Source organism: Lycium ferocissimum, chromosome 6 (assembly GCF_029784015.1).
Source record: "Lycium ferocissimum isolate CSIRO_LF1 chromosome 6, AGI_CSIRO_Lferr_CH_V1, whole genome shotgun sequence".
NCBI classification, from domain to species: Eukaryota; Viridiplantae; Streptophyta; class Magnoliopsida; order Solanales; family Solanaceae; genus Lycium; species Lycium ferocissimum.
The window spans coordinates 49,826,484-49,898,572 of record NC_081347.1 but is presented as its reverse complement, the minus strand read 5'-3'; the positions used below and the strand labels follow the sequence as shown (position 1 = coordinate 49,898,572).

The 72,089-nt window shown below is 37.4% G+C and overlaps 2 protein-coding genes and 1 pseudogene across 2 annotated transcripts; 2 read left to right on the top strand and 1 right to left on the bottom strand.

Moving 5' to 3' along the window:
• Nucleotides 1–15,544: 15,544 nt before the first annotated feature.
• LOC132059765 (uncharacterized) lies at nt 15,545–29,628 on the top strand. The gene is made up of 5 exons (XM_059452538.1): nt 15,545–15,768; nt 15,964–16,125; nt 16,223–16,303; nt 28,997–29,120; nt 29,206–29,628. Exons 1-5 carry the CDS (start codon nt 15,644–15,646, stop codon nt 29,251–29,253), a joined length of 540 nt encoding a protein of 179 aa, XP_059308521.1. The 5' UTR covers nt 15,545–15,643; the 3' UTR covers nt 29,254–29,628.
• Nucleotides 29,629–35,630: 6,002 nt separating this feature from the next.
• Nucleotides 35,631–45,205, bottom strand: LOC132059764 (uncharacterized). Its single transcript, XM_059452537.1, has 8 exons — nt 45,195–45,205; nt 43,181–43,298; nt 38,056–38,378; nt 37,369–37,607; nt 37,055–37,267; nt 36,880–36,972; nt 36,669–36,773; nt 35,631–36,220 (listed from the first exon to the last, which is right to left on the bottom strand). Exons 3-8 carry the CDS (start codon nt 38,066–38,068, stop codon nt 35,804–35,806), a joined length of 1,080 nt encoding a protein of 359 aa, XP_059308520.1. The 5' UTR covers nt 38,069–38,378; nt 43,181–43,298; nt 45,195–45,205; the 3' UTR covers nt 35,631–35,803.
• A 4,455-nt stretch (nt 45,206–49,660) lies between these two features.
• Nucleotides 49,661–52,142, top strand: LOC132060798 (monooxygenase 1-like; annotated as a pseudogene).
• Nucleotides 52,143–72,089: the final 19,947 nt, after the last annotated feature.

Here is a 72,089-nt window from a genome sequence, read left to right as displayed (position 1 = left end):
AACCTAATAAAACCATCCACACGAGGAACACACACACACTCCCCTTTATTCTCAAAACCCCTTCGCCATCAAGAATCACTTCCTCAGCCTTCCCTCTCAACACCTTATCCTGAATCTTACACAAGTTCACATCCTCAAATTGTTACGTCTTAATCTGCTCCAAAAATGATGATCTTGCCTCTACACAAGCCAGAACCTTGTCCGATTTTGAAATATCCAGCCTCACCATACTATTAGCCAAAGACTGATCACTATAGCCAAGGGACACTCCTCAACAATCAAACGCGCCAAAATACCTATACTCACCGCCTTCCGGCTCAACGCATCCGCTACCACATTAGCCTTGCCTGGATGATAAAAAATGGTAATGTCATAATCCTTGAGCAACTCCATCCACCTACGCTGCCTCAAATTTAGACCTCGCTGATTGAACACATGTTGAAGACTACGATGATCCATGAACATCTCACAATGAACTCCATATAAGTAGTGTCTCCAAATCTTCAAGGCAAAAACTACCGCTGCCAACTCCAAGTCATAAGTGGGGTAGTTCTTCCCATGCACCTTCAACTGCCTCGAAGTATAAGCTATCACTTTTCCCTCCTGCATCAACACACAATACAAACGAATCTGAGAAGCATCACAATAAACCGTAAAATCCTTTCCCTTCATCACTAAAGCTAAGATCGGAGCCGAAGTCAATAAAGCCTTGAGCTTTTGAAAGCTCTCCTCACACTCATCAGACCACTGAAAAACTATATTATTCTGAGTCAACCAAGTCAAATGGGAAGCAATAGATGAGAACCCCTTCATGAATCACCGATAATAACTCGCAAGACCTACGAAATCCTAACCTCATTCATTGAAGTAAGCCTAGCCCAATCTCTGCCTCAATCTTTTTGGGATCCACCATGATGCCATCCTTAGACTCTACATGCCCCAAGAAGCCACTGAGTTAAGTCAAAACTCACACTTCAAAAATTTAGCATATAACTTTTTCTCCTTCAACAAACCAAGCACGATCCTCAAATGCTTCTCATGATCCTTCTTGCTACGAGAATAAACTAAGATGTCATCGATGAAGAAAATCACAAAGGAATCCAAATAGGTCTTGAAAACCCCATTCATCAAATCCGTAAAAGCTGCGGAGGCATTGGTAAGCCCAAAATACATGACCAAGAACTAATAGTGACCATAGCGAGTCCTGAAGGTTATCTTCGGAATATCCTCCTCTTTATTCTTTAACTGATGATAACCCGATCTCAAGTCTATCTTCGAGAAGATCGACGCACCCTGAAGCTGGTCAAACAAGTCATCTATGCGAGGTATCTAATACTTGTTCCTGATTGTAACCTTATTCAACTGTTGATAGTTGATTCACATCCGCATGGTACCATATTTCTTCATAAACAGAACAGGAGCACCCCAAAGGGAAACATTACGTCTAATGAATCCTTTGCTCAAATAATCCTGCAACTGTTCCTTCAACTCCCTTAGCTCTGCTGGAGCCATATTGTAGGGTGGAATAAAAATAGGCCGAGTGCCTGGCTCCAAGTCAATGCAAAAGTCAATATCTCAGTTAGGTGGCATGCCAGACAAATCTGTGAGGAATACCTCTGAAAACTCACTAACTACTGGTACCGACTCAAGAGAAGGAGTATCCATGCTAGTATTCTGGATATGAGCCAAGTATGCTAAACATCCTTTATCCATCAACTTTTTTGCCCGAAGGAACGATATAATATTCTTGGGTGCAGGGCTAGGAGTACCCTTCCACTCTAATCTAGGAATACTAGACATGGCCAATGTGACTGTGTTGGCGTTAATAGTCCAAAATCGCATGATAAGGAGATAACCAGTCCATACCCAGAATGATGTCAGAATCTACCATATCCAGAATAGCTAAATCCACCCAAGTGTCGTACCCCATAAATGTAACCACACAAGACCTATAGACCCGATCTACTATCACAGAATCACCAATAGGTGTAGAGATTTAAATATATACATCAAGCAAATCACAAAGCATGTCCAAACCCATAGAGAAATAAGTGGACACATAACAGAAGGTAGAACCCGGATCAAATAAGACGGAAGCCGACCAGTGACAAACTGAAATAATACCTGTGATAACCGCATCAAAAGACTATGCCTCTGGTCTACCAGGAAAAGCATAGAAATGGGCATGTCCGCCCTCAAACAGAGTACCACCACGGCACCGCCGAGCTCCGCCTCGCAAGGCGAGAACCGCCTCATCGAGGCCCGAGCTCCGCCCTCCCCAACATGTGAACCTCACTACACGAATATCCTCTTCTTCCTACTGTTGGAGGTCTTTGGAGGCCTAGGTGCTTGAATTTAGGAACTCTGTTGGGCCCCACTTTGTCTATACCTAGGACAATCGCTCTTAGTATACCCTATCTCACCACACTCGAAACATGCCCTAGCAGCCATGGGCTACTAAACTGTCATAGAAGATCCCGTGTGCCCTCCACGGTGTGAATGCGGGAATAAGAACCTCGAGATATTTGTCCTGAACTAAAACCATGTGCCCGACACTGTACCCACTATGTCTACAAGAACCACCTACTGAAGTCTAAAGTGCTGACTGGATAGGGTGACTGAAATGATGCTTGGGGCCTCTGTCATAATGTCCCCAACCTCTAGAAGAAGAGCTGCGGGGTACCAAACTTGCGAGCCCTGCGCCGCCACTGCTCCCCGTGCCTTGTGCCGACTCGACATCTTTCGCGATCCGGTCCTTTCTGCATGCAGGAACGTGGCCCGAAAGCTACTAGCTGTAAATTTGCCAACCAAAGGGGAAGGATCAATCCTTCACAAATCGCATCACCCTCTCTGCGTTAGTGGGAAGTAACAGTACTGCAAACGGGCCAAAGCGTGAAATCAAGACTCATACTCTGCGACGGATAATCCTCGGCTGCTCCCCGGCCTAAAAGCTCGTCCCTCCTGTCTATCTCTCAAGCGCGAGGGACATGCGCACGCGAGAAAGACTTGATAGAACCAAGTCCATGTCAAAGGAGGTGACTCGGCTGGTCGGCAATCAATGTAGGACCTCCACCACAGCTTAACTTCCCCCATCAACTGAAAAAAGACATAATCAACTCCGTGCGACTCCACTATCCCCAACTTATGAAGCCTCTCATGACAATTGACGATAAACTCATAAGCATCCTCCTGGGACTACCATGGAAACAGGGAGGCATCATCCTAATGAAGTGGTTGAACAACTTCTACTCACCTCAGGTCATAGCTGGCCCAGGGAATGGTCGACGAGCAAAATCAGGTGATGGAATCTCATCAATACGGGAGCCACGGCGGCGGTGGTGTGCCAGGAGTACGAAACTACTCGGGGGTACGTCTGTGGTTCGGTATGTGACCCGTACGGTGTAGCCTGTGGCCACCTGGGTCAAACCCTCAAGAAGACCTAGAATGCGCATCATGGCATCCTAAAGCACTGGTGTAGCAATAATTTCTAGTGGATCCTGGGCTGGCCCCATCTCCTCCTTAAATGGCTTATCATGATGCTCTACCTCTGGCTCAGGATATGGTGATCTAACACGGGCATGGCTAGCCACTAGTGCTCTACCCCTGGTCGGTGTTGCTCCAAGGTCCTAACACCTACCATGGCCTCTGCCTTGACCACATGTCATGGCCTCAGTTATAGGAGTTGGTGCCTCATCCCTGGCAATTGTCGCACGTGTCCTCACCATTTGTGAGAGAATAAGATATAAAATCAGATACCAATTTGAGTCATCTAGATACCAATTTGAATGAAGTAGCGCAAAAGGAGTGAAAGAATGGAAGTTTCTTAAATGTCATATAGCTTCTCGAGGATAGATACAGACGACTACGTACCATTCCGCAAAACTCTACTAGACATTGCTCTTGTACTCATTAGACCGATTAACTTAGGGCTCTGATACCAACTTGTCATGACCCAATTCACGGATTATGATGGCACTTACACCGTCCCCTCCCAGTAGGCTAATCATCCCCAATTCATTAATCAATTTTTAAGAGAAAATGTGAAAGTTAAATACAACAAACTACTCCTTAACATACTTAGAATATATAAATAAGTGCGGAAGTTACTTATAAATTACAATCCCAAAATCTGGTCTAAACTGGTACAAGAGCATCTAAATATTATTACATGTCTGGAATACTAAAAAGTAACAACTAACTCTAAAGGAAGTAAAGCCAGGAAATGAGATAGAAGGAGAGACAGGGTTGCGGATGGAGTCTGAAGGCTCACCCTGAAACTCCAAAATTAACTGCCTCCGGATCAAAAGTGAGGCCCAGAACTAGAACTCAGAGCGGTATCTGCACCCAAAGAGATGCAACAAGTGTAGTATGAGTACAACCACTAGTAATCATAGACATCATAGGCCGACAATGAAAGGAAAACACATATATAGGATATAAAGATTGAAGCTAAATACTCATCACAACAATCCAACCTAACTTCACCAACTATGCCCATAGACCAACAACACACTACACACATAAGTACATAACACGTAGGACAAGTAGAGAAACGATAGAAATACGATGGCATGAATACAATGCAATGCAATGAAATGGACATATGTCAAACCTGGGACACACGCGACATGGGCTATGCCTCGTAGTCATGACCTATGGCGGACTCGCCAGGTCCATATACCTTGTTGCGGCGTGCAACTCGATCCCAAATAAGTATGTTGCGGCGTGCAATCAGATCCCAAATATAACCATTGCGGCATGCAACCCTATCCCAAATATATATGTGTTGAATGAATGCATGTGTGCAATAATATAAAGTTTCATAAATCATATATGATGAGATGGATTAGGATAAGTATGTCATGGACAACTCAAATATTCCCGCTCAAGCACTAGCACGGATCATTCTTTCATAATTCGTATAAGTGATGGAGTAATGAGGTAACAACAACAAATAAGTGGAAGTGTTTAATCATTCATGGCTCATACAAACAGCAATCATACCAAACTGGTGGATTTATCAGCACAACCATGCCCGACGGCCCTAATATGCATTCCCCGTCTCAATGACTAAATATAATAGCAGCCCACACAAATACATTGATACCCATCTAAGTTCTCATCATAGTCACTAAGGTGGGATCCCCCATCACGCCCAATACCCCTTCAATATTTATAAAGGACATATGCTCTCCAATCGGAGTCTAAACATAAACCATAGCCTGCCTCAAAGCCGAGCGGGTGCCACAAATCCTCACGCCAAAGCTTTTCCCTTTCAAAGTGCTTCTGAATGATCAAATTCTAACAAGCATAAGTTATATGTCAAAATATTGGTCTAAGGATACTCAATAAATCGTAAAGGAATTCGGGTCCAAAAAGTCACCTCAAAAATCAAATCTAAGCCGAAGGTTAAAACGGTAATTTATCAATAAATTGAACTCAACCTGATCAAATTAGTAACCTATACGGTCATACGAACCCAACCATACCCCTATTGCTATACTTGGAAAGAAACTCAAATATGAACCCAAAATAACCAACCCCGAGCCCCAAGGGCAAAACTGGAAATTGAGTGCAAAATCATGTTACCCATAATCTAGATAGTCAATAGCCTAAATTTCATGAGAATCAAACCACAATTTGGCCTTCAACTTCACTAATTAGCTAAAAACCCTAATTTGTTGAAAACCCTTATTTTACTAAGTGGGTTCATGGATTAGAAATGAAACTTTATGATGAAATCATAAAATAAAGTCTAGAAGGGAGTTATAATCTTAACCCGATGAAGAATCTTGACTTTGGAGCTTGGAATTACCAAAACCGAGCTCTTCGGAATTAAATCATTGTTCAGTGATTTCCTTCATAGCGATCGTGGAGCCTCGTCGGCGATAACGGTGACATGCGGCCCGACCTAGGAATTTTGGCCTTCGTGAACTCGAGACTTCAAGCCTGGCAGGCCCAATTCCACTTCTTTTTGCGAACGCGAGGAGGGCCACGCGAAGAAGGAAACTAGATGACTGGACTCCAGAAAAATCTGGCGTCCCCCAAACTTGAAATGGGTATCTGAAACTCACTCGAACCCCCCCCCCCCCTCTCCCCTGGGATATAAACCAAATATGAAGATTGAGTGTAAATGACGCTACGAACTCGCTCGCGCACTCAGATTTTCCAAAATAGGTCATCTTGACTCGGGGTTGACCAAGGTTAACTCCAAAAACTCAACTTTCCAACCAAGGACCCAAATCATACCCAAGCACCTCGGGACCCGAACTAAGGGCTCGACTAACATTCCAAACCTAATGGAATCGATGAAACTATGAAACTGACAAAAATACCCCTGATGTTGATTTTGGTCAACTCTTTTCACATCTTCAACATAGAAATCTCTAAAATCCTCAAAACCAACAAAAAAACCTGGCCGATTGCCTCGAGAACTGCGTCACCCATTCCCGCAAGTCATAAATACAGAAAAGAGACTACGAGAAGGGTAATTTGGAAACGAAACGGTAAAATACCTAAAACGACCAAACAGATCGTTATATTTGATCTTAATAGATTTTTTTTTTCAATTTGTGATTCAAATCGAGGTAACAAGGTCGATATAAAGTGTAAGGGTTGTGGACAATCATGGATATGAAAGCTTTCAGTCACCTTCAAAGATCTTAAAGTTCCATGGAAGATTCATTAAAGAAGACTTTAAAGTCCATAACATGCTTAAGCAGATTTATAAGGAAAGTGATGACAACCAAAGAGGTCATCAATGGCTTTGGAGCATACTTCTAACCATTATGTGCTTAGAGAATTTAAATGAAGCATGGAAAGAAGACCTCAAGACTATCAATATGCTCAAGTGGTTATTTTCTGTAATTTGGTCATTCTTGTAATTAGGCTTCTTCTTTTTTGAAAGACTAATATAAATAGACTTAAGTCTTTCACATTACGGTTAGTTAGACTATCTCAAAAGGTCTAAATCTACCCTTCATCCACCTATTTTGCTTAAAATACCCCTCCACTCACCTTTTTGACTCATTTTTTCCCTTAAAACTTAGCAGACCTCCTTTTATTATTATTTTAACTGTTTTTTATTTCTTTGTTTTTTTCTCGTCTCTTTTTAAAGTGACAATTAGGGCTCAGATCTGTCTTATGCTCAAGTATAAGATTTATTACGTGTAATATTCCTATTGAACGAAATTAAAACCCAACATACTCAACTTTCTAATAAAACATACAAATTATTTTATTTGTTCTTAACAAATTATTTGATTTGTTCGTAACAAATTATTTTATTTGTTCACCACAAAAACAGCAAGAAAAATGATTAACTTTTTGTTGTTTTCATTCATAACAAATTAATTTTATGAACTAATCAATAACCTTAATTTTATTTTATTTTGTTTTTGTTCATATCAAATTAAATATATTTTTTGTTGTTTTTGTGTTAATCAAATAAAATAACCGTATGTTTTATGACAAAGGTGGGTGAACAAATATAATAACAATTTTATTTTTTGTTATTTTTGTGGTGAACAAATTAAAATAATTCGTTGTGAGCAAATAAAATAATTTGTATGTTTTCTGACAAAGTTGGGTATATTGGGTTTTAATTTCGTGTAATAGGAATATGACATGTAATAAATAATAATTAAAAAGAATTTATACCTGAGCGTAAGACAAATCCGAGCCTCAATTGTCACTTTAAAAAAGACAAATCCGAGCCTCAATTGTCACTTTAAAAAAGATAAATCCGAGCCTCAATTGTCACTTTAAAAAGAAAAAGAGAAATTTAAAAAACAAAAACAATTAAGAAATAAATAAGAGGTCTGTTAGTTTTAAGGGAAAATGAACCAAAAAGGTGAGCGAGGATATTTTTAGCAAAATAGGTGTATGAAGGGTATATTTAAATCTTTTAAGATAGTCTAGACTCTAGAGGCATTTTTTTGTCGCTTTTCGTTCTCTAATTGTGTTTCGCTCGACAAGGGTGTTGTTGGGCTTTAGGAATCTGGGTCATGATAAAATGAAGCCTAATATTTTTGGAGAAGGAATTCTAAAGGTGTTTGGTAGTTCGTTAGTGATTGGAAATTTTACATGGTGTAAATAACATCTAAGAGGTATGTAACGACCCGTTAGGTCGTTTTGGTTTTTGCTATTTTGCTTATTTTAACCCTGTGGAAACTCCCCCTAGCTTCTCTAGAGTGTATTTGACTTGTGGGGATGGGTGGCAAGACTCCCGAGGTGTTCGGATGTATTTGAAATGAGAAAATGTAGTTTTTGAGAATTCTTAAGTGAGACTTTTTGGGGATTCCGTCGATTCCATTAGGTCTGGAATGTCGATTATAACTTGGTAGAGTAGTTAGTTCGATTCCTGATGGGCTCGGGGGCATTTTGGTCTTTTGTTTGGAAAGTTGATTTTGGGCGTTAGGGTTGACCGGGTCAAGATGATCTTTTTTCGAAATTCCGAGGGCGCGGATGAGTTCGTAGCGTGTATTTAGAGTGGTTTTCATACTTGGTTTATATCCAGGAAGTTCAGGGTGAGTCTCGGGATTTCAAGGCGAATACGTAAAACACCAGATTTTGATGGTGTCTGATGCGTGGTCGCTTCTACGGCGTTTGGTCCGCAGATGCAAGGGAAAGGGCACAGGAGGTCGCATTTGCAAGCCCTTGGCAGCATCTGCGAGATCATTGGGCATAAATCAGATATTAAATTCTAACTTCGAACCTACACCTTTCATTCTCATATTTTCACTTAGAAGCTCGATTTTGCGAGACTTGGAGAGATTGTGCAAGGATCATCTTGTGGGTAAGATTCTAACCATCTATTTATGATTAATCCATAGTTTAGTAAAGCTTTTCATGCTAAGATTCTTGATTTAAGATAGGTGAATTAGGGATTTGAAATCCTAGGCTTAAATTAGGAGATTCTTCAATTAAGCATGATTTAGTGGATGGATTTGATTTATTTTTGGTATCTAGGTTCTATAGATCACAGGTAGACCAAATTTGGACTAAATTTCCTATTTTGCCCTTTTTGACTCGGAATCCTATTTTGGTATCGTTTTGGGTCTGGATTTATTTTATGTCATTATGGGTACCGATGGACTCGTGTTCTAATGTATAGTCCATATTTGACCAGATTGGAACCATTCGGAGGCCGTACGTAAAGGCAAGCAGGCTTTGTGATTCGGACTCCTATTTTCAGGCAAGTTGAGACTTCGTACCTTATATAAAGCGTCATGGTTGGTCTAAATGAACCTAATTAAGAGGGATAATGGGGTTACTAAGGGGGTCCCAATACTCGTGAGGTGACGAGCTCTTGTATTGGTTACCAGTGCCATGATATGGGAAATTGTGTACTTAAATTCTATAGTCGGTCTGAATGCCATACTTTCTGTCTTTTGATTATATGTCTGTCTTATGTGATATATGTATGGTACATCACTCCCAAATACTCATTAAAAGTGAATAAGAAGCTAAGGTGGGACCTTTATGACTTATGCTAATCTCAATGGAATTTTTGTTGCATATTCCTGCTCCTTATTATATTGCATGTCATATTCATGCTTATTTTGTATCTTATGTCTATTATTATTAAGGATACAATTGTGGTTCCGCGGAAAACTGGTTCCGGACAGAGTGATGATGATTTTTTAGTCGATTGGCTAAGAGACAGGTATATGGAGACTACGGGGCTAAGTTATGAGATTTAGAGCCTAATGTGGCTAAGGATCGAAGTGATCTGGGAGATGTAATATTCCGGGTGGTATACGCACCTCGCGAGTCCCCCATGGGTCACAGTTCGTTAATGTTAGAACGTATGTGTACCGGGTAATGGAAATAAAAGCCTTGCATTGCATTCATACTTTAACTGTTATCGATGATTCTTGTTGATTGGGCTGTTTTGGATTGTTTATTATCTTTGTGGGCTAAATACTTGATCTTTCGTGTTATTATGTATCTCGGACTAATGGCGGCTAAGTGTAGTAGTAGTAGTATTCGAAGACCAGCCCTCGTCTCCGTTTTATCTAGGGTCGGTTGACGATGCTGCTGAGTACCCGTTGTTTTTGTACTCACGCTACACTTGCTACACCTTTTGTGCGGATGTCTGTAGGGTACCGATCTTTGTTAGAAGTTTCTTTGGGCCGGACGAGAGATTGCCATTGAGATTTCAGGGTGAGCCACCATGGGATTCGTGGCACCGGATTGTCACGACCCAATTTCACTAAGTCGTGCGGGTACCTACCTTTCCCACCTCGGTAGGCAAACCTTTAACTCAACATTCACAATTAATAGAAGAAAATAGCGGAAGAAAGTAAATAACGTAAGTCTCACGATAATCATATAAATAAGTGCAGAAGTAAATGAAATCCACCCCAGTATCTGGTCTGGTCATACAAGAGCATCTAAATCCAAATACTACAAGTCTGAGTAATAATACATAATAGTCTCAAAATCATGTCTCAGAATGGAAAGTAAGACATAATAAATGGAAAAGTCTTCGGGCAGCGAACGTCCTCATGCTCACCTAAAGAGACTCGAATCAAGAATCCTCGAATATCGACCACGAGGAGAGAAGATCCCCACCGGGTATTCTGCATTCATAAAATAATGCAGCAAGTGTAGGTCAGTACAAACAAGTACTGGTAGGTATCATAGGCCGACTAAGACTAGCTAACGTATATAAAGACAACAAAGCAAGGTAAACACGTAAACCAACAAAGTATAAGTCAACACGAATCCATATCCATGGTACAAGTCATCACCTATGTTATAGCATCTACACCCAACTGTGCCAAGTCTCAGTATAATCAATCCGAACCTGTACATCACAATCGTATCACAACAAGTCATCTCCTATATTATAGCATCTAAGCCCAATTGTGCCAAGTCTCAATATAATCATTCCGAACTAGTATATGTATCACAACATATCACAGGAGAGGTACAATGCAATGCAATAATGTATGTATGATGAATGCAATGCATATGCACCGTACACATGTACTCTGACAATGGAACGTCACATCTCGGCAGCACAACCCATGGGGACCTGTGAAGTCAATGTACCACTCGCTCCGAAAAATGACCTCGGATCACGAGCACTCTCTCGATCCCGACAAGAGACCTCCGGCATCGAGCACTCATTCGTTCCCGGCAAGAAACCTCGAGCAACAAACACTCATTCTGCTTCGAAAATGACCTCGGATCACGGACTCTCATCTCTCTTTTACGCTCTCTAGGCAAAGACCCTGTGGAGTGAGGCTACACTCTCTCACTTACGCACGTACGCATATCAATGTATCAGCGGAAATGAATACGAACACAATGCAATGTAATATCAACAACCAATTCAATCCCAAACAAGCATTACCACATACGGCTGCACACAAGTGATATCAATAATAAGGCTACACAATAAGCCACAATGGAATCACAATTCTCATCTCAATATCAATCAAGTAAAGTACCGCAATATCATAGTCATGATATATCACTAGTCACAAATTCCCAAAGTCTCAACGTGGCAACGAGCCAATAAGTAATTAGATCAAGATAAGTCAATAATACAACGGAGTGGCTAGCCCCCAAATCATATGACAAGGCCCAACCTACGACAATATCCAACCCAACTTCATACCCGAAGGTTTACATGCATTCTTCGATAATATCATCTAAACATACGCTTCGCTAATCGAATTCAACACTATAAGGTAAACCGTAACCTACCTGGAGCCGAACAGCAAAGTCTCCAATAATCAAACCTTAGTCTTTCCCTTCCTTTGAGCCTCGAAATAATGGAAGTCTAAACATATCCGAATCATGAAATTAGAATTAAGAAGAAACATCATCCAAACTTTACTTCTATTGAAGACCCAAATCTCAACCTATAGAATGGGGTTTATGAACTAGAAGGATGGAATAAGGAATCTATAAGTCTCAACATGAAATTAATGTTCTAGGTGATCAATTCCCATCAATTATAAGATAGAAGAACCAAAAAATCACTTAAATTCGAATTCTAGGCAAACCCCCCAAATTTGGGTATAAACCCTAACTTCCAATTCCATAATTTAGACACTAATTAGGAAGGAATCATGCAATAATAGATTCTAATCATCAATTACATGCTTAATGAAGCTAACCCAATCAATAAATAAAGATTTAATAGCCTAGAATGAAGAACCCATTGAACCCTCTTTCAATCCTCAAGCTCTTAATGAAACTAGCATGATAATGGATTTCTAAGGTGATTAATTGAATATGGAATAGCCATGAAGATTGAAGGACTTACCACAATGATTTTTCCCTAAGAAATGCTTTGAAATGCTCCCAATAGCTCTATTTTCGGAATGGTAATGAATGAGGGACTTAGGGCTTTTAACACTCATTTAATGAATCTAACTGCCCGTCACCTGCTTCCGCACCCCCTTCAGCGCTTCAGCCTCACCGCTTCTGTGGTCTCGTGACCGCTTCTGCAGTCCTACCCAAAATACACAAACCGCTACGCGGGGTGGTCACCGCTGTCGGCACTGCGCCGCGGTCAGGTGTCGCCATAGCGGGCACCAGACACCAGAAATTGCCAAGTATCACAAATCCAACCTGAAATCCCGACTATCACCCGAGGCTATCTGCTCACATACCAAATATGCAGACATACATAAAAATACGCTATGAACGCACTTGTGGCCTCGAAATTCCCAACTGAGGTCTCGTTGATCGAGTCAACCCCGATACCTCAAAACCAACTTCCCAACCCAAGTCCCAAAATGCACCCGAGTGCATTGAAAATCAAACCAAATATGCACACAAGTTCTAAAAGACCATCCAGACCTCTCGAAATCGATGGATTTCTGAAAAAGATCCGTTTACTCAAAAGTCAACTTTGAGTCAACTCTTTTTCGTTTTAAGCTCAAATTTCCCACAAAGTCACCCAAAACATAACCAAAGACTTTAGGAAGCGTGTCAACGGTCCCTTCGGGTCAAATGTGAGCTAAACAAGCTTGGAAAAGGGTCAAAAGCACCGAAAAGGTTATAACGACCAAACAGGTCGTTACACGGATTCTCTTCAATCCTGTTTTATTGTCTATTCATTTCTAAACATTCCAACTACATTTCAGACTTGTATTATTCTATCTTAGTGGGCTCCTGTAATGTGACACCAGATTTGGGGGTTTGATGTACCTTTAATTCCGCACTTATGATACATAAAGATTTCAAGACTTAAAAATAACTTGTATGCTCATTCCGTTTTATTATTATTCTCAATTCTTTTAAATTGAACTATCAGATGGCTTACTGACTTGGGGGGAGCTAGTGCCTTCACGACTAGTCAAACTTGGTCGTGAAAAGGTATTTACCTACAGTAACTATAATTCAAATTAATTACCTACCGTAGCTAGACTATGTATTTAATTACCAACCATAGCTATACTTTATATTTAAAAAAGATTACTACACCAGAGAGAAAAATACACTAAGTCTCATTCTTCTCCCTCATTCTAGATCTGACCATCTCATTCTCCAAGCATGCTCGAGCCACTCTGACGAAATTCCAAGTCCGGTCAACTCCACCACGAACAACCCATAATAATCTGAAGAAGCTTTGAGAAGCAATGAGAGTCAATTGTTCAAATTGAAACTTGAAGGCCTCAGGAACTCTGCCCTGTTGTGGTGGTTGCTGGTAATAATATCCCAATTACTGCTACTATGGTGGTGGAGCCATGGAATTTGCTGGTTGCATCGTGGTTGAGAGAGGGTTGTGGGGATGGAAGAACCCTAGAAGGATGTATGAATGGCTGAGTACCGACAATGTGGTGGTGGAACCATGGAATTTGCTTGTTGCATTGTGGTTGAGAGAGGGTTGTGGGGACGATAGAACCCTAGAAGGATGTATGGATGGCTGAATACCGCCGGCGATGAGGGAGTCGTCATCTCTGGCTGGAATTCATGGTCAACTGACCGATTTTCTTAGATCTGAGTGTATTTTTTCCAGATCTGAGTGTAATTTATTTCTTGTATTTATCATATCTGGCCAGATTTGAGTGTATTCTTCATTTTCAAGTGTAAATACAACATATCTTTTGGTGTTTTTGCATGTATTTCTGTATTTCGAATGAGATTTTTTTTTTTTTTGGTACTTTTGCATGTATTTTTTGAATTTTTGTTGTTTGAATACAACCAAATTGAATACAGTGTAAAATTACTTACGAATGAATACAATGATTTGAATACAATCGAATATCTCTGTATTTTTTTTTGAATTTTTGTTATTTGAATACAGTCGAATTAAATATAGTGTAAAAGTAGGTACAAATGAATGCAACTGAATTAAATACAGCAGAATACACCCTATGGCAAGGAATTAGTAGCTAGGAGCCGTAATTAGCTAAACTATAGCTATAACTTGTTAGAAGCGTCCAAATTACAATTGTTTAAGTAAGTTAGCCTTAATGATTTGCTTTATACTTAGGGCTCGTTTGGTACGAGGATAAGGGATAAATAATATCGGGATTATATTTGAGATGAGTTTATCACACGTTTGGTTGGGATAAAATCGCGGTATAACTAATCCTGGGATTGCAGTGTATTTTATCCCTGTGGGAGGATGGGATAACTAATCCCAAGAAAAGTAATCCTGTGATAACTTATTTCCCAACCAAACGACCCCTTAAGGCTGTGGGGTTTGTTTGATTAGACTATGATTAAAAGAAAAATTCATGGATTGCACGCAAACATTAGTTTGGTCAATCCTCTTTCAAATCAACTTCAGACCTAGTCTATGCCAGTTTTAGATATTTGAGTCTCAAGTTAGGTTGGTAGTTCAAACTTTAGACATACAGGTCTGAAGTTCAAACTATACAAACAATATGCCAATTTCAGATATACAATTCTGAAGGAAAAAATTGCACTTGTCCTTTAAACGGGCTGGTCTATAATATTTTCCCTTCAAAATCGAACTTATGCCTAGCGGGGCATAAGTTGTTAAAGGGTGTGAAACATAACTCGTGGGATATTTATAATGCGAAAGTATAACTTATGCCCCGCGAGTATAAATTAATGCCACGCGAAAAAGTTGTTCGTTACGAGAGCAAAAACTAAAGAGAAAATAGGGGGCATATTTGAAGTTTGTAACTTGAAATCTGAATTTTCAACTTCAGTCCTACTAATATAAAATTAACTTTTAAGCAGTATAGATATTACTCCCTCCGTTTCAAATTTAATTTTTTTTTCCTGGTTTTGATTTGCTATAGAATTTAAGAAAGTAAAGAAGACTTTTGAATCTTGTGGTCTGTTTAAAGATATATAAAATGTAGCAATCCTTTAATCTTATAATCTTAAACATGCCATATTGAAAATTGGAATTAAAGAATTGCCAAAAAAGGATTTTTTTTTAAAATAAATTAAAAAGGAAAGTAAGAGAAACAAATCGAAACACGGACGGTAATAGATATTTTATAATCTTATGTGGACACTTGGCGTAGACTAATAGTAAGGCTTGGAACTTTATTTGGGCCGTGGTCCAGCCTTTTGCCGCTTCAATACTTACTTTGGGCTTTCAACTCATTTTCGAGGCAACTTCACAAACCCCCCATTGAATTGAATAGCCTGTTTTCCCATTCATTCATCTCAGTTTGCAGAGTTCCCTGCTATGGAAGCTTACAGCAATGAAGAGTTTGCAGTTGGATGCATTTTATCAATCAAAACAACTTTAGGTGATGAGTTTGATGCTCAAGTTATCGCCTTTGACAAACCCTCCAACATCCTCCTTCTTCATATCCTTTAATAACACAGTTCCCTTATTCTTTTCTTTTGTGTAATTTTATCTCTTAATTGTTGATTTTCTTGACTATTGGTTTGATATTACATAAAAGAGTTCAGTTCAATGTTTTCTTGATTTCCCATATCTTTTTTTTTTTTCGTAATTTTAATCTGTTAGTTGTTTTCCTTGACTGTTTTCTTGAAATTACAAGAAGGGGTTACTGCATCAGGGCCAAAGAGAGATATAAGGCTATTGAAAGCTAATTACATAAAAGAATTCAGTTTTCTTGGCCAAGGCCAAGACCCAATTGATACCACTAAATGTTTTCTTGATCTTAGTAGCCTTCAAGCTAAAGAAGATTCTGCTTTAAGGTGAATTTATTTATGAATTTTGCTTTTGGAATATGGAAAAATTATGCTATTTGAGTTGGGATTTAGTGGGGTTGTGTTTTAATTGAATTTTTTGCAGACAAGCAGAGATAGATGCTGAGAGATTTGGGATTGGCGTTACTGCTGAAGCTCAGAATATATTTGATGCTTTGTCTAAAACGTATGTGTTAACTTTCACCCTCAGATTTTCCATAGATTTTTGTATATTTTAATTCTAAAATCAGTAATTTTACTTGTTGCTGTTAGAAGTAATGAAATACCAAGGGGTCGTTTGGTAGAGTGTATAAGAATATTACTGATAGGGTGTACTAGTAATGCTGGGATTAGTTATGCTGGATCATTTCTTATCCGCTGTTTGGTTTGGTTTAGTATGGGCAGTTATGTCTTTAACCATGCTTATCCATGTATTAGTACCCCGATTGCTAATGTTTGCTATGTATACGAATAGTACTGAATAGGGTGTATTAGTTATACATAGGTTGAAAAACACTACCAAACAAGAGATTAATAATATCAAAGTTAATACATGTATTATTTTCTCTAATACATCCTACCAAACAACCCCTAATAGATTTTAAAGTAAACTGAATGGTAAATCTTGCACCCAAATCCCCGTGCCTAGGAGTCAACAGTGGCCCTTTCCCACTTTGCTTCTTAGCGACTCGAACTTCAATCCCTGGGCTGGAAGTAGAGTACTCTTGCCACTAGAAAAACCTTTCTCAAGTTGGATTTTTATTTAATGATTGCATTAAATTAGCACCAAATGTATTCAGTTCCCTGTTAACATCAAATAGCTATTCTTTCTTTCCTGTGTATATTCAAAAATATAAGATGGTTTAGCTGTATGTATATGTACAGGTGACAAACCCGCAAGGGTGGCTCAGTTGGTTGAGCATGAGGCTTTCATAATGGAGGTCTCAGGTTCGAAACCCCATGCCTACGACAGCAGGGGATTTGCCTTCTTGGTCGAGCTCGTCGCACGGGGCTTGCCTAGTGTGGGTAACCTCTCCTGTGTGGTTTGCGAGCTATTGCCCAGGAGCTGGGTTTACCCTGTGCGCATCCGAAGGGTAGCGGTTGCGAGTTCCCATGTCACTAAAAAAAATTAGGTACAGGTGACGAGAAAGCTTTTCTTTGCTTTTTGGCGTTCACTCAAGAAGAAAATTTATGTATAGGTGTATACTCATATTTAGTTTATAGTTTCAAAGAGAAAAGTAAATTTTCTTTTAGGGAAATGTGTCATAGGAGAATAATATTAGAATACGGAGAGATAGCCAATGGAAACAGATTTCTCTACAAGAGATCAAGCTGCAAGATTGTGTGTAAAAGAAGCACTGGAAGTCTTACGTTTGTTAAAACACAAAATAAAGTCTATGATGCTAATATAAGCCATAGGTTTATCATTCATTACTCCAAAAGTAAAAGATAGCTTACTTTTCAAATGACTCCCCTGTAAATTTAATGGGTTCTCAAGATAAGTTTTTCAACTAGAGGATGAAGGCATAAAAGTCACATTAATGTGGCATTGGTTTTACCAAAGTAAGAGATGTGTTGATTACAATTGCATTTGTTGACGTTCCACTCAGGTAATAATACTGCGGTCCTGAATTTGATTTTTCCAGAACATTCAGCTGAGCAATATTTTGCAACTGCAAAAGATCTATTTAAAGTTGTTCATGATGAATCCTTTAACTCGCTCCCCAAAGCTCCACAAATTTTAGAGTTTGATAACTTGAGTCTAGTATTAAAAGGACACAAGATGTAGATGGAACCCTATTAGCAAGGACAAATAGACCTGAAGCGCGTTCATCATAGTTAAGCAAAATCATTTGAGCTTAGAGAGATTAGAGGTAGCTCATTGACTCTTCATAGACGAGAAGTCCTTTGAGCTAAGAGAGCCAGGAAGCAGCTCACAAATGTGGTATGAGCTATTCAGAGGAAGAGAAACTTTTTATAAAAAAGGGTTAAAGTTTACTTTAGCATCCTATGATAGTTATATAGGTGGTGGGATTCATATCACAAGGAATTGGAAATTTGTGTTGAAGATAGAGACGATTGAGCACATAAAATGCAAGATTGTGCAAAATTTAATATGAATGGTACATGCTTACCCACCTGTGAGTTCACCTATATGAGTTTCACGTACTTGATCTCAAGTTAAGATAAAGGAGGAGGATTACGGTAAGGTGGTTTATTTTATAACAGGCCATTTAAGGTGAAATCTAGAAATTTAACTATGTTGTAAGAAATAATTGGGTTGGGAATTTATTCGAGTGTTAAATGAAAATGGAGAATCTATTGTTTCTCTTTTGAGAAGTGGAAATAATTGATATTTGACTAGCAAGAAGAATTGCTTTGATTGGGAAGTTGATGATATGACGACATGATTCTAGTTTGGCATCATTTGAAAATGAAGAAGATGATCATTTGGTCTGGACTGTGCAGAAAAATGGCTTTTTGCAATCAAATCTTGTTACGTCATCTTGGTTGCAGTAGCATGTTGATACTCCTCTTGCTTCTTGGCCTTGGAAGGTTATTTTAGGGTCGAAGGTTCCGTTCCAAGTGGAATACTTTTGCTGGGTTTTGGTTCATGATGACTAATTAACTCAAGCAAACATGCAGAAAAAGGCTTTCATATGTGCAACAAGCATTTTGAAGAGATGTTGAAGACAAGCTGACGCCGGAACGTCGGGGGTGTGCCAATGTTGGCGAGGTTAAGAACCCCACTATGACGCGAGAACCGATAAAGAGGCCACCTGTGTTGGCTAATACCAAGGAAAAAGGAAACTTACTCTCTTAAAAAAAGCAAATTTGTATGAAAAGTTTATAACTCAAAATAAGATGGTTTTTATTAAGGATACTAGCCCTATTTTATAGGCTATCAAATATAAAGGGTTATAGTTTCTAATCGGTGTGGGACAACATGTCCTAAAGGATAAGGATAACTATTAATATTAAAAGCTAAGAACAACAAAAAGTTTATCTAGTTAAGATAAGAAAATATAAGGATGCTAAAAGATAAGCTTGCAACATCGTAACGTAAGCGCTTGCATCAACATGGAATAAACGCTTGCATCATCATGAGGTAAGCTCCTGCATCAGTGAAAAAGCCAATTGTTCAAAGTTGAAATATTCGAGCCTTGACCCATTGGAGCCATTACTTATTATTAAAAGAGTTTATTTGTATTCTGATCATGAAGCCCTCAAGCATCTCAATTCACAACATAAGCTCGATCGTCGTCATGCAGCTTGGAGTGAGTTTATTCAAGCATTCTCATTTCTTCTCAAGCATAAGCGGGGTGTACTGATGCCTTAAGTCAGCTTCTGCTTTGCTTTCTACCTTACAAGTGTTGTTGGATTTGAAATTGTGAAAGAGTTGTATAACAAAGATCTCGATTTTGGTGAAATATGGAAGTCTGGCTCTCAAAGTACCTGTAAGCAGTTCCATCAACAAGAAGGATATCTTTTCAAGGGTAACAAGTTATGTCTTCCACAAAGTTCATTACGTCAATATATTATCGAGGAAGCTCATAATGGAGGATTGGCCGGACACTGTGGAAGAAATAAGACTTTAGCTCTGATAAAAGAAAACTTTTATTGGCCCAAGATAGAACGAGATGTCATTTGACATATCCAAAGGTGTCGTATTTGTCACTTAGCAAAAATTGACAGTCAAAACACAGGTATGTATAAGCCATTACCTATTCCTGAAGCTCCTTGGGAAGATGTGAGCATGGATTTTGTCTTGGGATTGCCAGAGACTCACAAAGGCATGACTCGATAATGGTGATTGTTGATATATTTTCCAAAATGGCTCACTTTGTGCCATGTCACAAGTCTGATGATGCTTCTCGTATTGCTGAAATGTACTTCAAGGAGAGCATGCGCCTTCATGGAATTCCAAAAACTATCACTTTCGATCGAGATGTGAAGTTCATGAGTCATTTCTGGTGTACTATGTGGAGAAAGATGGGAACTCATTTGCAGTTTAGCTCAGCAAACAAAAGTTTGAAAAATTTATTTCGCAGCTTTGTTGGGAAGCATTTCTGTTAATGGGATCTTATGTTGCCTCAAGCAGAGTTCCCTTACAATAACTCTGTGAGTTGTTTCCAACTGGTAAATGTCTAGTTGAGGTGTTTATAGGCAAACGACCAATAAGTCCTTTGGATCTTCTCCCATTGCCAACCATTTGTGAGTTCAGTGCTGATGCTAAAGAATGAGCCAAGGAGATCAAGAAGCTTCACGAGGGAGTTTGAGATAATATTGTTTGGCAGATTGCTCACTATGAAAAGCAAGACAACAAGCACAAGAAGAAAGTTATTTTCAAAGAAGGATATTTAGTATGGATTCACTAAAGGAAAGAATGTTTTCCTAAAGTTTCGAAAGAAGTTATCACCTCCAGCAGATGACCCTTTTCGAAAATTTGAGCGTATCAATGATAATGCCTATAAGATCAGATTATATCTACCACTTTTAATGTTGCTGATCTATCGCCTTACTATGGGGAACATAAAAAAGACTTGGAGTTTGAAGGCAAACCTCTTCCAACCCCAGAAGAACACTTATCACATGCTGATGCAGGCGCTTACCTCATGATGATGCAGACGTTTATTCCATATTGATGCAGACGCTTACGTTATAATGATGCAAGCTTATCTTTTAGTATCCGTATCTTTTCTTGTCTTAACCACATCAATCTTTTGTTCTTCTTATTTTTTAATAGTTATCCTTATCCTTTAGGACATGTTGTCCCACATCGATTAGAAACCCCAACCTCTTAGATTTGGTAGCTTATAAAATAGGTTTGTATCCTTAATGTAAACCATCTTATTCTGAGTTATAAACTTTTCATATAAAGCTTTGTGCTTTAGTTTGCTTCTTTTAAAAGACTGTGTTTCCTCTTAAGAAGTAATTGAGTTATCCTTGGAATTAGCCAACCAAGGTGGCCTCTTTATCGGCAATTGTGTCATAAAGGGGTTCTTAACCTCGCCAGCATTGGCACACTTTTGACGTTCTGGCATCTGAAAGCATTTGTTTTTGTTATGTGAAGTCACAGGGCAACTTCGATAGTTTTTTTTTTTTTTTTTTTTTCAAACATTGTTGGGTTAAGGATTTTTTTAATAGCCATTTCTATGGAGGTAGTAATGAGCTGAAAAGATTTGTGGTCTATTTCTGTTTTTTTTCCCCCTCTACTATTTGGAGAGCAAGGAATCTTAGATTTTTGGATAGCAAAGTTTTATCTGTTCATATCTTGAAGTTTAGATGTTTGTGTAACTTGGTGCAATCTAGTACTCCTAGCAGGGATGATGTGGTTTTTGATTATGAAGAAATTTACGTTATCCTAAAGAGGATAGAGGCCCAGGATTTATGCCCAAAATTAGGTTCTAAAGGCACCATTCCCTATGAGAAATTATGACTTGAGTATCTGAGATAGGTCAACAATTGTTGGCTTATCTGACTAAGGTGGGGTTATGCTGAAGGCACAAGAGATTTATTAGAATCTATACAAAATAGACATCGATACATTTTTGTGTTTTCTATGTGCTTACATATAAATGAATAGCTAACTTTTATTGTTTCTGCCAAAAAAAAAAAAAATTGGAAAAAAAAAATTGGACGACAAATCTATTGCACAAAGTGGAAGAAAGACAATTTATTCAGGAAGTTGATGTAGATCGAACAGTAGTATGGGGTAATAGGTATGATGTTGGGCAGAATCAAAAGCTAGTGGAAATAGTGGAGGCATGTAATTATGTTGAGCCAAAAAATGTGGAACTGTGCAAGGAGAATGAAAAACATCATGTTTTAGTTATCTTAGATAGTGTGCTCCAAACTTTGTTAGTTCTTCACCGGTGTTTTTTGAACCAAAAGTGGATTGAAATGAAGGAACTATAGCTTGATATAACTGCCATAAGGGGACTAGGGCAGTAGGACGGGACTTCACAGTGCTAGTTTCATTGGAAACATGCTGAGAGAATTGAGATTTTTCGGTTCATCAGAGAGTGTAGATTTCATTCACAAAGTGAAATTGACTGACCTTTAATTCAATGGTGATAAATTCACACACAGATGGAAAAACGATGGCTTTATATCTAAGAATTGACGAGCTTTGATATTAGTGAGATGAGCACCATTTGAATTATAAGGCAAAGTGCACTCCCAAGAACTCTCTTAGACCAAACATCTGGGTAAATAATCTGTGGAGAGTGGATGCACTCCAGGAACAAAGAGCTTTAACGGAACATGAATACATAAATGCCCCAAAATCTAGTTTGAACCAGTACAAGAGCCACTAATACATAAATACATAGCCTGAGCCCTGATGGATAATACAAGTCTCAAAACTAGAAATATGAATAGACAGATATGTAAAGGAAATGTTCCCGGGTGGCAGATCTGGCAAGTAGCTCACCCCGGAATCTCTGTCAGGTAGCCTCAGAATCACTCGCGGTGACGGGAACTGGAGCCAACAACAAACTCTGCACTCAAGAAAAAGTGCAACAAGTGTAGTATGAGTACAAACACACGTACTCGTAGGTATCATAGGCCGACAATGATTAGTTCGCGCATACACAGACATAAATTAACAGATAAGCAGTCAACACAACACACAACAATAACAATCAGGAATGTCACACCATAATGATAGACATAATGAATCTCACAACTCAAGTCATAAGCCTAGGTGGAGCCTCTAATCCACAAGTATTGTCAAGTCATTACTTAAGTCCTCACAACAACAATAGCTCAATACATCAACAACCGCAATCAATAAATAATGTGCCATGCGATGATGAGGTATGAATGTCATAATATGCAATGCAATGTCCCGCAGGCCTCCTCTCCGTACCGCACACACATGCTAAGAACAATGTCACAATAGTCATGACCTATGGGGGACCCGCAAAGTCCATGTACCACACTTGCTCCGGTATGTACCTCGGATCACGAGCACTCTCTTCCACTTCGGGATGTTACCTCGGATCACGAGCACTCTCTCTCTCTTTTACGCTCTCCAGCAAAGACCTGAGAGGCTCCACTCTCTCACTTATCATCATTTCAATGTAATCATGACAAGTCAATAACACATGAATATGGAATGTATGCTATTCATAATTCAACCTCATCAACAACACATGTATAGAAGCCATAATAATTGCCATGAATGCAAATCATAATCTGAGTTATCAGTATCAACCCTTCCCCATTTCATAAGATCAAGAGATAAGTGATGAATCAAGCACCATAGAGAGTCACATCAATGCATGAAAATCACAAGTATGGCGACAACCCACATCAATTACAAGGAAAACACAAACATGACAGTTGACAATACCAACCTAGTCGGAATATAACTCCACACCATGCTCGAAGGTCTATCATGCTTTCCCCGTCAATCACTACTATACATTACGATTCACTAATCGAAGTCTAGACATGAGTAAACCGTAACCTATCTCGAAGCCGAGCAAGTGCCACGAACTAGTCCGCTAGAGCCTTCCCCTTTCGAAGAGCTTCCGAACGATCAAAGTCTAGCAAATTATTACACCACATTAGATTACGAGGCTAATGATACCCATAAAGCCATAAAACCAACCAAAATAAAAAATGACCCTTAAAAGGGGACCCCGGTCCCACAAGGGTAAAATAGGAATTTTAGCGGAAAATTAGGAAAGTCTAAATAATCAATACCTCAAGTTTCATGCAATTCTAACCCCAATTGGGCCTTGATTTCATCAATAATAAAAAAAAACCCAATTTGGAGAAAACCCTCAATTTCCATATCATGATTCTTGAGAAAAAGGAAGATTCAAGCTTAGGGACTAATTACCCATTGATTAAATACTTAGAATCTAGGAAATTCCTCAACAAAAGCCATAAAAGTTTAAAGGAAGTTTTCAAAATCATTCTAGGGTTCATAACCCAAAACCCCCAATCTAACACATGATTTCTACCAGACTCCCTTGTATAAAGATAATATAACATAAAAGGAAAGTAGGAAGCTTACCCCAATGATGGATCCCAAGAAATATCCACAAAATCGCCCCTCAATCTCTCTTTAGGTCTCAAGTTTGTGAATGGGAAGAAATGGTTCGAAATTTGGGAATTTAAGGTTCTGAACCCAGCAATCTCGCATTTGCGGAGAAATGTCCGCAGATGCGGACTCATTAAACAGCTCACTACCTCGCATCTGTGGGCCAAGTCCCGCATAGGCGGGCCCGCAAATGTGACCCCAAGTCCGCACATGCGGACACCAGAAACCAGAATTTTCTATTTTTTTCACTAACTTCAACCCGACACTCATCCAAGACCTCCCGGATACAAACCAAGCATGCAACCCACTATAAAAACACGCTATGATCGCATTCGCGCCCTCAGAATTTCCAAATGAGGTCATCTTGACCCTGTCAACCCCCTAAACCTTTCCAACCCAAAGACCAAAACACCCCCGAGTGCCTCCGGAACCGAACCAAACACCCTACCAAGTTAGAATCAACCCTCCGGAACTAATGGAACCGACGAAAATCCCAAACATACTCGTTAACCCAAAAGTCAACTATTGGTCAACACTTTTTTGCTTATTCAACTTAAAGGCTTCTAAATTTCTCAAAACCAACCTGATCACCTTGGGAACCGCGCTACCCATCCCCACAAGTCAAGTACACTCTAACGAAACTAGGGAAAGGGTCAACATGGGTAGACGGGGTAAAATGCCTAAACAACCAAACGGGTCGTTACATTTACCATGGGTTTCTTTCCTCTTGTTGGAATGTAATCAAGGAGGATATTATTCTGACTATGTAGAACTTTCTTTCTTAGGATTTTTTTTGCAAAATTATCAACGTCTGTGGCTTTAATCCTAAAAGAGAATGGCACTAAAGAATTGAGAGATTTTAGGCCTATCAGCTTTTGAGAGATCATTTCAAAAGTGCTGACAGAGAGGCTCAAGAAAATGGTGTATAAGCTGGTTGATACTCATTAGATGACATTCTTTAAGGGCAGACTAATAATGAATGGAATTTTGATAGCAAATGAGTGTGTGGTCTCGAGAATTGAGGAGAAGAGACTTGGGATTCTTTGCAAATTTGATTTTGAGAAGGTATATGATCATGTAATTTCTTAATTATGATGATAAATGATATGGGATTTGTTCGAAAATGGATCAAATGGATTTTTTTTAATGCATCGGTAATGTCAGATTTTCAATTTTGATAGTTGGATCCATTTTACGGAGGATTGAGACAAGGCGACTCTCCATCACTTTTTCTCTTTATTTTAGCTATTGAACGTTTCAGCACAATGGTTTAAGACAGCAAATTAGAATGGTTGGATTAGGGGATTAAAGTGTCCAACAATGAAGCAAATAATCTGGAACCATTCACCTCCTTATGCTGATGACTCTAATTTTTTGTGAGGGTAAGGTTGGACTATTTAGACATCTAAGACTGATCCTTAGAATAGAAAACCAAGAACCTTGGCATTAGAATAGAAAACCAATCAAGTTTATCTAGAATAAAGAAATCTTAACAAGTGATCGATTTACCTTGCGAAGATCTAGAGTTGTTCAATGAAGGTTTTTCCTCCGTCAAAATGATATCAAAGAGCATCCAAAATTAATGCTAAATGAGCCAAGGTTTCTACGTTATAATCCCCTAGAAAGTGTGCTAAAAGACAAGGTTGCCCTTAACCCACTAGACTTGTTTGCTTTCTTTAGAATTCATCTTGTGAATTTGGCCACCTTTACAACATACAAAAAAGGTAGTTCAGCAGTCAAGAATCTCAACTACACAAAAAGAGCATACTCTTCGAATAGTTGGGAGATTCAACGGTGAACAAGATGAATTGGGGGAAAAAGGTAATCATGGCTAAGTATTGAAAAGTTGCCTAAGGTGTGCAAAATTGATATCATCCTCTCTAAGGTAGATGCGGATGCATGATTTTGAACTTTATGGGTTCAACTTTTAAGATTCTTAACTCATCAAAAAAAAAAAAAAAAAAAAAAAAAAAAAAATTATGGGAGGAATTCCAAAAACAAAGAATATATGTATTCTTTGCATGAATGTAACATTTTTGCTCCGTGTCAAAAATGTTACATTCAGTTGAACCCGTAGTTATAAACTCCATCTGCCTGTCTCAAGGTGTGGCAGTTTGGGGGAGGAATTCCAGAACTTGGTGAAATTAATAGCTGGTGATAGGAGAAAGATAATATTATGGAAGTTTGCTAGGGTAGGGTCTATCGGAAACAACCTCTCTACATCCCAAGGTAGAGGTAAGGTGTGCGTACACTCTACCCTCCCCGGACCCCACTTGTGGGAATATACTGGGTATGTTGTTTTTGTTTTTCTACCTTGAAGAAAAGCCTTGTTGATCATTTTAAATTTTGGTACTCGCCTCGAGGTTGCAATAGATGAATGTGGATTTGGAATTTTAGGTTATACAGAAAAATTTCCCCAATTATGAAGTGGTCGACTTTGTTTTCTACTTCAAGCTGCCGCTTTCTACTTCACTGATTGACTTTAGGAAGTAAGGTTACTTGAATTGCTTAATTTGCCGATGGTCACCGCTTTCTATTGATTGTTATAGTAAGTTTTTCTGGTCTTACCAGCGAAGTCATATGCAGTGAAGCAATGTTGTATTTGTTTATGTTTGACTGCTAGGAAATGTGGTAGCTTCTTCAAATTGCACGTGAAGAAATATGTTGGGTGTTTAATCATTCTAAGTACTGGTGACCTTCGAAAAGCTTTTGTGATCTCTTTCTTCTTCCTTTCTTTTCATACCTATTTTTCGCACTATCAGGGTAGAAGGCTAGTAGGTAGTCGCGTTTATCCTTTCTTGCGAGTAGTTGCATTGATCTTTAGTTTCTTGTCCCTTGATTTCTGCGAGTATCTGTTTGCACAGAATGGTTTATCATGGCTTATTCACTTTCGTTGTTTTCATTTTCATAATTGCTTTGAATTGTTTACCCGTATCTAACCTTTCCTATGCTTTTTCTTGAGCCGAGGGTCTTCCGGAAACAGCCTCCCTACCTAAGGTAGGGGTAAGGTCTGCGTACAATCTACCCTCCCCAGACCCCACATTGTGGGACTCACTGGGTATGTTGTTGTTGTTGTTTTCGCGCTATCAAATCAACTCATCAGCTTGAAATCTCAGCAAACATACAAATAGCCAGTTCCTTCCCGGAAGAAGCAAATTTTGGTACTGCTGTTCCCATGACTATTCAAGGCCTGGAATCTTAAAATCTCCATCTTTCTTTTTTGCTAAGTGCTAATGAATTTTTATTCTTCTGCTGAGCAGGATAGGTAAAATCTTGAGTTTTCCGTCGTTGGAAGTTCTATAATAATTGTTGAAAGAAGGGGAAGGGCATTAATAATATTAGATGTATTAGGCACAAGAGCTCACATGCAACACCTCATATACCTTCGATTAGTTTTGAGAATGAAGTTGTGGGCTTGACAGCGTAAGTATGGCAACAGGTTCCTTGTGGGTCTAAGCAATTACTAATGAAGAACGCTGAAGAAGCAATTATAAAAGAATTCTGAGTCTAAATATTGTCCCTCCTTGGTAAGGAACAGGTAGTTTCAGCTCCTTGTAAGGTAGTATCAGTGACCGTGTTAACTAGTTTAGGCCATTTGCCTAAATAGCCTACGACTTAATCCCCCACTATAACGGTTGCCAGCTGGCACTAATTGAATTTACTGTTTGAGATTATGGTATCAGAGTGAGCCTTACAACTACAATAGTACGACGACTTAGGTAAGCCTACGGATTGGTCCCTCCTCCCTTTTTTTATTTATATATTGTGATAAAGAGAGTTTCCATTGAAGTAGTTTGAGCTTGTCACTAGGTGGTGTCAAGGTGTGAGTTTTAGTTTAGGCACAGATTCCTGGATTGAGTAGTAAGAAAACCATGGTCTCTTGTTAGTGTGTCTGCATGTGTCATTGGGGCACGACAAGAATAACGTTTTGGCTTTCGGGGCCCAAAATACTAAGTTAAATGGCCTGCGAATATTCCATGATAAATTAAGAAGTTGATATATATTTTTTGATAGAGAAGAAAGTTAGGATATTATTTGGCTGAAGATTAATATAATTGTTGATTCATTTTGGTTCTTCTCATTATAAAAGTGTTTGTTTTAGCATTCTAAAAAAAGGTGTGTGTTTTTAGATTCTAATGACAATTTCAGACTTTTAGTGGCTAAATTAGAGCTTCTGGATCATGTCATACGCTTGCTGATTCATCTAACTATAAGGAAGTCGACATTAGACCCTCTTAAATTTTATTGATGGAATTCCACTGACCAAAGATGAGATATAGAGGGAAGCTTAATCTGATGCAAAGATAACAGTTGAGATTAGGTTTCATACGATACATATATTGTAGCAACCCATAGGGCATGGTATTATTCATCCTACGAGGTAATTGATATGGATTTCTGTCCTTGTCTAGTGAATATCCAAATTTTCATATACAATTCCTATTATTTTGAAACAATGTAGAGGTATGACAATAAGCACGTATTAAAATAAAAAAAAAAAAAAAAGCACGTATAAGCGAGGCACCTATCAAGAAAAGCATGTATAAATGGCATTGTCATATAATACACATTTAAAATTGAGTAGCCAATTTTTTTTTTTTTTTTTTTTTTTTTTTATTTTTTTGATGAGGTAAGAAATTGAGTAGCCAAATTTAGGTGCTTTCAGATAAATCTGCATCAGTGCTGGCTTATCTAGTGTCCCATACAGATTTTGATTGCAGTATCAGTCTCCTGTTTTGTATACGAGTTATGTGAACCATGCTGCGCATATGTAGGATATCTTGTGTGAATTTTGATGTCATTGTTGATGTAACCAACCAGGTTGCCTGTGCGCTGGGACAAGACGGTGATAGTTGTGATGAACGAGGTGCGTGTTAGCAGTCCATACCTTCCCGAATCTGTTATTGGAGGCACTCCTGCTGCTAATGAAAGAGTGCGGAAAGTGGTAAGATAGTATATTCTGAAAACAAAGAGAAACTAATCCTATTTTTGCTGTTACTTGATTCGTTCATCCTGGTTTCTCCATTCAGCTTGAATTGGAGAGGAAGAGGCTGCAATCCCGTAATACTGGACAGTGAGGATTCCTTTGCGTTGGTCTGAGGTATTCTTTGCTGAGGAAACTAATACCAAAGGCTTTACCAAAAATGGCCATACGAGTAACATCCTACTTGAGCGAAGATGTATTGTGTCTACACCTGTAAGGGATTTGAACTTGGTAATTTTAGCGACGGGAGTTGCTCTCTCCCTCACCCCCCGTCCCAAAGAAAACACTGAGATTTTTTTTTTTCATTTGCTTGTCTCAATGAGGTAAATTTCAATGTGCCATAATATGTGTACGAGGAATCAAAGGTTGATAACTTGAAGGAATGGTGTCTTCAAGTAGAAGCCCAGCTTTGGGGGTGAGGATGAGTTGAAGTTTTCCTATCTAATCAAAATATTGAAAATTTGAAATCTTTGATTTCTCTACTACTTCTCGATTTCCCCTTTATTTTGGAGGGTAAAAGAAGTTGCTAGTTAGAAAAGCAGCGGAATTCTGCTATACTCTACAAATATAAATCTAATGCACTGCAACTGCAGGTAATCTTTATTACAAATGTTCATTGGTAAACTTAAAAAGACAATGTTGTACAATGAGTAAAAATACATTGATAGTGTAAGAAAATCTTTACACTGCAGTCTATATAACTCAAAAACCTATAACCATATAAATGAAAGAGGAACCATGTAAATTGGAATATTGTGTCTGAGGAGTGACATTGTTCGTGACTCGTGAGCCTAGAGTTTCCAAGGTCGTTGAGGAAGTTTCATGAATATGTATATGCTGTGCTTATTTTCAAGCGTATTAAGAAGCTTATATACTTGATAATGAGAAGCCCTTCTAATTTTCCCCTGTATTGATAAAACCGTTGGGGCACTCGTGATTGGGTTCAATAGAATACAAGGCGCCGATGTCATGTTGTAACGATCCAAACTAGGATGTCATGACCAAGGCGCATAGGAAGGTTGAATCCTATCGATCTTAAAATCTTGGCAGAGTTTCCTCTACAGCGAATATCCCTAGAGTATATATTACAATGTCAATTTGAAATAATGCAAGTCCATAAAATTAAGTCTATACCACGTCTAAAGCTATAGCCACCGCCTCACAAATCAAACTTTATCCAACTCCATTGTCAATACCATCACATATATAAAACTATTATGCAATATACAAAAATAGCCGTTAAATTTTAAAACTACCAAGTTTCTTTACTAACTCTAATGAAGGAACATCAAGGTCCATAAATTGGTTAAGTGTACTCTTCTTGATCTCTAATTAGTTTGGTATGGTTTCTCATTTTCAGACTCCTAGCTTGCATGTACATGCAACTTGAACCTGAGACTTTTCACGAACTTTTGTTTGGCAGTTGGTTAGAGTTATGCAGGTATTAGTAATACATAATTAGCTTATGAGAGAATCTATGTATTATTTTATACAGGGATTAGTTACATAGGGTTTAATTATTTATATAATTAGTTATTCCATCTTCTATCCTGCATAAAATAATATGTAGATTCCATCGTAACTTATATGTGTTCGTTATGCTGATTTCTAAATTACAAACCAAACATCGTAGTAGGTGTGTTGAATTTTATACATAGCAAAAGAATGTCACATAACATGGTATGCATTAGTTATGCATGATTTAATACATGAATAATTTAGCTCTTAACCAGCTACCAAACGACCCCTTAGGTTTTAAATTGCTACTGCCTTTGAACTACAAGTTGGTCAGTCGTAGTGCAAAATTCGATGTGTTGTTACAATGGGTGTTTTAAAAGGTGGGGGCGTGAGGCGGAGCGGTTTACTTAGCATGGACATGGGGCTTAAGCCCCATAGATCCTTACAATTTTAATTTAGGCAGAACCCATCGGAAGCTCCCTGAGTTGGACACGATCTTTCACTTAAACAATCTGACTAAACCTTGTTCCATTTAGACACTTAAGGTGGGCCCCGGCTGTGTCATTTATACACTTTTCGCTGACTTGGCAAGTTATGTGGATTTCACACCAAACAGGCGCGTTGATAGCCTAAAAATCATTTTTTTTCTTTATTTCCTTCTTCATTTTTATTTTTTTTATTTTTTATTTCTTCTTCTTCATTCTCTTGTTTCTACCATCTTCCTACCACACCAATATCACTGCCGCCGGTATCATTATCGGAAAAAAAAACGTCAATTACATTTTTAATTCAACTCAATTTCTTGCTCTCACTCCTAGTAATAAAGAAAAGAAAATCAAAAGAGCTCATCGAAACACCATTAGTGGGTTCTTTAGAAAGCTTGAAGTTTTAAAATTGGTTACTTTATTTGATGAAAATTTTGAGAAATTAATGTTGGAGTTTTCTTCGGGACTTCGTGGGGAATCTTTAGCTGAAGTTATAACAAATTTGGCGGAGTTTTTCTTGAAATTTTGGATTAAAATCGTGGTTGGAACAAAAACACACATGAAGATGATAAAGAACATTAAGTCCCTGATTTTCAGATTTTTCTTTTGTTAGTAAATGCTTTTTTTTAGTGTGTTAATAATGTGAAGGGTTCAGAAAATAGGCTTTCCATTTCTTTTTTTGAAACATTAGTTTTTACTAAATTTTTTTTATATATTATTATGGCATCAAATGACACATGTCCTAATTTAATTTGTCATTTTGCCACGTCATCGATGAGTGTGTTACACACACATTACATATTTGGCTGATTGAGCGAAAAGTGTCTAAATGACACGGTCGGGGCCCACCTCAGGTGTCTAAATGGAACAAGGTTTAGTTCCTAAGGCTTCGCTCTGTTACCTGTGTTGTAAGCTTTCTAGTCTTTGAAGTAAAGTTCAATGCTACGAAAAAAGCTTTTGCTTGGCGGGTCTATCACCCTAATTGCTTTTGTTAGGAAATTTTTTATATAAGTATGCCCCTATCACGTGAGCCTTCCATCGTTGCAAGTCCCTTCCATTCGACCCAAGCTTTCTTTTGATTACGTCTGGCTCCCCATGAGTTCTGCCTTTAATTTATGATGTCGTAAAATAGTATAATAGCATAAAAATTATAGCCAAAAAAAAAAAAAATTAATACTTTACAAAAATAAAAAAACATGAATAGAAAAACTCATAAAAAACTAAACTAAACATGATTTTACAAGTATAAATAATGCTATGATATAAAAGCTTCAAATCAACTCTAACATCTTAACTTTCAAACAATAAAAGAATCACAATCTCTAAAAATATAATCATGCTATGCAATTTCCTCCCTAAAAGAAAATAATCAATAAACCTTATCAATATTATAATTTAAAAGTCACTCCTTCATAAGTAAAAAACAAAATTACTTTCAAATAGTGAAATAATAGAATATGATAACTTTGAGACATAGAGCAAAAACATGAAGACCAATGACTGAAGATGTAAAATTCGGCTATGTATTTTTAAAAATGTTAAGCGATACTCACCCTCACGGTGTTCTCAAATAGCAAATATGTAATACTACGACTTGTTATTGAGTTATTCTCAATCTTCTTATTTCTATATATTAAAAAGTATTGAGCATCATTTATTTATTAAAGAATTATAAGGGTCAACAATGTTAATTAAGGAATTTGACACATAATTTGTGTAAGAACTGGATGAGCCCCGAGTGTTGGTGTTAGGCGTGTTTAGGGCGTCAGTCAGACGCTTAGGGCATAAGCCTCACAAAACTAAGCCCCACACGTTAGCCTCGAGGCTTTTTGCTAGTGCTCTGCCTCGGAGCGAGCCCCAAAACTGCCTCTTAAAACACTGATTAGAACCTATCAATCTATCAATGGATAGCTTCAGTAAATTAATCATTTCATACTAAAGTTATTATGTCATATTGGGGTGTTTGAAATGAAGAAAAATAATATTTAAAAATGTTTTCCAAAAAATAAGTTATCTTCAGGTGTTTGGGTTGTCAGAATATATTTTCCGAGGAGTGCATTTTCTACCAAAGGGAAGTATAACTTCCCTAACTTTTTGACGAAAGTCACTTTCCTCTCTATATATCTCAACTTCTAATGTCGATGCTTTAACCAATTCTAAAACATTATCATCGACATATATACTAAAAAATTCATTAAAACAGAGTCCTATTTGCTATCAGTCTTTAACAAACATTTCTCCGAAAAGTATTTTCCATTCTTCTACCAAAAATATTTCTTCAGGAAGATATTTTCTAGAAAATAAGTCATATTTCAATTGCAAATTATATTTACCGTTGTTATTGTTGTAAGTGAAACTTAAGCTACCTACCTGTGGGCATGCTGGAAATTTGATATACTGTCGGTGCAATACTCGGTTCGCATACACAATACTTTTTTTCTTTACCGATCTTTATGGATCATGCTTGCACGAGATATGAACTAGAATTTTTCCCTTCCAAGATGATGTCAATTGCATATGTAGATGATATGAACAATTGCACATGCACCAATATTGCTGCAATTTCAAGAAATCGACCATTTCCACGTACCAATTACGTACATCCTAGGTAGCTGCATTCAGACAAGTACCAGAATAAACACATGCAAAATTATACCATACGTTACATTCCAAGCAGGGGGAGGAGCGTCAGTCAGTTTCGAATTCCATCGAGCCCTGTAACTTCATACGCACCTCCCCATTATGTGATTTATGCTCTTTCTCTCAGTTCACATCATCACCCACGGCCAGTTCAAACTTCAAAATACAACAATGAGAACTCCATATGACTGAATTCAGTTATTCAGAAGACATAGATTTTGTTTTATACCCATGAAGAAGAAATTAGATTTCAATAGAAAATAATAGTTTGGTATATACTACAAAAAAAGGTGCAATTAGCGGAGGTCAAAAATGCAATTTGCGGGGTTTATAACATCCACTATTTGCTGTCACGGAGGTTCACCAAACCCCTGCAATTAACGCCGCCACAAACAATTTGCGACAGCTTACTGTGGGGGTTTGCCCAACCTCTGTGACAGCAAATAGCGGAGGTTATAAACATCCGCAAATTGCACTTTCTTCCTATGGTACATTTTGGGTAAAAGGGAGGTTACAAACCCCCGGAATTTACTATAAATATTTGGGTTTAAACCCCCACATGTTTAAATATATTCTAGAATAGATATATTTATTACAAAAAACAAAATTTCAAACTTCTTTTTAATACAAATCTGAATATTTTCACAATAAAACTAGAATATCAAAATTGAGAAATATCAACATTCCATTAAAGCATACAAAATACTAAGACAAGTAGATGTCATCAACTGAAATCGTCACAAATCCACTTTAGTCAACTAATCATATTACATGATTACTAGAGCTAGAAAATCTTGAATCCATGGATCCGCTAGCTGCTACCTGCGTCACTCGGCTGCAAAGAAAGAGAGATTTGTGAAGTAGCTAGAATGGATAATTAAGAAAAACAGGGATGATAAAACTTTTTTCACCGATTCAACAAAATTCAGAGCTTGGTATACAATTGGATTATTGTAGCTGAAATGAGGTAGCTGCCAGCTTAATTAAATCATGCAAATTCAAACCAAAATATGAATTTTGGTATATAACAGTACCACAAATACAGAGAGTATGGAAACAAGAAACTAATCCACAGTAAAGGACACAACTAAGGATAGTACAAATAATCAGTCACCACATTTTTAAGCAACAAACTCCTTTTCCAGTAGCCCACAAGCAAATAAGCAATGCTATTATATTAGTAGAGCTATGTGAATCTCCCTAGGTTTGAATTATATCAACTATCAAATCATCGGCTTCATTTCTTATGAAGAATCCATATGAACTTGATTAGAGGTCAATATTGTATCTATATAAACTGAAAAACACAAAAACAAAATATTAGCCTTAGCACAAATTGTTTCATTGATTTCTAATTCCTCTCTTTCATGATCTCAGGCACAACTACATATGTTACTATATTGCTATACACTTATCCAAAAGCTATCATAATTCAAGACTTTAAAGACCTGAAGGCTTTTTCTGCTTGGTCTCCTTTAAGAAGATTCAAAATAAAACATCAGTTAGTTGTTAATTAGTATAATAATTATAGTATAATACGGTAAGATCATGCTACAACATTGTCGTTTACGTAAATTAGTCTTTATAAATTAATTTCTAAACAACTCTTCGTGGCAATACAAACCAAACATGCAATTATCAACACACATGTTCTGAAATTCTGCCACTTTGATAGAATCACTAATGGTTTCATAATTCCTACTTCCTGAAATTTTTAGCAATACCATGAATGATAGTACGTGCTACTGCCTTACGAGGAATAAAAAAAAAGAAGGAATAGCAGTATGCCCTAATATAGCAAGATTAAAATGAATTCAGATTCTTAAACACTGGACAAAACTCAGATTTTCATACTCAAATATACTATTTATGCACTAAAAGAAACAGATGATTTAAATGCATCTCTTTTATGTCAAAACAAAAGATAAAGAAACAATTGTTGTTTTTGCTAAACAGATGTTAAATTTCTGGTCAACCCTCAGGACACAGCAAAAGTAATTAATAGCAGGAACAAAAAGTTATGCACATTTAGGAAAACCCTTCCTAAAATCAAGTAGAAAACTAAAATCTCGTAAGTGGGCAATCAAGCAAATTGTAGGGAAGTGAAGAGCCCAGTAAATCAAGCAGAAAATTAAAATGAGCAAATTGTTTTACTGTTGTAGGAGGTGAACCAAATATCCCAGCAAACTGTTCCGGTATTGACCCTTCCTCCATTATCATGTAGGCTTTGAGAGTATTCAACAATTTATTGTACTTGTCTTGACATCCGAAAGAAGAACATCCAACATCATTACTTGGAATTCTAATACCACCAACACGGGGTTTTGTTTGTTTAAAATGAGTGCTTGGAGTAGCTCCTAATCCCAAACATCTTACCCTCCCAGAATGCTCTTTTCCTAGCACCTTACCCACAACATCGTTGGGAGAAATTTCAGACTCATCCACAGTACTTTGACTCACTGCTAGCTGAATTTTTTCCTAAATAAATAAATAAAACGTACATAATCGAAAAAATTTGGGTCAATAGTACACCAACAAGAAAATATCTATCAAATGCATTAAAGATCTTAAACTAATTACACCTGCAAAGAACATTAGGGTGATTAACCATCACAACCATATACAGATAGTGCAGCTGGAATTCCCGAGACCTTCAATCAGACCCCAAACAAGAGAGAATTTGTAACTCTTATTCAACTCCAGTTAAACTTTACAATTTAGGTTTGACATACAACTCTTTAACAACTTGTGATAATGAAATATAAAATGTATTCAACCAGAGAAACACAACAAGCTAGGAGAACAACTCGTTTCTCAATAAACTGGACTTCCTCAAACCACATCAACTCAAAGAGGAAAGCACTTAGTTAAAACAGATTTCTTCTTAGTGGAACGTGTCCTGATTTTAATCATGAGTGCAACTTACACATATTTCTTTTGCCTCCTCGTTTACATATGATCCATCTTTTTTTTTTTTGTGTGTAACAAGATGGAGTTGTAATCGTCCGGGCCTTCTCCCCGTCTTAGCAAACTATATATGAAAAAAGATAAGTAGGAGTAACTTAATTAATATAGAACGAATAGATAAATAACAAGTTCAATTAGTGAAGTAAGATAAACAAGGTGACATTGTTTACCATTTCAGCCCTCCTTCTAGAGTTCGGCTTTGAGCCACCAGTGTGGGGAATTGTTTGCTTTTTTTGATTTTCGGCATTTGTTTTACACATTTTCTAACAACAAGATGCATTAAAGTAAATTAGAAGAGGAATAATCATATATTATGCATTTCAATGTGAGTTGTCAGAAAAATACCTGAGTATCATCTCTCAAACGGTAGATCACAAAAGAAGCCCACTGATCCCGAGCTATACCTTCTGGAACATTATTCATAATCTCATCTTTGGTGTTAAGTGGGTCATTGAACTCGTTCCACAAGGCCTGCCTATTTCCAGCCCATTTCTTTTCAATAGAGCGATAAACCGATAACCATGCAATATCCTCAGTTGTCATAAAATGAAAATGGGGCTTCAAAAATAAAAAAAATTGGTTAGTTTATCTTTTACATGCAAATATAAAGTCGAAAGATATAAAATAAAGATATGGTTGTAAAATTATAGAGCTTATACCTTTATAATGTTATCAAAGCAGTCATTGAAATATGATTCAGGCATATCCGGCCATTTATCAAAGCTAATTGGAAATATGGAACAATCAGCTGCTAAAATACCACAAAAGCCTGCGAGAACGCCTTGTGCTTCGTCTATTGGATCCAGGAAATCAAATGGAACCACAATACGTTCCCCCCGAGGTAAATTTAACACTTCTGTTTTCTTCACTTTGAGCTTTTTGGTATTTTCTTGTGAATCTTTAATTAAAAAGAAAAAAAAGTTTACATTAGAAACAGGAAACTGAAGCTATGACCAAAATTGACATTAGTACATTATACTTGGCACAATTCAGTTCCAAATTCACTTGCTAATAACTGTTTGATGCATGCAGCTGAAGCAGAGAGAATAAGGAAATGTGATGGCAGAGTGCTTGCATTAAAAGAACTGAACATGCACAACTTGTTCAGAGTTTTCATCAAGGACCACGAGCAAGTTCCTGTTAGTAATATCATGGGATACACCTCTCTTGTTGTCCAGCCAACTGCTTTGGATAGAAAATGGCACGATAAACAACTCTTAGAACTATAGTGCAAAAGAACAATTCTACTCTTTTAATGATGAATCAGATAAAACACAATACACATATAAAGAGGAGACCGAGGGATAGAGAATAAAAATAATTGTAAGCGAGAAGAAAACCATTACCTACTGCATCCATAGTCCAATGATGTGTAGACTCGCGTTTGCGCTTATTGAATGTCTCTTGTGGTGGTGTGAGACTAACAGAAGGTGCCTGTGAAGCAGATGGCTGTGATGTGGCCTGAAATGAAGGAGCTTGATATCTTGTACTCTGAAATAAAGGAGTGCAGTGATGTGGCTTGAAATGAAGGAGTTGGAACTGATGTAGCTTGAAATGAAGGAACTTGCTGCCTTGTGAACTGAAATGAAGGAGTTCGCTGTCTTGTGGCCGAAAATGAAGGAGTTGACTGTGATGTGGCCTGAAATGAAGGAGCTTGATATCTTGTACCCTGACATGAAGGAGCTAGTCGTGACGTCACTTCCGGTGTAGTATCAGGGGGTGAAGATGATCCGGTTGTTGGTACAGGTTGCACTACATGTTGTGAAGGAGGCAATGACTGAATAGACTTTTGCAAGTTCTTGAAACGCTTTTCGGCATAGCTCCACCTGTTATGACAATATACAAACGTCAAGGGAATGCACTAATTTCTAAAATTCAGTATTACATTTTGCAACCAGAACTGAACTTTACGAACAGTAGCCAACAAAAAAGGACAAGATTTATGAACATTATCTTGCAAAATTACCTAAATGGATAGACAGTACATTCAAGTTACAATAATTACAAGATTTCTATCTCTATCTCTTCTCTCTCACACACACACACACTAAATGATGGTATGAACTAGTACATTACAGATCGAAAAGCTTGTCATTATGGCACATATGTAGAGTTATAGGAAACAATAAAAACCAGAAATCAACTTCCACTACGTAATCTCCAGTGAAATACACTAAGATTCACATACTTCATTCCATATACATACCAATCCAACCATCAACATAGCAAAATCAATCAAGCTTGGCAATAACTTTGAACAAAAACAGAAAATGACAAAAAGAAAAGGAAGCTAATAATGAAGAAGTAACAGGAAGCCTATTCAGCCACATGCTCGTCTATTGCAATTTGGATATTTTGATATTCAACATCAAAAAATTGTTCAAGTTCTTGTTGTTGGTAAGGTTGATTCTCATATATTTCTTCTTCATCGACTTCTCCCATATCAAAAAAATCTCTTGGCTTTACATGTATAGCCACACTCCACCCTTCATCAGTTTCATTATCAACATAGTAAACCATAGTTGCTTGAGATGCTTCAATGTAAGGATCATCATCCTCACGATCTCCGGTGTGAATCAATCTAGAAAAATTGACACAATTGAAATTCTAAACATCTCTTTTGAAGCCTCTATCCCGAGTTGTTTCAGCCCACTGACATTTAAAGAGCACAACTGTGAATCACCCATAATAATTAAGCTCAATAATGTCTTCTAACTTCCCATAATATGGCAAGTTTGCTTGCCTTGCATTTCTATCAGAACTAGGTGCAACACAAGAGGTGTTAAGAGGTAAGAAAAATTCCACTATTTTGAGTCTGCAATCCTTGTTCTCTTGACAAAACCCGAAATTTGTATCCATTAATGTTATAAGCCGTGAACCTTCTAGCTTCTGGCCCTGGACATCGTGCTAGGAACTTCATATCGGTGGAGATTGTGTGTACAATTTCTGGATTCATAATCTAAAAATAATAAAATTATTTTAGTTAAGTATATTAAAAAGGAATAAAAAACTATACGAAGCAAACACTATTATATCATTCACTCACCCGCTTTGGGAACCAATCAATAAACTCTCTATTAACTCTCTTCTCTATAACTGTTGGTGAAGGTGTTCGTCCTCTTGCACTTTTTCTTATGTAATCCCTAAATTCACTTCAAAAAAGCTAACTGTATTAATTTTAATCACTTTAACTCTACACTTTTTTGCCAAAAATCATATTAATTTTATTTACTTACTCAATAAATGGCTTCACTGCTTCACAATTAAATAGCACATATCGATGAGCTTGAGTCTTCTCCAAAGGTTTCAAGGGGAACGTAGAGGAGCCTCCGACTGATTTACCTTGTGGAGGGAACATAGAGGATATTTCAGAAGCCTCATTCAAATTAGGTTCATCATTTACACGTCTAGGCCTATTCACCCTTGACTCAATCCCCTCAAAGTAACACGAACAAAAGGTTAGAGCTTCTTCAACAATGTAACTTTCAGCTATGGAACCTTCTGGTTGTCCCTTATTGCCTACAAGGGACTTAAAATGGCCTAACAACCTATGACACAAATGAAGTAGTTTTAGAACAACCACTTGTAGTAGTATCACAAATTAATTCACAAGTAAGTCTAAATAAGAAATATTTTAACTTTCAACAAAATACATCCACCTGTATGTACCGGACCACCTTGTATTGCTTCATCCACTAGATGGACAATTAAATGAACCACTACAGTAAAGAAAGATGGAGGGAATAAAATCTCCATGTGGCAAAGTGTAAGCACAATACGATCTTGTAGCTTTTCCAGGTAGGTAAGACTCAAACTTTTAAGACAAAGTTGTCTGAGAAAAGAAGAAAGCTCTACTAAGACTGCAACAACCTCATTTGGTAGCACATTGCGGATTGCTATTGGTAGCCATTGTTGCATAATGGTGTGACAATCATAACTTTTTAATCCGAAAATCTTCTTGTGATCAAGATCAATACAATGAGAAATATTACTTGAGTAACCATCCGACACTGAGACATTTTTTAAAATTCTAAGGAATGCCTCTTTCTTGTTTTTTGGAATTGTAAACACACCAAGCCGATAATTTTCATTCTCATTAGGCCAAAATTCACGCCTTCAACCCATATCTTGTAGATCTCTTCGTGCCTTAATGTTATCCTTTGACTTGTCTTTATCATTGAGCAAAGAATATATTACATTGTCAAATACATTCTTTTCAATGTGCATGACATCTAAATTATGGCGCAACGAGTTGAATTCCCAATATGGAAGATTAAAGAATATGCTTTTTTTTTCCTCCATTGTTGTGTTGCACTTTCCCCAACATTTCTTTGTCTAGGTCGTTTCCTTCTTTCATTCAACTGTGCCGGTTTTCCAAATGTAATATCAATATCTTTGACTTGCTGTAAAATATCAGTCCAGGATAACTTTCTTGGCGGGTTTCTTTCCTCCACATTCTCATCAATCTAAATTTATGAGTTTTTGCTAAAAATCGACGATGACCAATAAAGCACCACTTTCTACTGTGACGAAGCCGACAAGGTTCTGCATCAAAATTACAATTGGGACATGCTAAACCAGTATGTGAATTCCAACCAGATAAGACATCGAGTCCGGGAAGGTCACTAATTGTCCACATAAGAACTACTCTCATTCTAAACACCATACTTTTTGATGAATCAAAAGTTTCAACACCCTCAGTCCACAACTCATTCAACTCCATAATAAGGGGCTGTAGGTAAACATCTATGTTATTTCCTGCCGTATGTGGACCTGGAATGATCATTGACAGGATGAAATTAGCTTGTTTAATGCACAACCAAGGAGGAAGGTTATATGGAACCAAAACAACTGGCCAAATGCTATAAGTAGTACTCATCTTGCCAAAAGGGTTGAAGCCATCACTAGCTAAGCCTAATCGAACATTTCGGGGATCAGATGCAAATTCAGGAAAAGTTATATCAAACCTCTTCCATGCCTCACCATCTCTAGGATGCATCATAATCCCATCCTTGTTATTGTTCTCAACATGCCATCTCATATATTCAGCTGTCTTAGAGCACATGAACAATCTCTGCAACCTTGGTTTTAATGGAAAGTAACGCAAATTTTTTGCGGGCTTCTTGGTTTTCTTCTTGCCCGTAGCAGTCACAAGATGTTCATTTCTCTTCTTATTAGGCTTCCATCTAGAAATGTGACAATACTTGCAAGTTTGCTCGTTAGCATCATCCCTCCAATATAACATACAATCTTTTGGACAAGCATCTATCTTTTGATAATCAAGACAAAGCTCACTGATGGTTTTTTGGCCTCATAAAAAGAATCAGGGATCCGGGAAAATTTAAATGCATCCCTTAACAAATCTAGTATCATGGTCATTCCCTTGTTACTTAGCCCAGACAAACACTTTATGTGATACAATTTTAATAAAAATTCTAGCTTTGAGTACTTGGACCCTTCATATAATTCTTGATTTCCATCTCTAAGCAACTCAAAAAAAATCTTTGTTAGTTGTAGATGGCTCATCATTTAATATTTCTTCTCCCTCCACTTGTTGTGACGAACCTTCATCAATGCCCTCGTGCCTTAATCCCCCATATGCTTCATTGATCAAAAGTTCTACAGGCAGTGTATCTTGTGTAACCTCAAAGTTTCTAGAACTATGCAGTACATTTCTTTCACCGTGAATAGCCCAAGTGTCATAATTTTGAGGGAATGGTTTGTCAATCAAATGATTAAACACTATTTCTCTAGTCTACCATTTTGCATATCCACATATAGGACAAGGACATTTTATTGTATTTCCAATAACAGCATTCGTAAATGCAAAGTCCAAAAATCGATTTAAACCAAGCACGTATTCAACGGAATTCCTTGGCTTTTCAATCCAGGATTTATCCATCGGAAAGTATTAACTTTTAAGTGCGACGATAAACCTTTCAGAATATGAAGAGAAAAAATATTAGTTCCCCTGATTAGATAGAAAACAAATATTCAGAATATTAACTATGAGACACACTCAAACTGTAAGTATCCAAATATGGATGTGGTGGGGGGGTGGGGGGGGGGGGGAGGTAGAAATAGAAGCATTCCTTGCAAAAGTCAAATTCTGGGGAAAAAACAAAAGAAGTACAACAGTAGCAGCTCAATCTCAAGCAGAACCAGTAATCGCTTCGATAGAACAGAAGCAGTATGCACTATATTTTGCTATTCATTTCATTCTTTGATTCTTAAATCTTTTCTCTAAACCACTATATTTTCTCCAAGGATACTGGAATATCTCATCAGTTATACAATATAACAAACTTTATCACAGAATGAAATTTTTATGACTTCTCACTTTAAAATCAGCAACTTATTTAAAAAGATGAAAAAAATTTGAAATTGTTATAGCATAATGCATAATTTAATATATTAAAATAGAACCAACTACAAAGGCATGGGTAGAATGTAATTCAATAAAACAAATACCTTAATATGTGGAAAAACGCAGCTAACAGTGCAATGATACAAGGTCCACAAACTAATCCTGCCGGCTTTGAATATATTGGCAATCCTATTAAAACAAAACAATCAGTTTCTTTATCATCTGTAAACCAAACCAAAAAGAAAACTTAGTAGACAAAATACATATATTATATCCTTGCAGGAGAAAAAGATGCACAAAGATTAACGAGAGCGGAAAAAAAAAACACTTCACATCAAGAAATTGTAACTAATTCTTTTAAACAGAAAGTTACAACTAATCCAAGTAGTTTTCCTTATATCTCTTCAAAAACCCTACAGTATTTTCCAGTAACCTCTCAATAACCAAAATGGATTGCAACAATTCAGTTATAATTATCAACATATTGACACATATACTTGAGAAAACCATAGCTAAAAGAAAGCTGGTCCATATCAAGAAACTTCAAATAAATCAAGCAGCAATAACTTGATGTTGCCAAAGACACACTGAATGGAAAGAACAAGTTGTTTTCCTCTTCAATAACCACTACTGCATAAAGAATTAAAAAAAAAAAAAAAAAATCAAGTCCATTATTGCGCTCACCAAAGAACTGCGAATGCCAAAATACAATTCGTATGCTTGTTAACTTTTATCTTACGTTTCTGCAAATTCATCTAAACACTGTGGCATTGTTAACCTTTCCTATCTAATGTCAACTCTTACTCCAACGTCTACATCATCTGATTTGCAAACCTAATTCGACAAACAAGGGTACATTTGAGGAGGCCTCTTCACCTAGGTAGTCCAATCCAGATCAAGTGAGGGACATAGTGTGGATATCTTGTTTAATAATATCATACTTTGTTATGTCAATAAAAGAAAGGATTGTTACAAAAGTCATTTTCCTTGATTGGTATATTCATAAAATCAAATCTCTACATTTTACGACGAAAACTATCATAAACCACCTGCCGCCACCAGCATTAATAGGCTTGAAGCCTAGCCTTTCAGCAGTACGATTCCCAGAAAGTGCACAATCAACAACTTCTTCTTTTTTCATTTTTAGTTTGAGCCTCTACTACTGATTGAACTTATGATTTGATGAACTTGAATGCTTTCTGTAGCATAATACCATTGACAATAGGAACATTTGATTTCCAAAACATTTGTAACAAACACCAAACGCGTATTATAGCTAGTCCTGAAGGTTAGGTATGACTAAATTTTACTACTAAAACCTTATAAAACGACAAGTGACCTTAAAAATACAGTCAAGTCACATATTGAGTTAAGCATTATTATTCACATATTGTTAATCCTAGAGATCTTAGCCACTGGAAACAAACTTAACCAAAATAAAAATATCATTCAGGCTAGAGCTTAACCAAAACTTAAGCATAAAAATAAACTAACACCATGATGATGATGATGACATATATATATATATATATATATATATATATATATATATATATATATATATATATATATATATATATATCATTCAGGCTAGAGCTTTAGATGACAAAACAGAGCAAAATTTAACCTAAAGGAAGCAACACTAATACCTAAAATACAAATAATACCTAAAATTGCAACATCGAACAATACCAATGCGAAAAGATGCTTTTACTTGCAAAATCTAAGCTCGAAGTAAAATCGAAGCAGAAAACTAAAATCGAAGTAAATCAAAGTAGAAAACTAAAATCAAAGAAGAAAATCAAAATCAAAGCAGAAAACAAGTTTCAAATTTCGAACAAATTTCAAATCAACAACGAGAAAACCATATGCAATTCAAAAACACACAAAATTCACACAAAAATTTCAATTATGAGAAAATTAAAGTAGAATGAAGCATGAAATTTGAGCTAATCTCTTGAAATTTAAGTTAATGTTTTCACATGAGTAATACATACGAAAAAAAGAGGAAAAAAACGAATCAAAGCTAAATACTACACCGATCTACTTAAAATTTCATAAAAAATTAACCTTAAGAAAGAGGCAATTGAAGAAGAAGCGAAAACAAAATACACTTACCGGAGTGAGAAAGAGGCAATTAGATGAGGGAAATAATTTTCTCTTCTGCTAGAGTGAGAAAGAGAGCGATAGGAGTGAGAAAGAGAGTGAGAAATATTTTAGGTGAAAAAAAAAATGAGGGAAACAAAAAGGCTTGTTTTTTTTTTTTTTTTTTGGGTTAAATGCCGCGCTTTTTTTTATAAATAAGATAGCGGAGGGTCCCAACCCCCGCAATTTGATATAATTTAGCGGAGATTAGACTGGCCCCCGCTATTAAACACCTTTTTATTTTAAGTTGTCTAAATCTCCAATAAATTATGTATCTAGCGGGGGTTATAAACCTCCGTTAAATTATTATAATTTGGTTTAAATATGGCGCTCTTTTTTTTAAGGTTGTGCAGGTTTACAACCCCCTCTAATTACATAATTTTGTGGGGGCCTTTTTAACCTCTGTAAATTGATGTAATTAGCGGAGGTATTAATACCCTCCGTTAAAAAACCTCTGTAGTTTACCTCTTTTTTTTGTAGTGAATTGTATAAATACGAAGTGTTCTTTGAAATATTTCATTGCTAAGTGCTTTTAGAAGCAAAATTAAATTTGCAAGGTCAATAGAGTGATTTGTAATATTTCAAAATTTTATGAAGCAAATATTTTTCTTCCAAATTCTCATTACAAAAGGGCAGAATTGTTTTGAATTATTTTCTTCTCTCTATTTTTATTATAGTTTCTAATAGTTTCAAGATTTCCCGTCGGAGTTTGCAAATTTAAAAAAAAATCAGCCTTAGAAAAGATTCACTCTTTGTATTTGTCGCGGTTTAACTGTAGTGTGGAGGGGGAGGGATCGGAGAGTAGGAGTAGAATGTAGAGAATTCGATCCACTAGATTCAATAAATGCCACATGTCTAGAACCAGAAGTTGTACTGGGCAAACTGGAGGAAAGGGGCATTGGAGGAGAGCTAAATCCGTATTTGTCACGGTTTAGCTATAGTGTGGAGGGAGGGGGAGAAGTATGAGTAGAATGGAGAGAATCAGATCCACTAGATTCAATAAATGTCATGTGTTTAGAATGAGAAGGTGTACTGGATAAAGTGGAGGAAAGGGGCACTGGAGGGGAGCTAGTAAGTAAAATTGGTTGAATGTAAGTAAAATTTAAGCACCAAATTAGTTGAATGTAAGTAAAATTTAAGTACCAAATGTTGGAATTGGTTTTATAGATAAATAGTTAAGTTTTGGATAAAAGTGTTGGAGCTGAAAATAAACTATTAGGGTGTGTTCGGTATGGAGGAAAATATTTTCCAAGGAAAATGTTTTCCTGGAAAATGTATTCTTGGAAAATAAGTGAATTTCTACTTATTTTCTCATGGTCGATTGGGTAGTGGACAATAAGTAAATTTAACTTATTTTCTTGTTCGTTGGTTACGAGAAAACATTTTTAAATTACCCACCTGCTCCCCCACCAACTCCACCCCACCTCAACCCCACCTCCCCATACCACACCAACCTCTCACCCCCATATTTTTTTTTTTTGAAGTTTTTAATTTTTTCTTTGATTTTCTACACCACCACATCCCCCCCCCCCCCCGTGTGGACCCACACCACACCATCCCCCCACCCACCCACCCTCCCACCCAATTTTTTTTTTGAAGTTTTTAATTTTTTTCTTCTGGATTTTCTACACCACCACATCCCCCCCCCCGCGTGGACCCACACCACACCATACCCCCACCCACCCACCCTCGCACCCAATTTTTTTTTGAAGTTTTTAATTTTCTTTTACGGGTTTTCTACACCACCACAACCTGCCCTCTCGCCCCCCCCCAAACAAAATTCTTAAAAAAGTTTTAAAAGTTACTTTTTTTTTTTTTTTGGATTTTTACACCACACCCCACCCCGACACCTCACCACCTCATCCAAAATTTTTAATTTTTAACCACACAAATTTTTAATTTTTTAATGAATATAAAATTAAATGGGAAGTAGAATATACAAGAGGGGTAGGGGTGCGTGTGGGGGGTGGGTGTAGAGAATCAAAAAAGAAAACTTTTCAAAACTTAAAAAAAAAAAAATTGGAGGGGGAGGTGGGGTGTCGGGAGGGGGGGCGGTTGTGGGGGTGGGTGCGCTGAAAAAAAAAAGAAACTTTTAAAACTTTTTTTAAGAAAAAAGAAAAAAAAATTGGGGGGAGGGGGGTGTCCACGCGGGGGTGGGGGCGTAGGGGGTTGGGGGGTTGGAGAATGTACGGGGGGTTGGGTGGTTGGGGGAATTTACTTGTGGACTTGTTTTTCCTAAATTTATTAGGGAAGTCATTTTCCCCATTTTTGAGGAACTTGTTTTTCTAAAGAAAATATTTTCCAAAATTTTTGACGAAACGAACATGAGAAAATTGGAAAACATTTTCTGGCAAATGTTTTCCTCCATACCGAACACACCCTTAATGTATTTGATAAAAGATTCTTAAAGTGACTGAAATATTTTTAAATAAATTCACTTAAAGTTGTAATACGAGATTTTTAATTCCCCTAAAATATGGCATCTTATTCTCTGTTATATAATTTTCTTTTATTCATTTGTTTTACTCTTTTTGAAAATTTTACTTTAGTATTTCCTTGGTTATTAGTGTTTGAGTTTTTTTAATAGTCTGTAGAGAAAATCATACATCGATCTCTAAACAGTTTTTTTCACATAAAAGGCTAGTATTTTAGAAGTTTAAGCTACAGCTCCCTAATTCACGAAATTTTCCATGTTTCAAACTAGTTCCTTATTCGACTCATGATTCTGATGGAATACGGTATGCGCACAAGAAATAGTCGGGGATTGAACTGCGTGTAATATAAAACACATAATCAAAGATTTTAATCAAACATAAAATCGATACTTATCTCTTGGAGTGTGACCATGGCTACAGCAAATCGAAGCCTTCAAGCACGAGCAAAGTTCGTCCACGTGTTCATCCTTGCCTTCGCATCTCTGTTACGTAACCCGAATAATACGGAATTTGCGAAATTCGTGTGGGCGAATTTCCATGGAAAAGTTGAAGAACTTCTAAAACCTTGCTGTTTGGAATAAGCCTCTATATTATAACTACGGGTTTTAGGGTTTTCACCATTTTCTAAAACATAGCCGGGTCTTTATTTTCCAAGTTAAATAATATTCCATTTAATTCTTTATTATTCGTATGACGGGTGGACCACAAATTTAATTATCGAGGTTTCCTATTATGGAATTAATTCGAAATATCTGAATTAATCCTACCATAATAAATTACGAATTATTTAACTAAAAAATCGTAACTGCACTCCTCGGTTCAATTTCGAAATCTTTCATTAAATCTTATTTAACTCCCCATGTTAAGATTACAGATACCAATCAATTAAATTAAATTACTGACAATTTAATTCATTGACTAATTGAATCCTTTATATTGCTAACTTACATCATATGACGGATACAAAATCCACCCGCAGTGGTTTTCACATAAGACTTATAAGCATCCAAAGGGTATCATCAATCTCAAAGTCGAGACATGGATTCTATCAACTAATTATTATTTCACAATGTAATTTGCCATTATCCAATTTACCGGGAATACATAGACCCGCAATTAAGTTGTATCTTTTAATAAATCAAAATAATGAACAAATCACATTGATCATAATAATTATATCAAGATTAAGAGTATAAGTACATTTAATGAACTAGAGAATTTGTTTTATATATTCGATAAAAATACTTATCTCTACTGTCCTTTCAATACATACAAAATCTTAGTACGAGAAAACAATTAAACTATACCGTTCCCATAATGAAGATACATTATATTAATCTTGGGCTACAATCATACCGATGGCTTTGTCCAATTTCCATCTTAGATTGTGAGAACATAAATTTTATACTTATGTTAACCGACGATTTAATCTTCCGTGTATAAGCTAAACTCTATACACTAAATTATCTACTATATAAGTAAAGGACACACATATTAGTACATGATCTATTTAATTCTTTATTAAACAATGAATAAATAATAGTTCTATAATAAATACTATATCCAAACACATGGTTAATAGTATATATCCCAATAGATTCTCCAATCGAAACATCCTTATATTTGGAGAGCTTAAAAGTTTGTGTCTGTTCCAAATTGTTTTTTCAAAAAAATAGTGTCCCAGAAAGAAAATGGAAAAACATAATCAGACAAGTATTCCAAAAAATCTTAATACATTTTTGTTTAAATCTCAGTACATTTTTATTTAAAGTGTCATGGCCAAACAGATTAGATTGTAGACTTCGAATGATGTCATTGCATGTTATCATGTTAATTTGCGTCATACAGAGGTAGGAATAATTTAAGTCAACCCTTTCTTGGGCATTTTCTTTATTACTACTCCAATCGTCTTACTTAGGTAACAATTTTATTTATATATATAGATAGATCCAAGTGATCACTTCCTATCAAAAAGTCACAAAATCATTGGGAAAGAGAAAGAAGATGGAGTCGACTGGTTGTGAAGAAATGCACGAAATAGTCATAGTGGGTGGTGGCCTTTTTGGCCTTGCCATAGCTCTTGCTTTGCATAAGTACTTTTTCTCTCTACTTCCTTTTTTCTTCCTATTCTTCTACTATGGACAAGTTATAGATAATATAGTAGGTTACTGAAGAAATAAAATATATATACTATATAAAATAAAATGCAGGAAAGGGGTAAAGAGTGTGGTATTAGAGAAATCAGAAACATTAAGAGCAGCAGGAGCAGCCATAGGTGTAATGCCTAATGGATGGAGAGCACTTGATCAACTTGGTGTTGCTTCTCACCTAAGAACTACTGCTTTTCCTCTTCAAGGGTAATATACATTTTTCTCCCATTAGATTTACATCATTTTTTTCTACTCACTAATCTGTCGTTAAATAGGATTAGCGATGGATCATGATGTTTAGCTATAGAATTTGTCCGTCGCTAATTTATGCTTTTCTACTCTACTCTACCCTACTCTTAAGTATCATCACTTTTAAAACAGGACACGAATGACATGGATCGACAAGGGCAAAGAAAAATACACACCAAACAAGTAAGTCAAATTAAACTGAGATCTCGCTTTCTTTTTTTTGCACTTGAAAGAACAGAAAGTAAACAGTAATTATGTGTTGTATAATTAAAAGGCATATTGGGGAGGTTCGCTGTCTGAAAAGGAGCGATATAGTTGAACCGTTTGCTGATGCTTTGCCTCCGAAGACTATACGTTTTGGATATGACATTGTTTCCGTAGAAATGGATCCTCTAACTTCATTACCGTGTCTTGTACTTTCTAATGGAAAGCGTATTCGTGCTCAGGTACTCTTTCTTTATTCACTCTTTCCTCTTTATGTATAAAGTACACCCTTTTTGCATTTTTAAGGAAATATAGCAAACTCAATTCTTGTACCACTTGAAAGTGTTTAATGCTACAGATGTTGTACAAGTATCAATTCTCGCGTGGAACTATATGATCTGAAGTTCGGTCAGTTGAATCTCTTTGGACGAAATTTTTCATTTCGCATATAGGTTAAAGAGTTTCAAATATATAAAATTTGATGAATTCCCTTGACACTGGAAATTTCTGGTGTAGCTAGTGGTGGTAAGGGTGACTCGAAAAAATGCTTCAGGTAATATGTTCAAATCTCACTTGTGACACTCTAGTACTCTATTGAATCGCCTTGTTAGAATTCTTGGCTCCTTATAATTAATTAGGGATATTTATTTTCATGAAGTATGCATATAAATATATAGATTGTATAAATTAATCATGTGTTGAGTGTCATCAATTTTATGGATAAATGAGCATTACTGAAGTCTCTAATTCCCTAGATTATTCTTAATTAAAAGCTGACAACAATTCTGTTCTTTGACACAAGAGGGTTAAGAATTTGCTATAAAAAAAACTTTATTGACAACAAGCTGAATCAAGTGTATTTCTTTCACTTGCATATAGCTGGTTGCTGCTCGTGATGCACCTAGTTGACAACATTTTATTAAATTTCATTATAATTGAGAGATCGTTGCAGATTTGAATCGGATGTGATGGATCGAAGTCAATAGTGGCAAGTTACCTTGGGTTAAAGCCTACGAAAAAATTTCGCACTTCTGGACTTAGGGGTTTAACAAGTTATCCCAATGGCCATTCATTTCCTCTCGAATTTGTCCACCTCATAAGTGGCAAAATCGCAGTTGGGAGACTACCAATCACTGATAAATTGGTCCATTGGTTTATTGGTGTTCCACAAGGCATAGGTAATTCTTACTGCTAAAACATCAGTTATTTGATAATGCAGTTAATCAACTTGATGCAACATATTAATGTGACTTAAATTTTGATACTTTTCGTGAGCACAGACGAATTTTCTCTTTGTCTTGTTTGAAATTTTAGGCATATATATTGTTGCATTGATTGTATCCCTTTTGTCACAAAATGTTAACAATGTGCACATTCAGATGCAAAGTTCCCTCAAGATCCAGAACTTATCAAACAAAGAGCCCTAATGATAACAAGTGGTCATTCAGCTGATGTACAAGAAATGATAGAAAGATGTGATCTGGATTGTCTATCTTTCACTCACTTGAGATATCGCGCACCATGGGACTTGATGTTTGGAAATTTTCGCAAAAAAACTGTAACGGTTGCTGGAGATGCAATGCATGTAATGGGCCCGTTCCTTGCCCAAGGACGTTCAGCAGGAATAGAAGATGCAGTGGTGCTTGGAAGAAACTTGGCAAAGACATTAATGAATGGAAGTGGAAAAGTTGAAGAGGCACTGGATCAGTATGTAAAAGAGAGGAGAGTGAGGGTGGTAGAACTGGCAACACAATCTTATCTGACTGCCCTTCTTATTGAGAATAGACCAATGCTGACAAAATTTGTTGTTATAGCTGTTATGGCAATTTTCTTCAGAAACCCAAGTGCTCATGTTCAATATATATGATTGTGGTCACCTCTGAATGCCAGTATTTCTGAACTATGTTACTCGAACTTTCCAAAAATATTATCATTTGTTTATATATAGATAGTTATGTATTTTAATTTTTGTGATAATATTGCAGAAATTTCTCCTCTTGAACAATCCATTTTAATAGTTATACTATGCCATGCACCAAATGAAGCAAAATTCACGCAAGGCTAGTAAGCACTCTTAGTAGTATTAAGAAAAATTGAGTCTGGCACAAGAAAACTATCGCTTAATCTTAACGACTTCAATGATAATAAAATCCCAAATAATTAGATAATAGACTAATTAACATCTTTTTCTCAAAAAATACAATCGCTTTCATTTCTCAAAAGTTAACTATTACTCCCTCCGTCCCATTTTATGTGCAAAGATGTTACCCAATTTGGGGAGTTGAATTATTTTTCTTTACTGTAATTTTCTCAATTATTTTGTAAAATATTTTGAATCAACAACTAAGTTGAGTTGTACAACTTTTCGTGCAGTTTTTAAATATGTAAATTTTATTTTAAAATATTTTAAGAAACCTATACATAAATTCATATTTACAATTAAGTATTTTGATCGTCGTACTCTGAACTCATTTATATAAATTGGGATATAGGGAGTAATAAACTTTATGACGAACATAGTCATATCTTAGAGTGACCCCTTGCACCAATAGTTGCAACTTTTTGTTGTCTTTGCTAACTATATGGGCATGTATCCTCAAAAAATGACTTAGCTCTTTAGGATTATGAATCAGTTGAAACAAGATAAGGTTATTAATAAGGACAAATTTCAATAATGTACAATCTAGCATACAAAATTATATTTGTGTAGTCATATTTTTAAATTACACCCCGCATAGTCACTTTTTCACAATATAAAACATTATACAACAATATACAACTTTATACATCTGAAGTAGACAATGTATCAACCTTGTATAAAGTGTATAATAATGTATAGAGTGTATAATAATAATAATAATGTATAAGAGGTGTTTATATCCAAGAAAATTCAATTGTATACAACAATATACAACATTTTTTTAATTGTAGTGAGGGTACAAATATACAACAGGCTTTTGAAGTGAGGGGTACAAATTGGGCCATTTCGGGTAATTTTACAAACATGGGCTATTTCTGTAATTATTTTTTTCTACATAGTCATAGAGCGTTATTTTCCCTATTCATAATGCATTTACTGGCTCAGCTATATATATACATATATATATATATATATATCAAATTCCTTTATTATTGCATCTTAAGGAGCTTTAGAACAAATCAGGTGTACACAATTAAAATTGAAAAATAATAAAATATGTGCTGTACAAAATTAGCTTATTTGTGGTTGAATCTGAGCGGGTAATGTTTTATTGAGCTTCCATTATCCATTCTTAATAATTTGAATTGGTACGGTTGGAGAGGATTGAAAACACAATTGATGAGTTATGTTGACCTGAAAAGGAACTTTTTGAAGAAGACAAGTGGATCTATTAATTTTTGAAGGTTTAAGTTGAATCTAACTATTGAAAATCGTTGTGGTTGGTATTAGAAAGTTGTATATTAAATTTGAAGTTATTTGATTGAGTGAATTTTGAAGCAAAAATGTATTGATCAATTTCTACACAACATGTTATGGTGATCACCAGGATTTGGCCACAAATTCTGACGGATCGCCAGAATTTCAGCCACTGGTGCTGAAAAAGTTTAGGTAATCCTTCAAGATTTGACTAGAAATCTCGACGAATCACCATAACTTGTTGTTAAGACAAGTCTTGGCCAATATCAAATAATAAATCCTGGCGATCACCAAGATTTTGCTTTAAAATCTTGAGGAATCACCATAAGTCATCTTGCAACTGCCAAGAGCGTGCATTCGATTTCTGACGTGAAGGCTATTCGCTCAAGAATTTTTCTAACAGGGTCAAAATTTAAATGGTGGTACAAAAGATTTTATTTGTGAAAATCACTACTGAAAATTTGGTAAAATAAATAAGAGATTAATTTTTTTACAAATACAAATGGGGCTAAAATTATTATCCATCCTCTACCCCTCTACCCATCACATATTATGCTCTTTATAAAATTATCGTGTGTACTCATTCCAGAAACTCTTATATGGTCTTCAAGTAGCTAGGATGAGATTGTATTTCATTTGTTGATGTCATCAGACCTTTTCCCACAATCTTCTTTCTTGACTTCTTTGTGAAGTCCCACAATTCAGGATAGCCAGCAATTTCTTTTTTTTTTTTTTGGTCGAACAAACTATATTATTTATCACTCAAAAACCAGTAGAAAAACGTACAATGCAGCAATAGAATTAAGAAAGAGTAAGCCTGAACTGAGCCTTTGCTCCACCATCAACCTATCTCAGCTAAGTGACATATCTAGCTAGTATATCGTCTATCTAGACTCTATCTTTGCAATTTTTCCTCCTATATAAACTATAGACAATTCTATGTTGGCAGTCTTGTTTCACTTGTTGACACACCACCAGATGTCTAGGGACTTTGTGATTCCATAATGCTTCATTTCTAGCCATCCATATCTGATAAATAATCGCTGCTAGTATAGCCCAGAGTAAAGCTCTACTCATCTTCCCTTGAGCTCTTCTTGCTAATCTATTCCACATACCTGTAAGATCATGTCTCTGCATCTGAATGTGTAGCCACTGGAATATAATAGAAAGGCAAGCTTGTGAGTATACACACTCAAAGAAGAGAGATAGATCGATGGTTTCAACTTGGATCGTCACAAAGTAAGCAAGTGTCTTCCGGACTAATTCCCATTTTCTTTAGCCTATCCCTTGTTAGTAATCTTCTGTGCATCACTAACCAACTAATGAAACAGTGTTTGGGCACATTTACTTTATTCCACACCCCTCTCCAAAAGTGCCATTCTCCTCCTGCCTCTTTTCTCCACTCATAGCCCCTCTTCACTGTGTATTTTCTTGGGAGTAATCCATCCATTCATGTTATAACCTGCTATAAACTTCAGTTTAAGTCCACAAATTTTCTTCCAATACCAGCCGCTGTCAACTGGGGCCTGGTATTGCCACAATTCATTGTCCTTCAAGTAGATATGATTCACCTACTTGATGTAACGACCCGTTTGGTCGTTATAGTCTCTTTGGCATTTTCGCTCGTTTTCGAGCATTTATTAGCTCGATTTTGACCCGAGGGGACTGTTGACACGCTTCCCGAGGTGTCTAGACCGGATTCAGGCAACTTTGGTGAAACTATAGGCTTAAAGTGAAAAATGATTGACCCGAAATTGAATTTTGGGCAAACGAACCCTTTTCGAAATTCCATCAATTTCGAGAAGTCCGGATGGTCATTTAGAACTTGCATGTGTATTTGATTCGGTTCCCAATGCACTCGGATGCATTTCGGGACATGGGATGGGAAATTGGGACTAAGGCATCGGAGGTTGACTCGGTCAACGAGACCTCCGTTGGAAATTTCGAGACTACGAGCGCATTCGCAGCTTATTTTTGTGTGGGTTTAGGTTGTCGGGTTGTGAGTAAATAGCCTCAGGAATAATCTGGGATTTTGATTGAAGACTTGGAAAAAAAAAAGGGGAATTCTGGTGCACCGGTGCTCGCAGAATGGCGGCACTAGAAGCCGCTGTGGCCAGACCGATGTGGCGGTATGATGACCGCTGGGGCAGCCATGTGTAATGTTGGCCATACCGCTATGGCGGTATCTCAGTCGCCGTAGCGGCGCTGCCTAGTGGCATCCCTACCGCCGTGGCGGTGACGGGCAGTTATATTTCATTAAATGTGTCTTAAATAAGCCTTAGACCATCATTATTTCCCATCTCGATATTGGAGCTTGAGGAAACTGTTCTTGGAGATAATTTGGAGAAATTCTTGGGGGTAAACCTTGCCTAATCCTTCACTCTTCCTTAATCACAATCATCTTAAATTTTCCCCTTCCCTTTAACAATCCCTTAGAGGTGGAATTTGAAGGAGGATTTTGGGAAACTTTTTCTTAGGGTCATATATGATAAATTGATGATGGTTGTGCTAAAATTGATGAATCTAAGCTTATTAATCACATATCTTCCAATTTTAAGGTTGAATTTCGGACTTGGAGATTAAGGGTTCATACCCAATTTGGGGGTTTTTACTTGAATCAGAAATTAGGCTAATCCTTGGGCTAAATCAACAATTAATGGTTGGATTATAATTACCTAGGACTTAATTTGGTATTTTGTCCTCGAATTTCCTGTTTTACCCTTATGGGCCCGTTTCCCCAATTTCTAAGGTTAGAATTAACCTAATTAAAATCATAGCAATATTAGTATCATTCTTCATGATTTCTAATATAGAATTCGATTATGTTTGGACTACTTTGGTTCTGAGCTTCAGCGGAAGGGCAAGGCAAAGAAGTGAGTTGTTGGTGTTGCGGTTCGGCAGTCCAGGTGTCACGACCCGACTAGGGGCCATGACGGGTATCCGGAGCTGACTACCGAGCACCACTCATTACGCTAGTCATCATACTTATCCTGGACACATATAATCTCCAAAGCAATACATAAATATACATAAGCCCTCATGGCTGCCAAAAATGATATACAAGAATATACACTAATGTGTCCATAAGATAACAACTACCCACGTATCCGTATCTATGAGCCTCTACTAGAGTACTGAGGCATAAGGATGGGACAGGACCCCGTCATACCCAAAATATATACACAAAAGAATGTGACCATAAGTAGCACCTCCGGAGTAGTGGAGTGCTCCTGTGAATCCGCTGATAAGATGCTCTCCTACGGTCCGCACGTCTCTCGTCTACCCTCGTGGGCATGAACACAGCATCTAAAGAAAAGGACGTCAGTACGAAAAATGTACTGAGTATGTAAGGCATGAATAATACTAGCATAATAAAGAAATAATGAAACATGAGGCTAAGATATAACCTGCTTAACCTTTAAAGGAAAACACATGTTATGCATATCAAATATACCATCATCGTTAACCCGCATCCGGGTAACTATCGCACGCCGCCCACTAGTGGTGTCATGTCCGGCCATCTTGGCACGGTGTTATCTTAAGCCGCCCGCCTTAGCGGTGTCAAGGTACCGAGCCATCTAGGCACGGTGTAATCATAACGCCCGCCCGCCATCGCGATATCGCCAAGCCGACCATCTAGGCACGGTGTGATCTCATCATTATACTTATCATAAAGCATGCATAGAAATCAATTAAATACTACAACTCTATCGGGGTAACGTAAGGTCGAGAACCCCTGATTCCATTATGGAGTAGTCATGATCATCGTGTCTCACCTTGAAGGAACTAAAGTGATAAGGTGAGTCTAGCAACAATGAATAACATCAAAGAATCATTAGCTTCATAAGAATACCATATCATAAGCTTTGGAATCTCTAGACTTAGACTCATCGTCATCATTGTCATGTTTGCAATGCATCTCTTATCCTTATTTCATGAGAAGCTCTATTTAATCATAGACTCAAAGTTTCCGGAATATGAGAACACCATGGAAAGTTAAAGGGAGTCATATTATAGGAGTCATGCCTTAGAAAAAGAAGGGACTAGCCTCACATAACTTTACGTCTCTCCAACTTTATTGATTAAACGCTTCCTTCCAAGCTTACAACTCTACATTCAAAGGAATTCGTACTAAGATTAGATAATCGGAAACATACTTAAGCTTAAGCTAGAGCTAACGAAAATTAGGCAAGCATCTCCTTTGTTTATACAACTTTCTCCATATAATATAACGACTCCCAAACATCAACAACATACCCACAATATCATAATCAATGAACTTCGTTAAGTTAGTCATTATTCAATTCGCAAAATCTCCTCTCAAAGTCATCCATAACTATGGTTATCACCCAACGTCGTATTCATCCACATATAATGCTTCTCTAACATTCTTAATATTATTTATAACAATATTATACTCATAATATCTCAAGAATTATGGTTCATCTCAAACTATTATTCAAGAACACCATTATTTCACAATTGAGCTCCATATTCTACTTTCTTCCATAATTTAAGTCTTTCAACCATTCAATATTCTTAACAGCATGAAATGATCATAAAACTCACCTTTGATTGTGTAGGAATGGGTTTTGGATGGAGTTGCCTCACTTGAGAAAACCTAACTTTAACTTCAAAGAGAGATCCTTGACTTCTAGCAACCCTAGAGAACTCCCTTGCACTTGATTCCCTTGAATTGATGATATTGATCTTTGATTTCCCTTGAATTCTTGTAAATGGAGTGTGTGGAATATTCTAGAGGTTTAGAGAGAAGTGGAGAAGTTGGAAAATGAGAAATTAGAAGTGGGAACACATTTTTATACTTGGAAAATGCTCAACCCGTTGGGTGTTATACGGACCCTTATACGGTCCGTATAGTATTATACGGTCCGTATAAGTGACCGTATTTCACCATCAAGGAAATCATCTTTTCTGTTGGATTGTACGGACCGTATAAAGTTGTACGGACCGTATAAGTGGTCGTATAACTCCACTTTTCTAAAATTATTTCCGTCGTTTCGTTTGATCTCCAATCCTTATGGAACCTTCTTAGCACTTGTTTAGTACTTCATTAACAACTAAGGAGCGTTATAACATTTCCTCAAGACCTTATTGAATCAACATTAGCTCGGTACTTTGTACACCTTTTTCAAAGCACGACTTTTACTTTACATTCTTCAACGAACTTTCTGCTCTTGCCTCGAATGTCTTTGGGATCTTAATTAGAATCGTTGAGTAACCTTTCTTACTCGTAAGGACATCGTATTCATCTCACCCTGTGTTAGTCTATCCACCACATGATGATATGAAATTTTTCGAGGTGTAACACTCTCCCCCCCTTTAAAAACATTCGTCCTCGAATGTTAAGTTCTCGGGAATTCTATAGAAATTTCACCAGAGTTTCTCCTGTAATATGGTGCTACCATCCTGTCACAACAGCCCACAATAACAACACCTCATAGGGCTACAATACAATGGTAAGAAAATATGGCCACACACGACCAAAAGCATTAAAAAGAAAGCATTTCATACCTTATGATAACGGTGTCTCGTCTTGCATCTCTTCCGGGGGTGGAAAAAAGTGCGGGTATCTGAACTTCATGTCTTTTTCTACTTCCCAAGTCATTTCCTCTCGGTTATTATTTCTCCACAGGACCTTAACTGAAGCTACCTCTTTATTTCTAAGTTTCCGTAATTGCTTATCTAGTATGGCAATGGGTACCTCTTCATAAGTCAACTTTTCCGTAACTTGAACATCATCTACCGGCACGAGTCTAGTTGGATCTCCAACATATTTACGGAGCATCGATACATGGAAAACTGGATGGAATGATTCAAGTTCTGGAGGTAAGTCCAGTTCATAAGCTACTTGGCCTATCTTGCGGACAATCTTATAAGGTCCAATGTATTGAGGACTTAATTTTCCCTTCTTGCCAAATCTCATTACGCCTTTCGTCAGTGATACCTTTAACAATACCCAATCATCAACTTGGAATTCTAAGTCTCGTCGACGGTTGTCCGCATAAGATTTCGGGCGACTTTGGGCTGTCAACAATCGATCTCGATAACCTTGATCTTTTCCACTCCTTGTTGAATCAACTCCGGACCTATTAGTTATATCTCTCCTACTTCAAACCACCCAATTGGGGATCTACACTTTCTTCCATGTAGAGCTTCATACAGGGCCATCTGAATACTGGAATGATAGTTGTTGTTGTATGCGAACTCAATGAGAGGCAAATGATCATCCTAGCTACCCCTGAAATCTAGCACACGTCGTAAATACGTATCTTCCAAGGTTTGAATAGCGTTCACTTGTCCATCGCCTTGTGGATGGAATCGTGGCCGAGTCTCACTTGAGTCCCCAAACCTTCTTGAAAGGATCTCCAGAATTTAGCTGTAAATTGTGCTCCTCTATCTGTGATAATAGATATCGGGACACCATGAAGTCGCACTATCTCCTTAAGATACAACCTTGCACAATCTTCTGCTGAAAATGTGGTTTTGACTGGAAAAAAATGAGGTGATTTTATGAGTCTGTCAACGATCACCCATATGGAGTCATATTTTTGCCGCGAACGAGGCAAACCTACAATGAAATCCATGTTAATCACTTCCCATTTTCAAGTTGGAATTTCCATCGCTTGCAATAATCCTCCTGGCTTTTGATGCTCAATTTTCACTTGTTGGCAATTTGGATATTGAGCTACAAATTTTGCTATGTCCTTCTTCATTCCATCCCACCAATACATTACTTTGAGATCGTGATACATCTTTGTCGCTCCTGGGTGAATGGAATACCGAGAGTAATGAGCTTTTTCTAGAATTCGACGACGTAGTCCTGAAACATTTGGAACACATAGCCTGTGTCGGTACCTAAGAACTCCATCTCTAGAAACTTCAAATGGCGACTTCTCTTTCTCAGGAAATGTATCTCTATAGTGACTCCACTTGGAGTCTTCATATTGGAGCTCTCTCACCTCCATATCTAAGGACGAAATAGCTGGGTTGTGAATACCAATTCCTGCATTGCCAGAATCAATTAGACGAACTCCGAGACTGGCTAGCTAGTGAAGCTCACAGATTAATTCTTTCTTCTCTGGAGGAACCTCACATAGACTACCCATTGATTTACGGCTAAGCGCTTCAGCTACTACATTCGCCTTTCCAGGATGATATAAAATACTCACGTCATAATCCTTTAATAATTCTAGCCACCGCCCCTGTCATAGATTTAACTTCTTTTGCTTGAAAATATATTGGAGACTCTTGTGATCTGTATAAATGTCAACATGTACACCGTACAAGTAATGCCTCCACATTTTTAGCGCATGAATAATCGCAGCCAATTCAAAATCATGGGTCGGATAGTTCTTGCGCATGAATAATCGCAGCCAATTCAAGATCATGGGTCAGATAGTTTTTTTCATGTTTCCGCAACTGCCTTGAAGCATAGGCAATGACTTTACCATGCTGCATCAACACACAACCTAACCCAACACCAGAGGCATCACAATACATAAAATAACCATCTGGCCCTTCTAGGAGTGTCAGGACTGGGGCTGAAGTTAATCTATCCTTCAATTCTTGGAAAATGCGTTCACAAGCATCGGTCCACTGGAATTTTTTCGATTTCTGAGTTAGCTTCGCCAATGGTGCTGAAATAGAGGAAAACCCTTCCACAAATCTTCTATAGTAACCTGCCAATCCCAGGAACCTACGGACTTCTGTAGGCGTTGTAGGCCTTGCCAAGTCTTCACAGCCTCAATCTTTTGAACATCTACTCGAATGCCATCAGCTGAGATAAAATGGCCTAGAAAAGTCACAAAATTTAGCCAAAACTCGCATTTTGAAAACTTAGCATACAACTCACGAGTCCGAAGAATTCCAAGGACAATACGCAAGTGGTCTGCATGCTCTGTTTCTAACCGAGAATATACCAAGATGTCATCGATGAATATGATCACAAATAGGTCTAGGAAGGGCCTGAATATATTATTCATCAGATTCATAAATGCCGCCGGAGCATTAGTCAACCCAAATGGCATCACCTGAAATTCATAGTGGCCATATCTCGTTCTAAAAGCTATTTTGAGAATATCTTCTTCTCTGACTCTCACTTGATGATACCCCGATCTTAGATCAATTTTGGAAAACCATTTGGCGCCCTGTAATTGGTCAAACATATCATCGATTCCTGGAAGCGGATATTTATTCTTTATTGTTACCTTGTTCAGCTGCCTATAATCAATGCACATCCGTAGGGAACCATCTTTCTTTCTCACAAATAGGACAGGTGCTCCCCACGATGATGAACTGGGCCTAATGAATCCCTTCTCGAGCAAATCCTTCAGTTGCGCCTTTAGCTCTTTTAACTCTGCAGGAGCCATCCGGTAAGGAGGAATAGATATAGGATTGGTGTCCGGCAACACATCAATTGCAAAATCAATCTCCCTTTCCGGAGGAAGGCCTAGAAGTTTATCTGGAAATACATCCAGAAATTCATTTACTACCGAGACGGATTGAAAAATCGGCGGCCTTACTTCAGTGTCATGAAGTCGGACTAGATGATAAATATAACCTTTAGCGATCATCTTCCTCGCCTTGAGGTAGGAAATAAACCTACCTCTTGGGGACAATATATTACCTTTCCATTCAAGCACGGGTTCTCCCGGGAATTGGAATCGAACTATTTTCATTCTGCAATCAACATTAGCATAGCAAGAAGCCAACCAATCCATGCCCATAATCACATCAAAATCTAACATTTCCAGCTCAATTAAATCAGTAATAGTCTGACGATTACACACCACCACCACACAATTCTTGTATACTTGTCTAGCTATTACGGGATCACCAACCGGAGTAGATACCTCAAAAGGTTTAATTGGTTCGGATTTTACCCCAATGTAGTCATCAATGTATGGAGTAATATAGGACAACGTAGAACCCAGATCAATCAATGCATAAATATCATGAGAGAATATAGATAGTGTACCTGTAACCACATCCGAGGAGGACTCAAGATCCTGACGTCCGGCTAAAGCATAAATACGGGGCTGGGCGCCACTTGAACTGGATGCTCCTCCTCTGCCCCTACCACGACCTGCCGGAGTTTATAAAGTTTGCCCTAAGGGGCGCACAGATGAAGAAGAACCGGCTACTGATCCTATGGGCTGAACCCACCTCTACCGTACCTCGAGAGACAGTCACGCATCACGTGCCCAGTCTGTCCACAAACATAACAAGCATCTGAGCCTTGGCAACACAGGACCGAATGTAACTTTATGCACTGACTACATCGTGGAACCGGTGGTCTCCTCTGGCAAGGATCACCTCCAAACTGGAAACCTGAGCCCCTCAAACTCTGACCCGGACCAGAATAAATGGGGCGATCAAATCTCCTACCCGCGAACCGAGGAGGTGCACTCATCGCGAACTGGCCCGAATATCTAGAATACTATTGCTGACCCCCTCTATACTTACCACTAGCAGATCTGGCCCTCTTACTCTGCCCTCTATCAATATCGCGCTCACCCCGTTGCGGATGTTGCTGCTCTTCTAAATTTTGGGCATAGGCCTGAATACGGGAAATAACCATCCCCTCTTGCAATGAAGCTGTCAAGCAATCCTTGAACAAATGTGACCCTAAATTACTCACAAATCTGTGTACTCTATCTCCTATATCAGCCACCATAGTCGGAGCATACCTAGCCAATGAATTAAAGTAAAGGCTATACTCCCGGGCACTCATATTCCCTTACTTAAGATTCAAGAATTTATCAGCTCTGGCCCGACGAACCTCGGGTAGCAAATAGTGGCGGATGAAAGCATCTACGAATTCTTGCCAAACCGGGGGAGGTACATTTTCCTTTATTGAAGATATCTAATTATTATACCATAGGACCGCTACATCCCGAAGTCTATAAAATGCCAACTCCACGAATTCAGTATCGGAGGCATGGATGAATCTCAACGTTCTCAGCATCTCAATAATAAAACCTTGTGGGTCTTCGTCCGGCTTTGACCCGAAAAATTCTCGAGGATTTAAACTCATGAAATCACGGGCCCTTGCACTAGTGGCTCTATCACCGGAACCCGCGCTTTGCCGTTGAGCCTGAGCAGCAACCAACTGGGTCAATAGCTGAATGGCCTCGGTCATCTGTTGACCCGAAGCACCCGGTGGAGGAACTGGAGGCATAGGAGCCAGAGCTGAAGCCCCTCCTTATTCTTCTAGGATAGGCGGAGTGTAAGAAGTATTAGATGGAGCCTCATTTTGGGATTCACCTTCTTCTACATTCATTGGCGGCTCCCTTTCCATCCGCCTTTCTATCGTAGCCTTGCCCTTCTGGGCGGCTGTGGCTTTTCTCTTTACCGGCATCGCTTAAATCATAATCCACAATTAGGGAAGAGGAAATCTTATAACATAGCTCTATCGCACGATCTAATAAGAAGGGGAATGGTCATTTTTCCTAAATGCCCCGCAGCCTCTTGTTTATAAGTGTGACGCGCTTCACACCCATAAATGAGACTCTGCTGGACACGGTTCGTAGACACACCCTAGGACGGAACAGCTCTGATACCATTTTTGTCACGACCCGACTAGGGGCCATGACGGGTACCCGGAGCTGAATACCGAGCACCACTCATTACGCTAGTCATCATACTCATCCTGGACACATATAATCTCCAAAGCAATACATAATATACATAAGCCCTCACGGCTGCCAAAAATGATATACAACCATACACACTGATGTGTCCATAAGATAACACCTACGCACGTATCCGTATCTATAAGCCTCTACTAGAGTACTGAGGCATAAGGACGGGATAGGACCCCATCATACCCTAAATATATACACAAAAGAATGTGACCATAAGTAGCACCTCCGGAATAGTGAAGTGCTCCTATGAATCCGCTGATAAGATAAGCTCCTACGGGTCCGCACCGTCTCCCTGTCTACCTGTGGGCATGAACACAACATTCAAAGAAAATGACGTCAGTATGAAAAATGTACTGAGTATGTAAGGCATCAATAATACTAGCATAATAAAGAAATAATGAAACATGAGGCGAAGATATAACCTGCTTAACCTTTAAAGGAAAACACATGTATACATATCAAATATACCATCATCGGTAACTCGCGTCCAAGTAATTATCACTCGCCGCCCACTAGTAGTGTCATGTCCGGCCATCTAGGCACGGTGTTATCTTAAGCCGCCCGCCTTAGCGGTGTCATGCCCGGCCATCTAGGCACGATGTAATCATAAGCCGCCCGCCATCGCGGTGTCATGCCTGGCCATCTAGGCATGATGTGATCTCATCATTATACTTATCACAAAGCATGCATAGAAATCAATTAAATACTACAACTCTATCGGGGTGACGTAAGGTCGAAAACCCCCGATTCCATTATGGAGTAGTCATGATCATCGGGTCTCACCTTGAAGGAACTAACGTGATAAGGTGAGTCTAGCAACAATGAGTGACATCAAAGAATCATTAGCTTTATAAGAATACCATATCATAAGCTTTGGAATCTCTAGACTTAGACTCATCGTCATCATTGTCATGTTTGCAATGCATCTCTTATAAGCTCTATTTAATCATAGACTCATAGTTTCCGGAACATGAGAACACCATGGAAAGTTAAAGGGAGTCATATTATAGGAGTCATGCCTTAGAAAAAGAAGGGACTAGCCTCACATAACTTTACGTCTCTCCAACTTTATTGATTAAACGCTTCCTTCCAAGCTTACAACTCTACATTCAAGGGAATTCGTACTAAGATTAGATAATCGGAAACATACTTAAGCTTAAGCTAGAGCTAACGAAAATTAGGCAGCATCTCCTTTGTTTATACAACTTTCTCCATATAATATAACGACTCCCAAACATCAACAACATACCCACAATATCATAATCAATGAACTTCGTTAAGTTAGTCATTATTCAATTCGCAAAATCTCCTCTCAAAGTCATCCATAACTATGGTTATCACCCAACGTCGTATTCATCCACATATAATGCTTCTCTAACATTCTTAATATTATTTATAACAAGATTATACTCATAATATCTCAAGAATTATAGTTCATGTCAAACTATTATTCAAGAACACCATTATTTCACAATTGAGCTCCATATTCTACTTTCTTCCATAATCTAAGTCTTTCAATCATTCAATATTCTTAACAGCATGAAATGATCATAAAACTCACCTTTGATTGTGTAGGAATGGGTTTTGGATGGAGTTGCCTCACTTGGAGAAAACCCTAACTTTAACTTCAAAGAGATCCTTGACTTCTAGCAACCCTAGAGAACTCCCTTGCACTTGATTCCCTTGAATTGATGATATTGATCTTTGATTTCCCTTGAATTCTTGTAAATGGAGTGTGTGGAATATTCTAGAGGTTTAGAGAGAAGTGGAGAAGTTGGAAAATGAGAAATTAGAAGTGGGAACACATTTTTATACTTGGAAAATACTCAACCCGTCGGGTGTTATACGGACCCTTATATGGTCTGTATAATATTACACGGTTCGTATAAGTGACCGTATTTCACCATCAGGGAAATCATCTTTTCTGTTGGGTTGTACGGACCGTATAAAGTTATTACGGACCGTATAAGTGGTCGTATAACTCCACTTTTCTGAAATTATTTCCATCGTTTCGTTTGATCTCCAATCCTTATGGAACCTTCTTAGCAATTTTTTAGCACTTCATTAACAACCTAACGAGCGTTATAACTTTTCCTCAAGACCTTATTGTATCAACATTAGCTCGGTACTTTGCAAACCCTTTTTAAAGCACGACTTTTACTTTACATTCTTCAATGAACTTTCTTCTCTTGCCTCGAATATCTTTGGGATCTTAATTAGAATCGCCGAGTAACCTTTCTTCTTTGGTAGGGACATCGTATTTATCTCACCCTGCGTTAGTCTATCCACCACATGACGATATGAAAATTTTTAAGGTGTAACACCAGGTAGGTAATGGCTTACCTTTGGTGAGACTTCGTATAGCGAAGTACATATTTAGATTATAATGTCGGAGACAACATGTGAACCTTCGGGTATGAATTCGGGTTGGATATTGCCTTAGGTTGGGCCCTGTTGTGTGTTGGGACTAGCCACCCCATTATGTGTTCTTGATTGTTCCATTGTGATGGTTGATGCCATGAGTAGTTGGTAGATATCAAAATCTGTGTTATCGCCTTGATTGAGATAGAATCGACATACCATTGTTGGTATTTGAACTGTGGTACATTGTTGGCGTACCCGTTATTGGTACTTGTGATATTAATATATTGTTGGTATACCGCTGTTGGTATTGTGATATGATACATTGTTGGCGTACCCGTTGTTGGTACTTGTGATATTGATATATTGTTGGCATACTGATGTTCGGCCTAAAATGCATATATTTACTCATTGTTGCCTCACATTTTAATACTTTTAATTGTCGTTTGAGTATTAATTATCCTGATTTGTGCTAATATTATATTTTTACTGTGTAGGACTAAAACGGTGTGTAGATGAAGAGATTCGGAGCAAAATTGAATAAAGAGTGAGAGATTGAGAAAATAAAAGAGGTCACGTTGGAGACAAGAAGAGACATGAATTAATGGGCCAATGTTTGGCATATCATGGAGTGATGATTGCATGAAGCAAAACAATTCCAATGTATGACAATTAAAGAAGCAGTAAACGGACGTACAAAAATTAAAAATGCTTGTTGGATGGAATGAAATGGAGCAAGCAGCTCAATGAAAATTCCTTCAACTTTTTTCTATGTGGAAGCTACGGGAAACGAAGACCAAGGAGAAGTACGAAAAAGAAATTGTTCACTGGACAGAAGCCCAGGCGCGACGCGACCAAGGGTGGTCCAAAATTCAACTCTTCCTAATTTGTTTTGGACTCAATTATTTTATTTGGGATTTTTCCTACACTTATAAACATTTCATAAGCCACAGTTCTTAGACATCTTTGGCAGAAAACACAAGTTTGGAGGCTAGGGTTCCTATGTATATTTTCTTTTTTTTTATTTGAACCTTGTTTATGGGAATTTCTTGGTGACAATTGACATTGAAACTCTTGTTGTACTTATTTATTGATCGACATTATTTTTAATCAAGTAAGTTATTCTTATTTTAATTATTCTTGTTCTTCAACGTTTCTCAAGGGAGTAGCTAACCCTAGGACTTGCCCATTTACTTTGTTTGAAACTCGGAAGAGGAAGAACGGGGTTGGGATAAAATAATTAACATGAATTTGAGGCTTTAACCCCCATCTAATGGAAATTGGCCTAGGAATAGGCGATACCACTTGTAGCCATAGTCGGGTGTTCTTAATGGTCCTAATTGCTTTAGGTAGTCTAATTAATCTTCGGGAGAAGTTAATTTAGAGTCATTATTCGAGGCTAATTAACATAATATTACCATTATCTGTAATTTGTGAAATATATTGGATCGTTACTTGAGAAGTAGTTTCCTTTATTCCATTCTTGTGGCCATTGATCAATTTACTTACTTTCTAGATTAGATATTATATTTTCGTATTTTATCAAAATCACATTTAAAAACCACCATTAATGCGTACGATCTAGCTGTTGTTGGTGATAATTCTTAATCTATTTAAACGTCTACATATTGTTCTCTGTGGGATTCGACCCCAACCTTGTTGGGTTACTATTTTTGCATCGTCCGCTTTACGCTATTAAAAGTGTAAATTTGAGCGTATCAAATTTTGGCGCCGTTGCCGGGGAACAATTGGCGTATTTTGGCTAGTTTAGGAAATAAGCTAACTTGCTTTGAACCGAACCTTTGAATATTTGTATAGTTGTTTTTTGTGTTTTACTTTATTTGTAGAAAATAAAAAAATAAAGAAATGGCATCTTTCCATGAAAACTTGTTTGGTAGTGATTTTGACTTATATTATGAGCATGGCCAAATTGGTGAGTTCGAACTCATGTTGGAATGTCTGCTTAATGCGGGTAACGAAAATCAAAAAGCCTTGGAAGAATACTTGGAAAGTAGTCTCCAACTTGGTTTGATGATGGAAGAAGAAAATCTGCCATGGGCATTCGATCCAGATGAGAATCAATATGAACTCCCCAATGCTCAATCTAAAAAGGTAATCCCTTTGTTGGGGGTCAATCATGAAGATGAGTTTAATGGGAATGCCAAAGAAAAATATAAATTGGAGTCAACCATTGTTCTAAAAAAAATGGTTGTTGTTGACTCCAATCCGGGAGAAAAAGAGGATGTCGAAATTCAAGAAGTTCAAACACCATATATCCTACTCAAGAAGGCAGAACAACATTCCTCACTTGAAAGCCAAGAAGTGTAAGATGAAAAATATTATGCTTGGCTTGTTCATATACTTACCACCCCCACCGCTCGTGGTCACTAACTTGAATCCAAGTTGGGTGCCCAATTCATAAGCTCCAAATGGCGAGAAAAGCGATAAAATTGTTTCACGTCGTGCCCCGACATTAACTAAGGTGCTTGTTGGGAGGCAACCCAATGTGTAATAGTTTTAGATTTTTTTTTAGAGTGTCACGTGTTGTTTTGTTTTTGTTTCGCAGATTAGGGGAAGTCTGAGTAACCGAAGTTGAAAGCTGAGGAGAATGTTTGGGCTTAAGTGTGGGGTCGTCCCGACCCTTAATGTTAAGGATTATCTTTGCTAGCTAGGCCCTAGAGGGTCTCAGGGAGTACTTCTCACCATTGTTTTAATTTTTTCTCTACTATCCATGCATTGAGGACAATGCATATTTTTAAGTGTGGGGTGGGGTACCTCCGATGTTTGAGGTCAAGGATGATTATGCCATATATATATATATATATATATATATATATATATAGCCTTATATATTTAAAAAAAAAGTGATTAAAAAGAGAGAGAGAAATAAAAGAAACAAAAGAAGGGAGACAAGATAATATTGTGTGATGATTGGCTCATGATGAGGCTGATTGGGAGCACTTAAATATATATATATATATAGCGCAAGGCAAATCGAAAGTGTAAAAATTTCATAACTAGCGGCTTCGGTTCGTGATTCCGGCGCATGGGTATCGCGCAAAATAAGGCCTCTGAATTTTATTTTGCCTTGTCTTTGCGATTCGCAATTTTTCCTTCTCCGATTTGGATTTTTTTTTTAAAGCCCAGTCCGAGCAGAACTTGGATTTTTAACAATTTTTTAGCTATTCAAATCCCTATAAAAGCCAACTTCAGAGCATTGTACGTTCTTTTATTTTTCTTTTATAGCTTATTGGTCTCTTTTAGTGGCATAGATCATCCACTCCTTAGGTTTTCTTATGGCCTCGGTTCTTTCCTGAGGGGGGCCTTTGAACCGGGTAATTTTTAAAATTTTTTGGAGTAGTCAAGGAGAGAGAAGAAAGACCCGTCTTGACTTGTTTGATATTAGCATATTTGGGCCCGAGCTTGAGCTATACTTTCCTGTGAGTGCTTGAGTAACGAAAAGATAGCAGACTTTCTAACACCTAAACTCATGATTGTGACTCTGTATATAGCTTTTTCTTATTTTGTAGTTCGTCATGATCCTATTTGTCCTAGAATATAATTGATCCATCTTGATTGAGACTTGTGCCATGTGTGGTGAGGATTTCTTGCATATATTCCATGTTTGCATCTTAGTCTAGAACTTGCCCTGCATGTTATTGAAGCGAAATAAAAAGTGTTGCTCTGTTTAGAAGATGATAATAGGCTTTCTTTGATATGTCTTTTGAACTTTCGCCTTTTCAGAAATTGTACCACTAGTTAGCCCTTTGAGCCTGTAGCCTTTCGTTTGTTAGCCGCATTTTTGCCTTGATCCTTTTGTTTGAATCCCTGGTTTTTGCACTTCGCTTCCTTAAGTAACTTCGTAGCATAGCTGTGATATAATTGTTAAATCTGAAGAAAAGGGATGGTCAAGTGAAATATGGTGACCAATGATAAGCTGTAAAGTGATGAAAAGACCCTCCTAGAAAGAATGTGACATGAAAAAAAATGAAAAAAAAAATTTGCTTGAGAAAAAAAAAAAGGATCGTTCTTGATATGATGAGAAATACTTCTGAAATAATTGATGAAGAGAGGGCTGAAAAATAAAGTGAAAAGATGAAAATAATGGGTGATGAATTCTAAAAGTGCAAGTGCTTAGGGAAGTGTAAGTTACTATTATATAGTTTTCCTACCCGTCGCCTAGCCAACATTACAACCCGTTAAAGTCCTATTTGATTCTATTCGAGCACACTTAATTAGTGGAGATGTACATACTAGGCAAGCCTATGGTTCTTTGTGCATACATGTGAATTTCTTTTTGAGTGCGAGAGTTGTGCTTTGATGTTAAGTCCTTAATTTACATTCGATTCTTTGATTTGTGTGTGTGGACTATTTCTTCTTGTGAGGGCACTTGTTTCATGAGGGATAGGTGATGTTATTAGATTTCTTTGACAGAGTAGGTGAGCGAGCTTAAATTTGATGAGTAGAGTCCGTCTATGTAGTTAGGAGGTTAGAAGTTTGTTGACTTGTAAATCTTGCATGATGATCAGGAAGTATATATTTGATAGTTTGAGTTGCTAGAGGGCCGAATTGTTGGGATCAATCAAAGTGATGGTGTTCCTATGTTTGATTTATTGAGAGTGGTTTTAAATGCTTACTCGAGGACGAGCAAGAGTTTAAGTGTGGGGTGGTGATGTTCGGCCTAAAATGCATATATTCACTCATTGTTGCCTCACATTTTAATACTTTTAATTTTCGTTTGAGTATTAATTATCGTGATTTGTGCTAATATTATATTTTTACTGTGTAAGAATAAAACGGTGTGTAGATGAAGAGATTTGGAGCAAAATTGAATAAAGAGTGAGAGATTGAGAATATAAAAGAGGTCACGTTGGAGACAAGAAGAGACATGAATTAATGGGCCGATGTTTGGCATATCATGGAGTGATGATTGGATGAAGCAAAACAATTCCAATGTATAACAATTAAAGAAGTAGTAAACGGACGTACAAAAATTAAAAATTCTTGTTGGATGGAATGAAATGGAGCAAGCAGCTCAATGAAAATTCCTTTAACTTTTATCTACGTGGAAGCTACAGGAAACAAAGACCAAGGAGAAGTACCAAAAAGAAATTGTTCACTGGACAGAAGCCCAGGAGCAACGCGACCAAGGGTGGTCCGAAATTCAACTCTTCCTAATTTGTTTTGGACTCAGTTATTTTATTTGGGCTTTTTTCTATACTTATAAATATTTTATAAGCCACAATTCTTAGACATCTTTGGCAGAAAACACAAGTTTGGAGGCTAGGGTTCCTACGTATATTTTCTTTCTTTTATTTGAACCTTGTTTATGGGAATTTCTTGGTGACAATTGAGATTGAAACTCTTGTTGTGCTTATTTATTGATCGACATTATTTTTAATCAA

What these genes read in the sequence shown, in the direction of transcription:
- LOC132059764 (XM_059452537.1), bottom strand. An exon ending in GTTTGAGAGATGATACTCAG is followed by an intron (nt 36,973 to 37,054) that starts GTATTTTTCTGA and finishes TCTTGTTGTTAG; the next exon opens with AAAATGTGTAAAACAAATGC. An exon ending in CTAGAAGGAGGGCTGAAATG is followed by an intron (nt 36,774 to 36,879) that starts GTAAACAATGTC and finishes TTTCATATATAG; the next exon opens with TTTGCTAAGACGGGGAGAAG.
- LOC132059765 (XM_059452538.1), top strand. Translation starts at nt 15,644, where the DNA reads ATGGAAGCTTACAGCAATGAAGAGTTTGCAGTTGGATGCATTTTATCA. An exon ending in AAAGAAGATTCTGCTTTAAG is followed by an intron (nt 16,126 to 16,222) that starts GTGAATTTATTT and finishes AATTTTTTGCAG; the next exon opens with ACAAGCAGAGATAGATGCTG. An exon ending in ATGAAAGAGTGCGGAAAGTG is followed by an intron (nt 29,121 to 29,205) that starts GTAAGATAGTAT and finishes TTCTCCATTCAG; the next exon opens with CTTGAATTGGAGAGGAAGAG.